At 47.9% G+C, this 71,772-nt stretch overlaps 1 long non-coding RNA gene across 1 annotated transcript; it reads left to right on the forward strand.

The window, feature by feature from the left end:
- Positions 1-25,410: 25,410 nt before the first annotated feature.
- LOC104971841 (uncharacterized) lies at positions 25,411-40,467 on the forward strand. The gene is made up of 3 exons (XR_805811.4): positions 25,411-25,611; positions 38,296-38,517; positions 39,434-40,467. It is a non-coding gene; the product is annotated as an uncharacterized lncRNA (long non-coding RNA).
- Positions 40,468-71,772: the final 31,305 nt, after the last annotated feature.

Raw genomic sequence — 71,772 nt, forward strand, 5'->3', positions numbered from 1 at the left:
TACTTGTTCACTCACCCACTGAAAGACATCTCAGTGGCTCCAAGTTTGGGCACTGTTAATTTTATAACATCCGGGAGCTGAGTGTCATGATTTGAGGGCAAAGCCCTTAGAATCAGACTGAATGGCTTCAATATTCTGCTAGTAGCTGGGTGATCTTAGAAAGTTGTTATTTCTTCCTCCTTCCTCCTCTGAGAAATGGGCCTTTGAGAGGTCAGACTGCTCACACAGACATCTACACTGCGATGGCTTAAGCAGAATAGAAATGGCTCCAGGTCAACAGAGGGTGCTGCCACTCTGGGCAAATTCAGGGACCCAAACCCACCCAAAAACTGGGCTTCTCTGGTGGTCCAGGTCCCTGCCAGAGGGTGGGAGGTGAGAGGGTTTGTTACTGACCAGGGTTCTTGGTTTCCTTAACCTATAGAAATTCATCAGAGGCCAGACAAGAAATTCAGGCAAGGCTTTAATGGGGCTCTTGCTGAAACATGCATGAGAGAACAAGCAAGTTCCCTTGCTTGCTGCTCCTGGACGGGGCTGAGCTTGTTCCTTAAATGGTTCGAGGATAGGGGTGTGTTCAGGGGTGGGGCTGGAGGCGTGGCTTAGGTGGCTTGCCCACGTCTAGGATACTGTGTGCTGGGGGCATGATCAGTGCTCTACTTTTGTTCCGCTGCTTTTTCTCCAGGCTCTTTAAAAGCGACATTTGGGTTTTTTGGTCTCTTTGTATCATTTGTCTAGAATTTGCCATAACTGAGCATTCATGCTGTTACTTTCAGTCCTGTATAGTTTCTTTGTATACTATACAAAGTAAAGTTGTTGCAGGAGAGTTGTGTCCACATGCAAGCAAAGCAGTGCTGCAGCAAAGGGTCTCAAGTTCACTTACTCCAGTAAGTGCTCTGGCCTGGAAGTGGCGCACATGTCCCTTGCTCAAATGCTATTGGATAGAACTTGGTCACATGGTCTTACCTCACTGAAAGGGATGCTGGGAAATGTAGTCTAGCTATGCCTCCAGCTATCCACAGGAAGGGGAGAACAGAGTTGGGTGGGCAGCTGGCAGTCTATGGCACGTGATGATAGAACCTACTTACAGTTTATGATGAGAATTAAATGAGAGGATTTGTGTAACATCCTTAGCTTAGTGCCTGGTGCAAAGTTAATGATATGTATTAGTTTGTTCTAGGATTATTCACAAGGAATTAGAGGGTCAGAGCATTTCTGAGCTAGGGGCCTTTTAAAGATCTAGCTTAGTGGGTTTCCTCCTGTGTTCAGTTGACCCCTTCCAGACCTCTCAGGAACCCCTGGGGTGTTGGAAAATGAGTGAGGAGTCCAGCCCTAACCTGATTTCAACCGAGACACTCCTACATCACCCAGTTCACATACTGGGCTCCAGATAAGATTCAATTGAAGAGAAGGGTCTGCAGTTAAAAAAAAAAAAAACTTATAAATCACTTATTGGCCACTAGGGTGATCCCCTGAAGTCACCCAGCAGGGTCTTCCAACCTCCCTCGTCTCAACCTTGTTTCTCCAAGGTTGAGGTGGTCCAGGGCTGAACCCTGGCTTCATCAGGGTCACCAGAGGGGAGGCTAGTAGGGATGGTGATAGGAACAGAAGTGACAAGGGGATCAGCCATTGCCAGAGGCTATGGGCTGAAATCAACTGGAGCTTGTCCCCAGTCCACCTCATCCCACCCTGCCTCCGATGGGATGAGGGCTTCCTAGTCTGACTCTCCTAACCTAGGGCTGGGAGGCAAGCGGGGACTCTGGGATCAGCACAGTATGTGAGTCTCTGGTGAGACTGCTTGGGCAGGGGCTTTGCTCCCAAGTCCAGGACTTCACATCTTGCCTATACATTCCATCCTGGCACACTGGCCCGGTGTCCAGGGCCCCAGCCTACCCAGATGGTTCAAAGCTGGCTCTGTTGTCTCCTGGCCTCACTGCATCTGTTGAAAGTGACGAGCTTGCTTCCTGTCCTGTGTACTACCAGGAGGCTGTGGAGTTGAATGTTAGGAACTAAGGCTTGGGGTCAGCAAACCCGGGTTCAAATTCTGGCTCATTTGCTTATGTGTGTGTGTGACCTTCAGCGTTGCCTTATCTCCCAGGCCTTCAGTTTCTCATCTGGCAAATGGGTATGACAGTACCTATTTCAGAGGGTTAGTGTGAGGATTAAGCAAGATAATATGTGGAAAGACCTTAGCGTAAGTCCTCAATAAATCACAGCTATTGTCAATTATTTGCCATGTTAGCCAAGAGATAAAGTGTACAATTCTTTAAAAAATGTAACAGTAATAGACTTTCTATAAAAAACCCCGAAAGACATAAGTAAAAGTCCATTCCTTGTCTCGTCTTTCTTTCTCCATCCATTTCTGTATCTTTCCCCACTGGTTATACTTTTAAAAATCATCTCTAATGAACCACAGCCCCCAGGTTACCAGTCAAGAAACCTTGTCACACTTTGTCTTGTAAGTGCTGTCACCAGCTTGCCCTGTCTTCCCTTCCTCTCTCAGCTGCCACTACCCTTCCCCCTTCCCCCTTTCCTGTTCCAGCCCCACTGAACTGCAGACCCAGATGCCATGTCTTTGCCTGTGCAGTTTCCTCTGCTTGAGGTACCTGATCTCTCTCTCTTCTCATCAGCCTCCTTCTCACTCTTCAAAACCCAGTTCACCTGTTTCTTCCTCTTTGTGAAACTGTCCTTGACTGCCCACCTCCCTTATCCATAACACCATGCTGCTGGACGGACTGATACAGTTTTCTTGACCCCCGCATAGGTCTGCAAAGTCAAAGCTGTGGTTTTTCCAGTAGTCATGTACAAATGTGAGAGTTGGACCATAAAGAAGGCTGAGCACCAAAGAACTGATGCTTTCGAACTATGGTGCTAAAGAAGTCTCTTGAGAGTCCCTTGAACTGCAAGGAGGATCAAACCAGTCAATCCTAAAGGAAATCAGCCCTGAATATTCATTGGAAGGACTAATGCTGAAGCTCCAATCCTTTGGCCACCTGAAGTGAAGAGCTGACTCATTGGAAAAGACCCTGATGCTGGGAAAGATTGAAGACAGGAGGAGAAGGGGGGTGACAGAGGATGAGATGTTTGGATGGCATCACTGACTCAATGGACATGAGTTTGGGCCAACTCTGGGAGATAATGAAGGACAGGGAAGCCTGGCATGCTACAGTCCATGGGATCGCAAACAGTCAGACATGACTGAGCGACTGAACAACAACAACAAAAACAATGATATGGCCAAGGGCCATAACCAGGCCCCGGAGCTGGCTCTCAGCCTCCCCTTCCCCTAAGTCCAGTGTGAGGCCTCTCCCAGAGCACGTGATCGGGAAAGTCTTTGAAGGATTGCGTTTCTTGTGGTTTACGTTTATATATAACCACAACCCTTTTGCTGGATTCAGCTCTGTGTTTCTAATTTCTCTTTTGTCCCAGGGACCACTGTGCGGGAGCCAGCCTGGCACTGTGGCTCTGATGGAGCTGGTTCTCCCTGGAGGTAGGTTGGGTGAATTTAATGAAGTTAATGACTAGGGAGGGATTTGCTCCAGACAGCAACCAGAGCGTGGACTCTGTCTCTAAGATGAATAGAGGTTCCCTTAAGTGCAGTTTCTCCTCTCCTACTGGGTCTCTGTGAGAGCTTCAATAGGACAAGCTTCAGGCTCCCGAGGGCCTTTGCCCACGGACCTCTTAGAATGGGACTAGTGCTTGTGATTGGGGTTTGGAAGCAGTATGAGCAGGTACAGAAGTCTAGAACCTTCTGCCAGAGACCCTGGCAGTTGTCACAGCCTCTAAAGGGCTTTCTGTAGCTCCTCAGAGTTGGAGATGGAGAAAGCCAGGTAGACACATGCCTGGTTGGCCTGGGTGCCTCAGCTGAGTGTGTGGGCTCTGTTCCCCTGGTTACCTTGACTGCTCTGGCTCTTGGCCAGTTAATTTGCCTTCTATTTTGTCCTTCTCTTCCTGTGTCATTCCTACCATTTCTGCACATCATAGCTTGGCCTGTATTTCAAGACTCACTCCAAATACCATCTCCTCTGTGGAGCCTTCCTTGATTTTCCACCTCTCTCTCTAAGCTGGGATGGATTTTCCCCTTTCAATTCACGGGATACTTTTGGCATTGATTATCTGATATTATAATATATTTATTTAATTTATTTAGTTGTAAAAGCAACGCTTACTTATTTCAGAAGTCAAATGAAATAGAGATTCTCAAAAAAAAAAAAAAATCAAGTATTTGATTTTTTTCTTCCCTCTTTTCTTCCCTCTCCAATCCTGCTCCTCTCCCCAGGAACCTCTGGTTTGGAGAGTTCTTTTCATAGCTTTCTTTGTGATTCATGCTAACACACACACACACACACACACACACACACACACAACCTGTGTAGATAGCTTCTGACATGGTTCCCAATGACCCTTACCTCCTGTATTCATACCCTTGCGTATTCTCCTCTCCTTGAGTGTGAGCTGGACCCAGTGACCCGCTTCTAATGACTAGAATATGGCAACGGTGATAGGATGTCACTTCTGGGATTAGTTACAAAAGACTGCAGCTTCTGCTGTCTTGGTCTTCTCTCTCTGGCTCTCCTCTTGGGCTTGTTCTGATACAGAGAGCCACCTGGCAAGGAAGTGAGGGTGGTTTCTAGCCAACCACCAGTGAGGAACTGAAGACCTCCATCCAAAAGCCCTGGAGAAGTTGATCTTGCCAGCAACCATGCAGGTGAGCTTGAAAACAGATCCTTCCACAATCAAGCCTTTGGATGACTGCATCCCTGGCAAACACCTTTAAACATTTATTTATTTATTTATTATTTTTGTCTGTGCTGGGTTTTTGCTGCGGGGTGCAGGCATTCTCTAGTTGAAGCAGGAGGGAACTACTCTTTGTGGTGGTGCGTAGGCTCCTCGTTGCAGTGGCTTCTCTTGCTGTGGGGCAGGGGCTCTAGGGCACAGGCTCAGTAGGTATGGTGAACAAACTTAGTTGCCCCATGGAATGTGGGATCTTAGTTCCCAGACCAGGGATTGAACCTGCGTCCCCTGCATTGGCAGGCAAATTCTTAACCATGGGACCACCAGAGAAGTCCCTCAGCAGAAACTTTGATGGCAGCCTCACAAGAGATTCTGAGCCAGATGACCCAGCTAAGAAGTGTTTGGATTCCTAACCCAGAGAAACTGTGAGATAATACGTGGGTGTTGTCTCAAGCATCTAAGCTTTGGGGCAATTTGTTACGAAGCAATAGATAAGCAATATCCGTTATGTGCAAGTGGTTTTATTTCTATAGGATAAATTCATAATAGAGTTAGTGAAGAGTCAACAGGTATACTTATTCTAACTGTTAGCAGATTACTTCTAAAAGATTGTAGCAATTCCTGTACTCTCCAGTCCTTGCCCTCACATATTCATCAGAACTGGATATTATCAATCATTTACAATTTTTGCTACTCCAATATGTGAAAATGGCATCTTATTTTTGTTATCATTTGCATTTCCTTTACTCCTAGGGAAAGTGTTAGTCTCTCAGTTGTGTCCAACTCTTTGTGATCTCATGGACTGTAGCCCACCAGGTTCCTCCGTCCATGGGATTTTTCAGGCAAGACTACTGGAGTGGGTTGCCATTTCCTTCTTCAGAGGGTCTTCCTGACCCAGGGATCAAACCCGGGCCTCTTGTATTTCAGGAAGACTCTTTACCATGTGAGCTACCAGAGAAGCAAAACTTTTTGGTGGTGTCACGCAGCATATGGGATCTTACTTCCCTGACCAATGATCAAATTTGTGTCCCCTGCATTGGAGTTACAGAGTCTTAACCACTAGACCATCAGGGAAATCCCCACTATTAGGGAGGTTGAGCATTTTTACTTATATTTATTGTCCATTTCTATTATATTAGGCAAACATTTATTAATCCCCTACTGTTGTATTATAAGATATTCCTAGGACACGGGCCTTGCCTTCAAAGAGCTCACAGATCAATGGGGAATATGAACATGTATAAATATATATAATAGCTCTGGAAGTGCTGAAATGAATATTTGCATCTGATGTTTTGGAAACATAGAAGGAAAAGAGACCAAAATTTCCTGGAGTTCCTTGATAAGAGAGATGGAGAAATAGGTATTTGAGCAGGACATTGAAGGAAGTGCAGAAATTTCTCCAAAGGAGGAGAGTATAGTAGGGGCAAAGACCCAGAGGCATGACCACGTTGGTGTTCAACAGGCTGGATAAGAGGAGGCAGAGTATGGAAGAAGAGGAAGAATGGGGCTGGAGCTGGTTACTTATGGCTAATTGTGAGGATTCAGATGCTAGGCTCAAGGCTTTGGATACCATCTTGCAAGTGCTTGGAGACCCTGTAGATTTCTCAGCAGAAGAGTGGCCTGATGGATTGACGTGACTGGGTATGTTGGTGCACATGTCACATCTCAGTGATTAGAGGACACACCCCCTGAAGGTTTGAATCAGTTACATTTCTGTGTCTCTCCCAGCACCCAGCAGGCATCCATACAGATCAATGGGCTGAATGAAAAAATGGACCCAGACCCACGGATGGGACTGTCAAATGTGGGCTGAAAATATCAGTGGGGGCATTGAGTTGAGAAACTTGGCTGGGACAGGTGGGACTCAGGAAGCGAGAGGAGAGGTGCTGGTATTAAAAGATGATCTGGGACCACACAAGCCTACCCCATGCCCAGGACCCGTCGTGCACGGGTTCCCTGCACCTGAGCCCTGGCTGGGGTGCTCTTGCTGCTGACCACACACACACACACACACGCTTTCTCTTCATCCTGATCCTTAGAGACGCCTTAGGCATTCGCCCCAACAGACAGATGGCTTGGTTCCTTCTTCTGCTTTGCCTGAGCATCTTCTGCTTCCCAACTAGCTATGATGAAGGTGGGAACCATGCTCCTCATTGTATTTTAATAAGACTAGATGTTCTCAAGGAGGAAAGAGAATGAGCTAAAAGGAGCCCTTTATATTTCTCTTGGGCAACAACCCTCCCTGACAAATGTAGTTCTTTCCCTCGTGCCTGCACCCCAATCGATTTCCCCTCCATCAGAATCCCTCAAGCGTTGCCAGCCTCATAATGGTAACCGATGGGGACACACTGAGCCTCTGTTGTTAGCAGGGCTGCCAATAGCCTTGGCCTGTCCAGGACCCACCCACAGCAGGTTTAAAACAATTCTGCTAATAATAATAAAAGCTACCCTTTATTAAGTGCCTGCGAAGTGCCAGGCGCTGTGCTAAGTGCTGTATGCATGTCATCTGGCTCAGCCCTCACTAGTCCGGTGACATCTGTACAAACAGACCTTGTTTTATTTTGCTTTGCAGATGTTGCCTTTTTTCCAAATGGAAGGTTTGTGGCCACCATGCATGCGACAAATCTGCTGGTGCCGTTTCCCAGCAGCATTTACTCGTCTCATGTCTCTGGGCTGCGTTTTGGTGATTCCCACATTTTGTCAACCCTCCAATTAAAAATACAGATGTAAAATCTCAAATAAAATATTAGCTAAATGAATTTTAAAACCAAAATTTATATGGCATGAAGCTTCTCTGTGCGATTCAATCATGGTGGACACATGTCATTATAAATTTGTCTGAACCTATAGAAGGTACAACACCAAGGATGAGCCCTGATTTTAACTGTGGACTTTGATAACAGTGTGTCAGTCTATGATTCTCACCACCCTGGTGGGGGATGTTGGCAGTGCGGGAGGTGATGCCTGAGTGAGCTCATGGGGTGTGGGAAATCTCTGTGCTTTCTGCCCGACTTTGCTGTGAACCCAAAACATCTTTAAAAAATCAAATCTATTAAATTTTTTCATTATTATTATATTTATTATGGTAATCTGTGATCAGTGACATTTGATGTTACTACTGCAAAAAGATTATAACCTGCTGAAGCTTCAGATGATGGTTAGTATTATTTAGCAATAAAGTATTTTAAAATTGAGTTATGTATATCATTTTTCAGACATAATAGTACTGCACACTTAATAGACTTTCCTGGTGGATCAGATGGTAAAGAATCTGCCTGCAATGCAGGAGACCCAGCTTTGATACCTGGATTGGGAAGATGACCTGGAAAAGGGAATGGCAACCCACTCCAGTATTCTTGCCTGGAGGATCCCATGGACAGAGGAACCTGGTGGGCTACAGTCCAGAGGGTCACAAAGAGCTGGACACAACTGAGTGACTAAGCGCGTGCACACGTGCACACGCGCACACACACACACAGACATTCACACATACCTTTTATATGCACCAGGTAATCAAAAAATCATGTGATATGTTTTATTTCAATATTCATTTTATTGTGGTGGTCTGGAACCAAACTTGCAGTATTTTGGCAGTCTGACTGTATTGTTTTGTCCCCACTTTACAAGTGAGGAAACAGAGGCTCAGGGGAATTAAATAACCAGGTCAATGCAATCCTGACCCTAGGGAGAGGGGCAAGGACTTAACTGCCTCTGTGTAGAAGCCCAGCACCCTGCAGATTCACGTCCCAGCTTTAACCAATTCAAACCCTCCGCTGTGGGTTCCCATCGTGTGCCCTGAAGGAGTGAGACTTCAGATGGTGCCAAGCTGGTCATTTGTACAGCGTTTCCACGTGAGTCTCTCCTTATGGCTATGGGGGTAAGGGGTTGGGCTCCTGTCCAGGAGTTTCATTCAGAGGAAGAGGAACAAAATGCAATGGTCTGGGCCAACAGTCCTGATGAACTCTCTTACTCCTCAGCTAAAAGGCACAGGGGTGTGATAGGGAGCTGAGTGTTAGATGACAAGGAACCTGGTCCCTGGAGCATGGCCTAGAGGCAGGGGACTAGATTCTGGAATCACGATCAGGTGGTCTTACCTGGGCAGTGGGTGCCCTGGTGAGTTGGCAGGAAAAACTCAGAGTGTCTTTGGGGGGCAATTATCTTTGTTTCTGATGAAGTTTTCCCTTCTCTCCTCTCCTCTCTGCCCTCTTCCTCATTCTTTTTTTTTTTTTTTCAATATGAAAATAGCACTTATTGTTTTTCTGAACATAAAATTTCATGCTCTTTGTAAAAAGATCAGACAGTGTAAAAGTGTGAGGACAAATGTAAAAATAACCCATAACCCCCACCATCCAGAAATGGACCCCACGACATTTTGGTGTGTAGCCATTCAGACTTGTTCCATCTTTGCCAGGATGGAGTCATATTATACAAATTGGATTCCGTCGAAATTTCTCACTTTTCAGTAGACTGTAATTACATCTTGGCAATATCTACAGAGCTGCCTTGTCGTTTTATGTGCTACATGGGCTTTCATTTTTGGATGGTCATCACTTAGTTAGATCTTATTGGTTGTATGTCTTTCCTAAAAAACAAAAAACAGAACAAAACAGATGTGTGTCTCAAGGAGCAAGGTATGGCAACTTCTCACATTCTTCCACTACATGTCTTTCATCTTGTCTCTATCAGACCTGCCCCTGCACTGAGGGCCTTAGGGTTCAAGGGGGACCAAGGAGAGGAGGAAGAGGCTCACAGATCAGAGGAAGGGGACAATGAGAGAGACAGAACATTCAGATACCAAACTGGCAGGACTCCGGGGCGTGAGCGAAGGGGATGTTGGGAGGCATTGTTTATGCAGGCAGCAGTGCTCTGGGTGATGGACAGAGCTTTCTTGGGTAACCTGACATTCTAGACGAAAACAAATCCCTGGCCCACGAAGGAATGAGATGTCAAACTTCCATTCATCAATCAAATATGCATCTACATCCATCCCATATGTCAGGCTCGGTGCCAGGCACTGGAGATACAGAATCAAATAAATCACGGTCGTAAAAAGATTCATGGGAACGGAAGAAAGGGAAAGATTATGACCTCTCTGGGACATTTCGGGGGACGGCATTTGAATCAGGTGGGGAGCAGAGAGGAGGGGAGGGCTGGAAATATCAACTGGAAAAATAGCATATACTGTGGCAGTGAGGTGGAAAAGAAGACCCCATGACTGACATGTAGGGAGAGGAGGACGGGGTTGGTGGGAGGAAATTAATTGATGGAGGCTGATTAGGACCAGATCTTGAAGGGTTTTGAATGTCAGATGTCACGCTCAAGGATTTGTCTTATAGGCTTTTGGGAGTCATTGAAGAAGGATTTGGAGCATATAGAAGATCTGATTCAGCAAAGATCCTGGCTACTCTCATGGAAGAAACTGGGGCAGGGGGACCAGCTTAGGGCTCTGTGTGGCCTGTGGGAGAGATGGGGAGGAATCAAGCACCTGTCTTGGGGGTGGAGACTGTGGGGGCCATTGAAAGAGGAGCTAAGGAGATAGAAGGTACTGGATTTGGTTTGGAGCAGATGTGGGGGATGGGGAGAGAGAGGAAACCAGGAGGGGGCAGATCTCTGACTGTCCAGGGTGAGAAGCCCTATCAGCTCAGAGATCACAGGTGGTGGGGAGGCTGGGGTGAGGCTGGGTCACAGACATAGCAACAGGGATCGTGCTCTCTCTCGTGGGCTGCCTGGGGCAGGAGTCAGCAAGTGATGTGCTTTGCTTCTTTGCCATAGACTCAGAGGCTCGCTGTCAAGGTGGCCTTGAAGATGGTTCCACCCACCTCCACGTTTTATGGAAGAGGAAACTGAGACCCAGAGAGGGGAGCCACAAGTGCAAGGTCACACAGCAAGTCACAGGAGAAGCTGGGGCCACTTCCCAGAGGCAGTGAGTCCTGGGACATGGTGGCAGGACCAGCAGCAGAAGCAGCTGTGGGCACTCGAGCCCGGCACCCCTGGCGTGGAATCTGGGCTCTGCTACCATTCAGCGACCTTGGGCGGGTCCAGCAACGCCTCCAAGCTTGTTTCCCCATCTGGAATGTCGGACTAATGATCCTTGTCCTGCAGAGCAGTCACACAGAATGAATGAGACGTGAGAGGTGCCTCAATAAATAGTCTCGTGCCTCAACAAATATTGCTTCTCTACCCCTTTCTCTCTCCAAAGCTTTGCCTCATCATTTCCAACCTCCCATCTCTGGGCCAATATTTCCACTCTTATTTAAGATCATACAAATTTCCTGAATCGACAAGGATTCAAATGAATGTAAACTTAATACCTTTAGCTTAACTTCCCTGGGACTCAATGTTCTTCTCTGTAAAATGGAAGAAAATCCTCTCTACCTCCCAGGATTTGGGTGGCGGGGATTAAAGGAGACGAGGCAGGTAAGGCATTTAGCACAATGGCCAGCCCAAGACACAAGCTTAACGTCATCTCGGCATCTCCGGAGACTGATCACCTGAGCTCCCAGGAGGCATGGGAGACACTGCGCCTGCCCTTGGCAGGGCCGCACCTGCATCAGGAGTACTGGCAAGCTTGGTATTTCACAGCACCCTCCAGGGTGCCCCGAAGCAGCTCAGAAAGGCTGATTTAGAAGGCATGTTTTCTTTGCTGTGTCTCTTTTTAACTTACTTTGCTTTGATTTTTCAATTTGCCACTAATTGTGTATGAATTACCTGCCTCTGTGATCTGTACATTAAATATGACTGTTCAGTGTGAGGAGGAGGCTGTGTTCATTCACTCCCTCCATCCTTTCTGTTAATGAAAACAAGGCTTTTCACACGCGTTGGGCATGTGGTCTATTGTTTTCTGTCTCAGTAGGGAGGGACATTTGGATGGTGAGTGACCTTGGACAAGGTGGGTCAACTCCCTGGACTTGTGGATTAGCTTTTTGAATTTGATAGACAAGGAAGAAAAGACATCTGCTCTCTGATCTGCTCTAAAGAGCAATTTACCTTCTCACCCTGAGAATAAAAGCCGAAGTCCTAGGCTTGTCCCATTCTCAGGGCCTTTGCACACGCTGCTTCCTCTACCGGGAATGTTCTTCACTCAGAGAGCCCTGTGTCTTCTTGCTTCTCTATTTCTCAATAAACATTGTTTATAATATTACGATCTTGGAGTAGGAAATGTCAAAACTCTCTAGTATTCTTGCCTGGAAAATTCCATGGGCCCAGGAACCTGGCAGGCTGTAGACCATACGATCGCAGAGTCAGACATGACTGAGCGACTGAGCACAAACACATACCATTTCAATGTGGTGGATGTTATTTTTAAGGTTTTAGTGTGTTTTTAATAGATTAGAATTATGTGAAGTTGTAGTTTTCTATCATATATATCACATACAGTAACATTTGTGTGAGTGCAAGCTAGATCACTCAGTCGTGTCTGACTCTGTGTGACCCTACAGACTGTAGACCTCTTCTGTCCATGGGATTCTCCAGGCAAGAATACTGGAGTGGGTTGCCGTTTTCTTCTCCAGGGGATCTTCCTGACCTAGGGTTTGAGCCCGCATCTCTTATATCTTCTGCGTTGGCAGGTGGGTTCTTTACTACCAGTGCCACTTGGGAAGACCAATCGTTGTGTGTCTGATACTAGAGTAACTTACAGATAAATTCTAATACTGAACACAGAATAGCTCTACCTCTATTAACCGTAAAAAAGCAAACCACTGAGTTTAGCTTGGAAGATTTAAATTCAGGCCGTTATTTCACAATTTGGAAGGCTGAGCAGTTCAACCTTAAGATGACTTTCCTGCTGTTGAAGCTGGCTCTGTTGGAGTGTGATCTGGGACCTCTTCTTCTCTTAAGTGCTCCTGCAGATGATGGATCTCTGTGATGGGATCCTGTAACTGGTCTTGGACCGTCCCAGTCAGTACTCTAGACTCAGCCTCCCAGTCTCAGCGTTTTCCCAACCTGAGTGTGCTAGTGACAAACACCCTCAGCACCTTTCTCAAAATCTCATAGTATCAGAGCATCCTCTTCTGTGATGCTCAGACCCTCCCTGTTTTCTTCAAGGGCCTCTGGGATCACTCAGGTGCCCACCATGCCAATGGATCTCCAAGCTGGGAAATCGACTGAGCTGCGAAGCTGAGGGAGAACAAATACTATTTATAAATGATAAATACTTCTTTGTTTCTTTATCAGAGAGGCCTTCCTGAAACAGCCCATCAAAAACACTTCCCCATCACTATCTCCTCCCCCTGTTTATTTTCCAACCTAGTATTTCCCAGATGGCTCAGTGGTAAAGAATCTGCCTGCCAATGCAGGAGACACGGGTTTGATCCCTGGGTTGGGAAAATCCCCTGGAGAAGGAAATGGAAACCTACTCCAGCATTCTTGCCTGGAAAATCCCATGGACAGAGGAGCCTGGTGGGCTACAGTCCATGGGGTCGCAAAAGAGTCGGACACAACTTACCAATTAAACAAATATTTACCACTAGTTATCATTTGCTTGTGGGTCCTTTAATTGTCTCTGTTCTAGACACACAGGGACTGTGTCTGGTTTGGCTCTGCAGGGTGTCCCCCATGCCCTAGCCACGCCTGGCCCAGAGTAGATACTCAGTAATAAGTTGTTGAAATGGATATTAGTTGTGGACTTGAAGTTTGAGCAGCTTGGGGGTGATGGGAGAGGCATCTTTCTGACACAGCATCTTTCTGACACAGCATCTTTCAGCCCACCCATCAATCAGCGCACTGCTGTGAGGATGGAGGTCTTTGGGGTCACCATTTGATCCCTTTAATCTCATTTTCTTAAAGTTTATTTTTAATTGGAGGATAATTGCTGTACAATATTATGTTGGGTTCTGCCATACAATAGTATGAATCAGCCACAGATATACATATGTCCCCTCCCTCCTGAAGGTCCCTCCCACCCTCCAACCCCATTCCAACCCTCTAGGTTGTCACAGAGCACCACGCTGAGCTCCCTGTGGTATACAGCAACTTCCCACTAGTGATCTATCTTGCATATGGTAATGTATATGTTTCAATGTTACTCTTTCAATTTATCCCACCCTTGCTTCCCAGCCCCCCGCAACTCAGCTGTGTACAAAAATCAGTCCTGTAAGTCTGCATCTCTATTCTTACCATGCAGACAGGTTCATCAGTACAATTTTTCTGGATTCCATACATATGTGTTAATATACAATATCTGCTTTTCTCTTCCTGACGTACTTCACCATAGGCTCTAGGTTCATTCACTTCATTAGGACTGGCTCGAAAGCACTCCTTTTTATGTTTGAGTAATATTCCATTGTATTTATGTACCACAACTTCTTCATCTATTCACCTGTTGATGGACATCTAAGTTGCTTCCATGTCGCAGCTATTGTAAATAGTGCTGCGATGAACACTGGGATACATGTGTCTTTTTCAGTTATGATTTTCTCAGGGTTTCGACCCAATAGTGGGATCGCTGGGTCATATGGTAGTTTTATTCCTAGTTGTTTTTCTTTTTTTAAGGAATCTCCATAATGTTCTCCATAGAGATTGTATCAATTTACACTTCCACCAACCGTGCAGGGGAGTTCCCTTTTCTCCACACCCTCTCCAGCATTTAGTTGTAGATTTTTTCAATGATGGCCATTCTGACTGGTGTGAGGTGATACCTCATTATAGTTTTGATTTTCTTTTCTCTAATAATGAGAGACGTTGAGCATTTTTTCAAGTATTTATTAGCCATTGTACTTTTGGAGAAATGTCTGTTTAGGTCTTCTGCTCACTTTTGGATCGTGCTGTTGGTTTTTCTGATACTGAGCTGCGTGGGCGGCTTATATATTTTTCAGGTTAATCCTTTGTCAGTTGTTTCATTTGCTATTATTTTCTCCCATTCTGAGGGCTGTCTTTTCACCTTGTTTATAGTTTCCTTTGCTCTGCAAAAGCTTTTAAGTGTAATTAGGTCCCACTTGTTTATTTTTGTTTTTATTTCCATTACTCTAGGAGGTGGGTCAAAGAGGATGCTGCTGTGATTTATGTCAAAGAGTATTCTGCTTATGTTTTTCTCTAGGAGTTTTGCAGTTTCTGGTCTTACATTTAGGTCTTTAAGCCATTTTGAGTTTATTTTTCTGACCTTAGAAAGTGTTCTAATTTCATTCTTTTTTAAAACAATTTTTTATTGGAGTATAATTGTTTTGCAGTATTGTATCAGCTTCTGCCACACATCAGCATGAATCAGCCATAGGCATACATATGTCCCCATTTTCCTGAAGCTCCCTCCCATCTCCTGCTCCTTCCTACCCCTCTAGGGTGTCACAGAGCAGTGGGTTTGAGCCCCCTGCATCATACAGCAACTTCCCACTGGCTCTCTATTTTCCATGTGGTAATGTATAGGTTTCCATGTAACTCCTTCAATTCCTCCCACCTTCTCCCTCCCCTACTGTGTCCACAAGGCTGTTTTCTATACCTTCTCCTCCATTGTTGCTCTGCAAATAGGTTCATCTGTATCATCTTTCTAGAGTTTATCAGATCAGATCAGTCGCTCAGTCGTGTCTGACTCTTTGCAGCCCCATGAATCGCAGCACGCCAGGCCTCCCTGTCCATCACCAACTCCCGGAGTTCACTCAGACTCACGGCCATCGAGTCAGTGATGCCATCCAGCCATCTCATCCTCTGTCATCCCCTTCTCCTCCTGCCCCCAATCCCTCCCAGCATCAGAGTCTTTTCCACTGAGTCAACTCTTCGCATGAGGTGGCCAAAGTACTGGAGTTTCAGCTTTAGCATCATTCCTTCCAAAGAAATCCCAGGGCTGATCTCCTTCAGAATGGACTGGTTGGATCTCCTTGAGGTCCAAGGGACTCTCAAGAGTCTTCTCCAACACCACAGTTCAAAAGCATCAATTCTTGGGCGCTCAGCCTTCTTCACAGTCCAACTCTCACATCCATACATGACCACAGGAAAAACCATAGCCTGGAGTAGACGAACCTTTGTTGGCAAAGTAATGTCTCTGCTTTTGAATATGCTATCTAGGTTGGTCATAACTTTCCTTCCAAGGAGTAAGTGTCTTTTAATTTCATGGCTGCAGTCACCATCTGCAGTGATTTTGGAGCCCAGAAAAATAAAGTCAGCCACTGTTTCCACTGTTTCCCCATCTATTTCCCATGAAGTGGTGGGACCGGATGCCATGATCTTCATTTTCTGAATGTTGAGCTTTAACCCAACTTTTTCACTCTCCACTTTCACTTTCATCAAGAGGCTTTTGAGTTCCTCTTCACTTTTTGCCATAAGGGTGGTGTCATCTGCATATCTGAGGTTATTGATATTTCTCCCGGCAATCTTGATTCCAGCTTGTGCTTCTTCCAGTCCAGCGTTTCTCATGATGTACTCTGCATATAAGTTAAATAAACAGGGTGACAATATACAGCCTTGACGAACTCCTTTTCCTATTTGGAACCAGTCTGTTGTTCCATGTCCAGTTCTAACTGTTGCTTCCTGACCTGCATACAGATTTCTCAAGAGGCAGATTAGGTGGTCTGGTATTCCCATCTCTTTCAGAATTTTCCACAGTTTATTGTGATCCACACAGTCAAAGGCTTTGGCATAGTCAATAAAGCAGAAATAGATGTTTTTCTGGAACTCTCTTGCTTTTTCCATGATCCAGCGGATGTTGGCAATTTGATCTCTGGTTCCTCTGCCTTTTCTAAAACCAGCTTGAACATCAGGAAGTTCATGGTTCACGTATTGCTGAAGCCTGGCTTGGAGAATTTTGAGCATTACTTTACTAGTGTGTGAGATGAGTGCAATTGTGCGGTAGTTTGAGCATTCTTTGGCATTGCCTTTCTTTGGGATTGGAATGAAAACTGACCTTTTCCAGTCCTGTGGCCACTGCTAAATTTTCCAAATTTGCTGGCAGATTGAGTGCAGCACTTTCATAGCATCATCTTTCAGGATTTGGAATAGCTCAACTGGAATTCCATCACCTCCACTAGCTTTGTTCGTAGTGATGCTTTCTAAGGCCCACTTGACTTCACATTCCAGGATGTCTGGCTCTAGGTCAGTGATCACACCATCATGATTATCTGGGTCGTGAAGATCTTTTTTGTACAGTTATTCTGTGTATTCTTGCCATCTCTTCTTAATATCTTCTGCTTCTGTTAGGTCCATACCATTTCTGTCCTTTATCAAGCTCATCTTTGCATGAAATATTCCTTTGGTATCTCTGATTTTCTTGAAGAGATCCCTAGTCTTTCCCATTCTGTTGTTTTCCTCTATTTCTTTGCATTGATTGCTGAAGAAGGCTTTCTTATCTCTTCTTGCTATTCTTTGGAACTCTGCATTCAGATGTTTATATCTTTCCTTTTCTCCTTTGTTTTTCCCTTCTCTTCTTTTCACAGCTATTTGTAAGGCCTCCCCAGACAGCCATTTTGCTTTTTTGCATTTCTTTTCTATGGGAATGGTCTTGATCCCTGTCTCCTGTACAATGTCACGAACCTCATTCCATAGTTCATCAGGCACTCTATCAGATCTAGGCCCTTAAATCTATTTCTCACTTCCACTGTATAATCATAAGGGATTTGATTTAGGTCATACCTGAATGGTCTAGTGGTTTTCCCTACTTTCTTCAATTTAAGTCTGAATTTGGCAATAAGGGTCTATATATACGCATTAATACAAAATACTTGTTTTTCTCTTTCTGACTTACTTCATTCTGTATAATAAGCTCTAGGTTCATCCACGTCATTAGAACTGACTCAAATGTGTTCCTTTTTATGGTTGAGTAATATTCCGTTGTGTTTATGTACCACAACTTCTTTATCCATTCATCTGTTGATGGACATCTAGGTTGCTTCCATGTCATAGCTATTGTAAATAGTGCTGCAATGAACGTTGGGGTACATGTATATTTTTCAATTATGGTTTCCTCAGAGTTTATGCCCAGTAGTGGGATTGTTGGGTCATATGGTAGTTTTATTCTTAGTTGTTGTTTTTTTTAAGGGATCTCCATACTGTTCTTAGTGGCTGTATCAATTTACAGTCCCATCAACAGTGCAAGAGGGATCCCTTTTCTCACTGTCTCCAGCATTTATTGTTTGTAGAGTTTTTGATGATGGCCATTCTGACCAGTGTGAGGTTATACCTCATTGTAGTTTTGATTTGCATTTCTCTAATAATGAGAGATGTTGAGCATCTTTTCATGTGTTTCTTAGCCGTCTGTATGTCTTCCTTGGGAAATGTCTGTTTAGGTCTTCTTCCTATTTTTGATTGTGCTGTTTGTTTTTCTGATACTGAGTTGTGTGAGCTGCTTACATATTTTTTAGATTAATCCTTTGTCAATTGTTTCAGTTGTATTTTCTCATTTTCTCTCATTCTGAGGGTTGTCTTTTCACCTTGTTTATAGTTTCCTTTGCTGTGTGAAAGCTTTTAAGTGTAATTAGGTCCATTTGTTTATTTTTGTTTTTATTTCCATTACTCTAGGAGGTGGGTCAAAGAGGATGCTGCTGTAGATTTATGTCAGAGTGTTCTGCCTATGTTTTCCTCTAGGAGTTTTATAGTTTCTGATCTTACATTTAGGTCTTTAAGCCATTTTGAGTTTATTTTCTTGTATGGTGTTAGGAGGTGTTCTAGTTTCATTCTTTTAAATGTAGCGATCCAGTTTTCACAGCTTATTGAAGAGGCTGTCTTTTCTCATTGTGTATTTTTGCCTCCTTTGTCAAAGACAAGGTGCTCATAAGTGTGTGGTTTTATCTCTGGGCTTTCTATTTTGTTCCATTGATCTATGTTTCTGTTTCTGTCCCAGTACCATACTGTCTTGATGACTGTAGCTTTGTAGTATAATCTGAAGTCAGGAAGCTTGATTCTTCCAGGTTCATTCTTCTTTCTCGAGATTGCTTTGGATATTCAGGGTCTTTTGTGTTTCCATACAAATTGTGAAATCTTTTATTCTAGGTCTGTGAAAAATGTCATTGATAATTTGGTAGAGATTGCATTGAATCTGTAGATCGCTTTGTGTAATATAGTCATTTTCACAATATTGATTCTTCCAATCCAGGAACATGATATCTCTCTCCATCTGTTTGTTGTCTTTGATTTCCTCCATCAGTGTCTTATAGTTTTCTGTACACAGGTCTTTTGTCTCTTTCAGTTCAGTTCAGTTGCTCAGTTGTGTCCGACTCTTTGCAACCCCATGGACTGCAGCACGCCAGGCTTCCCTGTCTATCACCAACTCCTGGAGCCTACTCAAACTCATGTCCATCGCGTTGGTGCCATCCAACCATCTCATCCTTTGTCATCCCATTCTCCTGCCTTCAATCTTTCCCAGATTCAGGGTCTTTTCCAATGAGTCAGTTCTTTGCATCAGGTGGCCAAAGTACTGGAGCTTCAGCTTCAACATCAGTCCTTCCAATGAATATTCAGGACTGATTTCCTTTAGGATGGACTCTGCTTGCTGTCCAAGGGACTCTCAAGAGTCTTCTCCAACACCACAGTTCAAAAGCATCAATTCTTCGGCACTCAGCTTTCTTCACCGTCCAACTCTCACATCCGTACATGACCACTGGAAAAACCATAGCCTTGACTAGATGAACCTTTGTTGTCAAAGTAGTGTCTCTGTATTTTAATATGCTGTCTAGGTTGGTCATAGCTTTTCTTCCAAAGAGCAAGCGTCTTTTAATTTCATGGCTGCAGTCACCATCTGCAATGATTTTGGAGCCCCCCAAATAAAGTCTCTCACTGTTTCCACTGTTTCCCCATCTATTTGCCATGAAGTGATGGGACCAGATGCCATGATCTTAGTTTTCTGAATGTTGAGTTTTAAGCCAACTTTTTCACTCTCGTCTTTCACTTTTATCAAGAGCCTCTTTAGTTCTTCTTTGCTTTCTGCCATAAGGGTGGTGTCATCTGCATATCTGAGGTTATTGATATTTCTCCCGGCAATCTTGATTCCAGCTTGTGCTTCATCCCGCCTGGAATTTTGCATGATATACTCTGCATATAAGTTAAAGAAGCAGGGGGACAATATACAACCTTGGCGTACTCATTTCCTGATTTGGAACCAGTCTGTTCCATGCCCAGTTCTACGTGTTGCTTCCTGACCTGCATACAGATTTCTCAGGGGGCAGGTCAAGTGGTCTGATATTCCCATCTCTTGAAGAATTTTCCAGTGTGTTGTGGTCCACACAGTCAAAGCCTTTGGCATAGTCCACAAAGCAGAAGTAGATGTTTTTCTGGAACTCTCTTGCTTTTTTGATGATCTAGTGGATGTTGGCAATTTGATCTCTGGTTCCTCTGCCTTTTCTAAATTCAGCTTGAACATTGGAAGTTCACAGTTCACATACTGTTGAAGCCTGACTTGGAGAGTTTTGAGCATTTCTTTGGTAGTGTGTGAGATGAGTGCAATTGTGCAGTAGTTTGAGCATTCTTTGGCATTGCCTTTCTTTGGGATTGGAATGAAAACTGACCTTTTCCAGTCCTGTGGCCACTGCTAAGTTTTCCAAATTTGCTGGCATATTGAGTGCAGCACTTGCACAGCATCATCTTTTAGGCTTTGAATTAGTTCAACTGGAATTCTATCACCTCCACTAACTTTGTTCACAGTGATACTTCCTAAGACCCACTTGACTTTGCATTTCAGGATGTCTGGCTCTAGGTGAGTGATCACACCATCGTGCTTATCTGGGTCATGAAGATCTTTTTAGTGTGGTTCTTCTGTGTATTCTTGCCATCTCTTTTTAATATCTTCTGCTTCTGTTAGGTCCATACCATTTCTGTCATTTATTGTGTCCATCTTTGCATGAAATGGTCACTTGGTATTACTAATTTTCTTGAAAAGGTCTCTGGTCTTTCCCATTTTTTATTGTTTTCCTCTATTTCTTTGCATTGATCACTGAGGAAGGCTTTCTTATATTTCTGTGCTATTCTTTGAAACTCTGCATTCAAATGGGTGTATCTTTCCTTTTCACTTCTCTTCTTTTCTCAGCTATTTGTAAGGCCTCCTCAGACAACCATTTTGCCTTTTTGCATTTCTTTTTCTTGGGGATGGTCTTGATTATTGTCTCCTGTACAATGTCACGAACCTCCGTCCATAGTTCTTCAGGCATTCTACTTATCAGATCTAATCCCTTGAATCTATTTGCCACTTCCACTGTATAACCATAAGGGATTTGATTTAGGTCATACCTGAATGGTCTAGTGGTTTTCCCTACTTTCTTAAATTTAAGTCTGAATTTTGCAATAAGGATTTGATGGTCTGAGCCGCAGTCAGCCCCTGGTCTTGTTTTTGCTGACTGTATGGAGCTTCTCCATCTTTGGCTGCAAAGAATATAATTAATCTGATTTTAGTATTGACTATCTGGTGATGTCCTTGTGTAGAGTTTTGTGTTGTTGGAAGAGGGTGTTGCTATGACCAGTGCATTCTCTTGGCAAAACTCTTTTAGCCTTTGACCTGCTTCATTTTATACTCCAAGGCCAAATTTGCCTGTTTCTCCAGGTATCTCTCAACTTCCTACTTTTGCATTCCAGTCCCCTATAATGAAAAGGACATCTTTTTTGGGTGTTAGTTCTAGAAAGTCTTGTAGGTTTTCACAGAACCGTTCAACTTCAGCTTCTTCAGCATTACTGGTTGGGGCACAGACTTGGATTACTGTGATATTGAATGGTTTGCCTTGGAAACAAACAGATCATTCTGTCATTTCTGAGATTGCACCCAAGTACTACATTTCGGACTCTCGTTGACTATGATGGCTGCTCAATTTCTTCTAAGGGATTCTTGCCCACAGTAGTAGCTATAATGGTCTTCTGAGGTAAATCCACCCATTCCAGTCCATTTTAGTTCAGATTACTAAAATGTTGATGTTCACTCTTGCCATCTCCTGTTTGATTACTTCCAATTTACTTTGATTCACAGACCTAACATTCCAGGTTCCTATGCAATATTGTTCTTTACAGCATCGGACTTTACTTCCATCACCAGTTTTATCTCCTTAGGTAGGTTTATTCGTAGGCATTTTATTCTTTTTGCTGCAATGGTAAATGGGATTGTTCCCTTAATTTCTCTTTCTGATTTTTCATTGTTTGCATACAGGAATGCAAGGGACTTCTGTGTATTAAATTTGTATTTTGAAATTTTACTAAATTCACTGATTAGCTCTAGTAATTTTCTGATGGCAACTTTAGGGTTTTCTTTGTATAGAATCATGTCATCTACAAATGGTGGGAGTTTTATGTCTTTCCCAGTCAGGATTCCTTTTATTTCTTTTTCTTCTCTGATTGCTGTGGTTAGGCCTTCCAAAACTCTGCTGAACAACAGTGGTAAACTGGGTGCCCCTGTCATGTCCCTAATCTTAGAGGAAATGTTTCCAGTTTTTCAGCATTGAGCATGTTTGCTGTGGGTTTGTCACGCTCTGTGCTGTGCTTAGTCACTCAGTCATGTGCGAGTCTTTATAATCCCAAGGACTGTAGCCCTCCAGGCTCCTCTGTCCATGGGGATTCTCCAGGCAAGAATAGTGGAGTGGGTTGCCATGCCTTCCTCCACAGGATCTTCCTAACCCAGGGTAAAAAACCTAGGTCTCCCACATTGCAGGCAGATAATTTACCTCTAAGCCACCAGGGAAGACCAAGAATACTGGAGTGGATAGCCTATACCTTCTCCAGGGAATCTTCCAAACTTAGGACTCGAACCAGGATCTTCTGCATTGCAGGCAGATTCTTTACCAACAGAGCTACCAGGGAAGCTCATGGGTTTGTCATATATGGCCTTTATTATGTTGAGATATGTTCTTCTGATGCCCATTTTCCCTTCACTCTCATTTTTTAAAAATAGCTATTTATTTATTTGATTGTGCTGGGTCTGGTTGTGGTACACAGGATCTGTGGTTGTGGTATGTGGGATCTAGCTCTTTGACGGGATCAAACCCGTGCCCCCTGCATTGGGACTGTGGAGTCTCAGCCACTGGACCACCAGGGAAGTCCCCCTTCACTCTCATTTTTATAATAACATCTTACCTCTATTGAGCACAGCTCTGTACAGGGCTCTCTTCCAAGTGTCTCATGTAGATGAACTCATTTAATCCTCGTGAAGATCCTGTGAGCTGGGTACCAGTTGTGTCCCCACTTACAGATGGGGAGACTGAGGCACAGGCATGTGATAGTTGGCCTGAGAACGCAGCTAGTGAGTGGAAAAACTGAAATTTGAACCCAAATATCTCTGGGTCTAGAAACCCTGGGTGCTGGAGTGACTCCTGCTTTACCAGGACTGGAGCAGGGAAGGCACTGGCCCAAGTCATACAATCCCTTCAGGAGAAGCTAGAACTCAGGCCTCCTGACTCCAGGCTGGAACTCATTTCATAACCGCAGGCTGCTTGGGAAGGGTGGGAGCTGGGAGTCAGCCCAATTGGAATTCAAATCCTTCCTGCAGCCAACGACTGGGCAGCTGCCTCCAGAATCCTGCTGGGCCCAATGGCTTGGGAGTCAAGTCCCTGCCCTGATAGCACTGATCACTGAGGAAGAGAGTGGGTTCACCTGGACCCCACATGTCTGGCCCCTGCCTTTTGATCTTGCCAGAAAGAACCAGGGGCACCCTTCTCTGGCCTCAGCTTCTGAGGTCGGTGGTCCAGAGTAGACAGTGGCTTATCTGGGTGATGTAAGAATTGCAGCCACCTGGGTCTAAGCTCCCCAGGTGTGGAGCATCTTCTTGCCCATTAATTTTGAAACCATGTGTTACGGGGGAGGGCTTTATAAGTTTGTAAAGCATCCTCTCTAGCTGTAGGCCCACCTGTCTCCAGGGCCTTTTGCCTCCACTGGGTCAATGTGCCTGGCATGATCTTGATATGGAGTCAATACTGGACTTGCAGTTTGATTACCCAGACAATATTTAGGCTCTGACGCCTCTTCTGGGTAACTTGGGGCAAATTTCTCAGCATCTCTGGTCTCTATTCCTCCATCTCTAAAACTGGCTCACTTTGAAAGGGCTGTTGTGAAGTTTTCATGTGATAAAGTAAGTCAGAGCTTCTCAAACTTTTCCACCAAAGCAAAACCTAATGGCAACAGAGAGTAAACAGGTACCCTGAGGGTTTGAGGGTGTAGCTTTCAAGCAGCCTGCCACAAGCTCACAATTTATTTGAAGTCTTACTGGGCTTAAAAATTTATGTGTATTTTGCATTCTGCTCCATAATATATCCGTGTTCTTTCTTTTAGCACAAAGACAATGTTTTAAGTTATTTAACCACTGGGTAATTTTAATGCCAGCAAGATGGGCCACGTGGCTCTGCAAACTCCCTGGCCTGTGGATGCCCCCCAAGGGCATGTGCACCCCAGTTTAAGAAGCATTTGTGTACCACAAGTGCTCTGGAGAAAGCAGAATAATGTTACATGAAGGTCAGAGCGTTTTAATGTGACTCTTAGCAGTAATGAGAAGAGGAACAGTGAATAAGGTGGATGAAGGAAGAAGAAAAAGAAGTGCAGGCAGGCTGTGAATGGGGATCCTGGATGGACCAGGCTTCATTGCTGGTTCCTAGATCTTACCCATCCTCCTGCTGGGCACCTCCCTTCTCCCGTCCTCACTTAAGTGAGAAAGATCTCTAAGCCTCTTGGTCTATAAGTCCCAGAGAGTTTATGTGAAAATGGGTGGATCACGGGCCCAGCTCCCGGGGACTGGTCAGCAGGCACGTGGGCTGGACTGTACCCTGGCACTGCTGGTGTCTCCTGTCCTTTCCTACTGGGTGACCAAAGGTCTTGATGCCACTAAAGGGGCTCCTGCCTGCTCCCTGGCACAGTGAGCCACGCAGTCATCCACTCCTTTGGCTCAGGCCGACTTTCCTCCACATGCCAGCCTCCTCAGAGTATCTTCTTTAGCACTGGGGTATTGGCTCTCCATATTCCTTTAATGTCATAGGGTGTGAGATCCTTCCAGCAACTGCCCCCAATCCTCCTGGCTGACCCTTCATGTAAATGCTCCCAGGAGAGCCAGGCAATGTCCCAGAACCCCTCAGGTGGGTATGCAGATTAAGCTCCAGGGTAACAAGGGCTAAAGAAGGTTCAAACCTTCTTTAGTCTCTTTTTCTGCTCCTTTTCGTATCTTTTCAAAATTGCAAAGCTCCCATGCAGAAATATGCACACTGCACAATATTACAAACCGTCTGAAAGCAAATATTTCCAAAGAATTGTGGGAGTGCAAGCAAACACCTTCCTTTCTTTCTCTGTTATTTCTGGGCAGAAGCAGATAATGAGTTACCCTTTTCACAATCGATGTTCGGTGGATTTTTGGCTACATTATTCGGAGCAAATATAAACAGGGTAAGTTAAAGGCATAGATTATTACAAAATAAAATTGGGCTACGTGAAGCTTAAAACTCTTAATTTTAAACGACTCCGCACAATCGGCCAGAACTTGATCCTCTGTAATTCTTTGCAAATAGCGTTTGCATTTTATTATCGAATGTGTTTTATAGTGGCGTAGGATGAGATTCGGCTCATGTTTTTGCATAAATATAATAAAAGGAGGCTTCCCAGTGAACATGGATTTGGGAAATAGTGTTTACTTATTTCTCTCAATTCAAAAGAGTGTGAACTGGAAATTTTTTGTTTCAGTTATTTTTTTTTTCAAACACAAAGGCTGCATATTGTTTCTTTCCATAAAGAACACAAGCCAATCTGGGGACAATTATGGTTTTGTATTTCTCTTCGGGGAGCACCGGCCCATACTGTGAACTTGCCAATCAACAAACAAGGCTCCATGCTGCCCAGACAGGCTGTGACTTGGCATGGAGACGACAGAGTCATACAGAGCCGGGGCCCCAGGCCCTGTATCAGCAGCTGGTCTCCCCTGGGGCAGGCGGGCCTGGGAGAAGCTCCAGAGGATGAGGGCCCTGTGTATTAGAGGCTGTGGAGGAGGCCAGCGAGAAGGGTGGGAGCAGAACCAAGGTATGAGGCAGGCACTTTCACCGCCATTCTTTGTGCTTATCTAGTCTTTCCAGAGACTGCTGAGGTGATGGGGGGAGATGCTGATTTCTGGTGGGCCCTGGAGTCTCAAAGAGGCCACTTGGGTCTAGAACAGGTAGGTAGGAGACTAAAGAAATGGTGAGGGGTCTGGAGTTGGCCAGGTCTAAGCCAGATCTGAATTCTTTCTCTGCCACTCACTAGCTTTTTGGGTAAGAGGCTTCACCTCTTTAAGCCTCATTTTTCTTATCTGCAGAATGGGATGCTAATTGGACTTAATTCAAGATTGTTGTAAAGTTATGCTGGAGGAAAAAAATAAAAAGAGGAAGTAAGCACTTTGCTCAGTGCCTGACCCATATCACTGAGTATTCTGGTTAGTTCATGCTGAGCTGCAACACCTACACTCAGAGGATGGGACAGTTCTGGATTTGGGCTCCAGCCTGCCTTGTGTTAGGATTAGTTATTTAGGTCTGTCTTGATTATAGTCAAGGTAATCGAGGGTTGGGGAAGACTTAGACTGACTCGAGTGCCTCGAATGCTCAGCAATTGAGGTTTGAATTTCTCTTTTTAATCAGTCACTTCTGCCCTATTTTGTGCCTTTCCTTTGTGAAGGGCGGTTCTGCCTGGGGACTGGATGAGGGGCGGGGCGGGGGGGGGGGCGGAAGGCCAGGTTGGCTCCGTTATCCTTGTAGTACTCTTCCTGCAATATGTACTAATTACCACCAGGTGGCAGTAGAGTCCCAGGCCCCCTTTGGAAGCCAGAAAACAGCAGAGGATTTCCATTCTTGGGAGACATTGAAAAATGGATTTCTATTTATTAAACCAGCTCAATGAAATTAACCTACTCACCACCCTCTACTTTAAGCATGGGCGAGTTAATGAGACAAAATGCAAAGTGTTTGGTGCACTCAATTATCTTTCCTTAACTAATCTTTAAAGAGCATATAATCTGGTGCTCCCATTCCTTTAGGGAAGGCTTTCTCTTCTCCTAATCCCCAAGTTTGCTCCACTTGGTCTTACCACTCCCTGGAGCTTCCTCCTGTTCTTGCTTATATTCACTCACTCAGCTAACGCTTATTGTTCCTCTGCTCTGTGCCTGGCCCCATGGGGGATGCTCTGACATTAGGGAGCTCATAGCCTTGAGGGGAGGGCAGTGCTGTGGAAACAGCAGGAGCTCACCAACCCAAATGCTCACAATGTTTGGGCAGATAACAGAGATGAGGAAGCAGGTCTGCAGTAAGAATAGGGAGTTGGGGGGGCTTGGCCATCTGGAGACTTTTGTAGTTGTTCAGTTGAAGTCATATCCGACTCTTTGCGATCCCACAGACTGTGATATGCCAGGCTTTCCTGTCCTGCACTATGTCCCGGAGTGTGCTCAGACTCATGTCCCTTGAGTCAGTGATGCCATCCAACCATCTCTTCTGCTATCACCTCCTTCTCTTCCTGCCCTCAGTGTTTCCCAGCATCAGGGTCTTTTCCAATGAGCCAGCTCTGAAGACTTGGTGCTCATCTAAAGAGCAGCTCAGCTACCACTCAGCTCCCCTGATTGTTGTCAGATCTTCCCATCCTTCAAGATAAATCAATATATTGATTTTTAGAAATAATTTATTGTTGACTGCGCTGGGTTATTGTTGCTGTGTGCAATCTTTCTCCAGCTGTGGCAAGTGGGGGCCACTCTGCAGTTGTGGTGTGTAGGCTTCTCTTGCGGTGGAGCACGGGCACCAGGCCACGCAGGCTTCAGCAGTGCAGTCTTAGGTGCCCTGCGACACATAAGATCTTCCCAGATCAGGGATCGAACCCATGGACCCCTGCATTGGCAAGTGGATTCCCAGCTGCTGGCCATCTGGAGACTTGGTTGTTGTTCGTAGGTAAGAACTCCCTATTCCTACCGCAGACCTAATACAGTGATTTTTTAAAATATAAAATTATTTACTTTAAATCTGTTACTGGGCCAGACTTGGCTCTGGAGCTGTGAGTTTGTGAATGAGAGACTCGTACCGGGTGATGGGGTAATCAGGAAGCTGCGTCCAGGGGGCTGCAGGCACCCAGAGGAGGGTGCCCTGGCTCTGCCTGGAGCATATATTTGTTCATTCATTCATTCACCAATTATTGCTTGCCTTCCTATTGTGTGCAGAGTTCTGTGTTGAGGACTCACGATAAGCCCAGCTCCCCTTGCTGGGGTATGTAGTCTTGCAGCAGAGTTCTGTACTGAGGATTCACGATAAGCCCAGCTCCCCTTGCTGGGGTATGTAGCCTCGCAGCAGGGTGCAGATACCCCGCACTGTGCCATGCTATTCATGGTTTGGTTATAAACTCTGTTACCTGAGGGACTGGTGTGCAATGTGATCAGACTCTGAGAATGGGTCAGGGAGGGCTTTGAGGAACTGATGTTTAATCTGACATCTGGAGGATAACTAGGAGTTTTTCTTATCCACTTACCAGGTCAGTCACTTCTTCCTCCAGAGGTGAACTAAACACCCATTGGGGAGGGTCTTGCTCAGGCAGGGTCATGGTCTGGAGAAAAGGCCATGTCTCAGGCAGGAGTCTCAGATGGTCAGTGTTGGAAACTTTTCCTTACGTGGAATGTGCTGGACAGAACAGCAGTGCACTGGGAATGAGTTGAGGGAGGTGAGAGATTTCTCCTGCCCTGATCTGGGGCGCATGCTACGGGAGGAGAGGCTCTGGGAGGAGTGAGCAGCCCCTTCAGAGAGCCGAGGGAGGGCCTCTGACCAGCATTACAGAAAGGAAGATGAGGCAGAGATGGAAGCATAGACCCCTGGCTCCTGGGGCAAGGAGATTCCAGGTACTGTGATGAGTGGTGCTCACGGTGGAGCCGAAAGCTGTGGACATGGAGGATGAGGATGCTCAGGGCCCAGAGTTACACCAACAGGGCTCAGAAATGGGGTACACAGTTCCCCCAAGTCTGATGTGTGGGAGAAAGAACCCATCAGATGTGGGTGCATATCCCGTTTCCCCACCTAGAGCTTATGATCTTGGGCAAATCACTTAAACTTCCTCAGCCTCAGTGTCCTCCTTCAGGATGGATGTTTTGTGCTCTGGGTGGTGGAGTCAGTGATGTCACAGGATCATTAGTAGAAGGGCCTTGCCTGGGGCCCGGTCCAGTGATGGCCAGTCCGTCTGAGTCCTGCCCTCCTACCCTTCTCAGTGGTACCGCTGCTGGCAGGAAGTTCCTGCCTTCTGCTCTCCTCACACCCACCAACGCAGAATTTGTCCTTACGTCCTCAAGTCCTGAAGCTCACAGGGATGTCCTTAAAGTCAAAGGTCTCCACTCCAGCCTGTACCCCCTCTTCACCCTCAGCCTCATGTGGACCTTATCCTGACCACTCTGTTCACACACATCCTTTAGGAAACAGACTGCCCATTCAAGAGAAGATGCATGCATTTCCCAGTACGTTTTTTTCAGAACTGAGAAGACCAAGTTCACGCTCATCCCCAGCCCAGGATGCCTGGGAGAGCTGGGGCTAGAAGGAGGCTTGTCCTCAGCCTGGCTCTGACGTCCCCTCTCTGTGTGACCTTGGGCTGGATAATACATTAGAAAGTGGAACACTTCACGAATGCTGCTGTGTGTATTGTGTAGAAGACAGTGATCAGGAGATTTTCCTTGCCATCTTCCTACTTTTTTCTCTTGAAGTGGAGGACTCAGGTCTTTCCCACCTGATTGTTAAAGAGCACAGTCTCCATTGGTCCATGAACCAGCGTCCTAAGCTTCACCTGTTGCTCAGCCTGTGTGAGGCTCCAGGAGAAGGCAGAACAGGAGATGAACTTGCTGGAAACTTCCTTCAAGGAGACTCTTTGAGGATGAGAATTCAACATTGAGGCCTGGGGGCACTTGGCTGCCCTGCTCTGCCCCTCACCCTTCAGCAAGGTCTTAAGGTTATTGCAGGTACAAAGCCTCACGCCTGACATATGGGAAGCTCCCATCAGGCCCTTGATGGGCCACTGTTATCTCTAGGAATTGTTGTTTATAAATGAAACCGTGTGTGTGAAGCACACACTCATGCCTGACCCAGAATAGCTATTTATCACAATCCTGCTCACGGTCGTCATAAATAATGCACACGACATGCTGGCGGGGTACAGAGTTGGTCTTCAGTAAAGATTCTTAGTAAGTCCTGGGGGATTCTGATTGTAAACCAGTATCTCAGGGCCTCGGCATGCCAAGGGCTGGGTACACAGTGGTGCAGATACTAAATGAAGTGGCTGGCATGACGCTGGGCATGTGCTGACGCCCAGGGCACACTTCTTCCCGTTGTCACCCTCCAGTGTCAGGGGCACGTTTCTCACATCAGAAAACGGGAGCCCCAGGCTGGAGGGTCCCTTTTAGTAACTCCTAGGCACATAGCTGCCTTCCTGTCTATCACCAGAGCTCCCTCCTCCTCTCTGGCTCCTCGAGCCTGGGGTTCCAGCTCCAGCTCAGCCAGTGACCTCTCTGGGCTGTCCTCAAAGCTTCCTTGCTCCTCCCACTCCCGGGCCATCCTCCGATGGACAAGCTCTTGCAGCCTCTGGCTTCAACCTGAAACTGAGAACCTCTGTCTCTGCACCCAGAATCTAGGCTAGGGAGGGCAGCTCTGGCCTCTGTAGCCCCCCTCTCCTACCCTGGTCCCCAAGCCCTGGCTCAGAGTGAATCTGTAGCTTCCAGGCCTTGGGATGATCTTGGCATGAAGTCTGAGGACCTGAGGGTACCTGGGTTCAGGGCCTCCATGCGTCTCTCCAGGACACCCCGGGGAAGCTGGTCATGCTGCTGAACACCACACATCCCTCTTCAGGCAGACACATGAATGCTCACGCCCCTGTACGTGCTCCATCAGATGCACGGGAATTCAAGCACACACACTCATACGCAGGGCTACTGCTGCACACTGTGGAGGCTCCAGGTCCAATGCACGCATGTGAGTACACACCCCTGGGCACTCATCTTTCCTTACACGCTGCAGGAAAGGAGACACACCCTCACTCGGGGACACACATTTGCAGTCACACAGATGTACACACAAAGGACTGAGTCCTCTCAGGTACACCCCACCCCCCATGCCCTCCCTAAGCACAGGTACACGAAAATATGCCTTGCACATCTGTGTGACCCTCCCCACTCACCACAGACCCACACGCCCCGGCACACCCCCTCCTCCTAAACTGGGCTCCAGACCGAGGCAGCGCCCCTTAAGTGCTCAGACATCCCAGCCACGCAGTGCCGCTCGGCCCCTCACGGGGCCCTCCAAGTGCACGCTTATAAAAACATTCCTCCTGTGATGGAGTGCTTCCTTTGGGCCTCTTCGGCTTGTAACAGATTAAAGGCGAACAGGCATTTGTCACGGGGAAGTGTACCCAGTTGTGCTGGAAAATGGACTTTTCGATGAGCATGAGAGCTTGAACCTGTCACAGAGGGGAGGGCCCGTGTTACTGCAGCCTGCCGGGCCGCCGTGGCCGTCGCCCGCCTTATCGGCTGTGGCAGGCATCACCTCCGACTGAAAGGATCCCATTGCGGTAAGTAATGACTTAATCACAGCGGGTTTGTGATGGAGATGACCTCTACGCATCCTGCGGGCCTCCTCGATGGATGGCACCTCTCCACACCATGACTAACAGCGCCCCGTTCTGCTCCCTGCCGGAGGGCCACTGGGCCCAGCTGGGACACAGGGTCAGGCGGCTTGGGAAGGCTGCAGGTGGCACAAGGGCAATGATGGGAGAGAAAGGTACCGAGACGATGGGCCCCATCGGCTCAGACAGGTGGGAAAACAGACCTGGAGAGCACGCCTCACAAGTCCATTGTCGTGACTTTAACTCCACGCCTTTTCAGAACCTTGAGCTTTAAAGCAGAATGCCAAGGACAGTAAGAACTTCCATCAGACGGGTGCCAGGATCCGCATTTGGCACTTTCCACACTTTATCTTGCTCCAGTCCTAGAAGGTAGCGTATTACCCTTGTCCCACTTTACAGATGAGGAAACTGAGGCTCAGAAAGAAAATACGTGACTAGCCCAAGGTCCCGGAGCAAGTGAATGAGAAGGCTGGGAATTGACCTCGGGGCTGCGAGCCCTGAAGCCAGCATTCCTGGCCATTGTGTCCAGAGAGCCTCCCATCAGCTGTCAATGGTCTTGTGCCTTTGGGGGTCACAGTGCCCTCCTCCTTCCCAAGCAGAATGGGAGCTAAGTCTTCTGCACCCATGGGTTCACATGCCAGGGGGCTTCTGTTTTCTGCCTGGAGGTTGTGTGTGCCAGACGTTCACCATCCACCCACAGCCAGCACATGGACATGGAAGCAACCTCTGTGTCTATCAACAGATGAATGGATAAAGAAGATGTGGTACATACATACAGTGGAACATTACTCAGAGACATTACTTTGCCAACAAAGGTCCGTCTAGTCAAGGCTATGGTTTTTCCTGTGGTCATGTATGGATGTGAGAGTTGGACTGTGAAGAAGGCTGAGCGCTGAAGAATTGATGCTTTTGAACTGTGGTGTTGGAGAAGATTCTTGAGAGTCCCTTGGACCTCAAGGAGATCAGCCCTGGGATTTCTTTGGAAGGAATGATGCTAAAGCTGAAACTCCAGTACTGTGGCCACCTCATGCGAAGAGTTGACTCATTGGAAAAGACTCTGATGCTGGGAGGGATTGGGGGCAGGAGGAGAAGGGGACAACAGAGGATGAGATGGCTGGATGGCATCACTGACTCGATGGACGTGAGTCTGAGTGAACTCTGGGAGTTGGTGATGGACAGGGAGGCCTGGCGTGCTGCGATTCATGGGGTCGCAGAGTCGGACACGACTGAGCGACTGAACTGAACTGAACTGAACTGAAAAAGAATGAAATAATGGACATAAATAAACAATAATGGAATAAACATGAATGGACCTAGAGATTATCATACTAAGTGAAGTAAACTAGACAAATATTATATATCACTTACCGGTGGAATCTTAAAAAATTATACAAATGAATTTATTTACAAAACAGAAACAGATCAACAGGCATAGAGAACAAACATAGTTACCAAAGGGGAAGTGGTGGGGGGTTGAGTATATTGGGAGAAGGGGATTAACAGACACATACTACCACACATAGACTAGATAAACAACAGGGATTTACTGTGTAGCATGAGAAACTATATCCAATATCTTGTAATAAACCATGTTGAAAAGTGAGTGTTAGTTGCTCGGTTGTGTCCGACTCTTTGCAACCCCACAGACTGTCACCTGCCAGGCTTCTCTGTCCATGGCATTCTCCAGGCAAGAATATTGGAGTCGGTTGCCATTTCCTTCTCCAGGGGATCTTCCTAACCCAGGGATTGAACCTGGGTCTCCTGAATTGCAGACAGATTCTTTACTATCTGAGCCACCAGGGAAGCCCTTATAAGCCATATTGGAACAGAATTTTTTAAAAAGAGTATAGATACATACACATATATGTACAACTGAATCACTTTGCTGTACGCTTGAAACTAACACAATACTGTAAGTCAACTATACCTCAATTTAAAGAAAAAAATGAGGCTGCAGAGGTGTTCTTCTCTGCAGGCTGGTCTCTGCCACTATGCTCGTCTGCAAGGCTCCCTAAGACAAAGCTGCTGCCACCCGATAGGGGGGAAGCGGCCACTGAGTTAGTTGCATTTACTTGGCAACATTTATTCAAAGGATATTTATTAAGTGCCTACTACTGTGTCAAGCAGCCATTGAGTTTCATTCGCTTAGCAATGAATTTGCTGAATTTGCCGAATTTGCCGAGTTTAATTCAGCAAATATTTTTCAGGTGCCTACTACGTTTTGGCTGGATGCAGTGATGAGCTAGACAGACACGATTCCTTCCTCCCTGGAGGTGAGCCAGGAGATGCAAAGAAATCCCAGCTCAGTGCCCTGGGGAGCGTTTGTTGAGGACATACTCTATGCCAGGGACAGATGAATCCCCTCCTGTCATCGTCCTGACAGCTCTGTGAGAAGACACTAGAGTGACACCTGTGTTTTCATAGAGAAAGTGACGTGTGAAAGAGCATGACTTCCCTAGGGCTGCACAGCTGGTATGTGATGGAGCGGAGCCTTGAGCCCAGATGCGCCGAAAGCTCCTGCTTTTCACAGCTACCTACATGGCTCTGCTCTCTTGACTCCTGGCAACGTCCCAGCAGTGGATCTGGGGCCCTGCAGATCTGGGCAGTAGGGGTGGATTTGGGGGGTGGCCCTGTACTCTCTACCTGGAGAGCTGCTTCCTTCCCTCCCGCCCGCCTCTCCCCCCACCCCCAGCTTCCCCCAGCCCCCAGAATCTGGGCCTTGCCTTCTCTGCAGTTGGGGAGAGCTTATTCTCATGCTAATTGCAAAACTAATTGTTCTTATTGCAAAATCCATTATATAGTATATTTATATTGCAGATAATGAGCTGTTTGGATTAAATAGCTCACTAAAAGTCAATAAAAAGAAATTTGCTTCACTGTTCCTCCCCTCATTTTTCATCGGCGTGGTTAACACAGCCGTCCTTCTCCCTGAAGGCTGGAATTCATTAAAGCGCCTGGAGCAGCAAGGGGGTGTTGCTGCGCGGTTTCCCCTTCTCTTGGAAAAGGCATTGGGAGGAGAGGCTTGGAAGGCAAGAAGCAAGTTCTTCCCCTGGTTTTACTGAGGCAGGGGCGACTAATGAAGGAAAGTATGTCTTAATTTCTGGCAGAATTGAAGATCATATAACCTCTAGCGTGAAACCTGGGGCTGGATGGGTTGGGGGTGTATGTTGGGAGTGGGGGGACTGAGGAAGGAGCTGTCAGTCCCTGCCACCCCTCAAAGGGCTGGAGAAAACAGCCAAAGGCCTCAATGCTGGACTCTGTAGGATGAAAGTTGTGGATGAGGCCCCGCTTGGGGTCGGGAATGAGGGCACAAGAAGACAGGCTGGGCAGGTTTTGAGAGCGTGAATGTCAGGTTTGAAGTCAGGGTCTGGATTTCCAGGTTCTGATCCCTTGTAGCACCACAGCATCTCTGTGTCTTCCAGAATTTTCCTAGTCTATTTCTCTGGCCTTGGTTCTAAACCGGAAGCTGGCTTGTCTAAGCTGAATCCTACCAGGAGCGGGGCTGGTCTGTGAAGTTCTGGAATTACTGGCCCTGGGGCTTCTGCATTCACTGTGTTTCATGTGATAAACTCTGGGTTTCTCAGGAAGGGCTGGAGTCCAGTCTTAAACCCTGGTCCCTGTACTTGACATCCTATGGCACAAAGTAATCAAAGTGGGGGCTACGAGAAGGGCCTGTTTCTTATGTCTTTTCCTAGGAGCCACCCTCACTTTGGGTCTGATAAAATGGCATGATCTGAGAATGGGATGGCCCGGATAGAAGTTGCCAGCTTCCTCAGACCCACAGAGTGTTCATCTTCTCTACAGTCCATCCATCTATCCATTCACCCATCCACCCAACAGACGTGTACTGAGCGCCCGTAATGTTCAAAACATTGTGTCAGGTCCTGGCGATAACTGAATAAAAACACACAAAGTCTTTATTCTCATGGAACATATAGTTTGATGGGGACATGGGAGCAGATACTAATCAAATAGTCACACAAATGAGTGATTAATTAAAACCAAGGCAAGTGCCTTAGAAGGAAAGGAAGAACAGTTCTAAGAAAGCAGTCCTAGGAGGAACTAGTCTGGGTGATGGGGCCAATGAAGACTTCCTAAAGGCTGCAACATCTGAGCCGAGCTCTGCAGGGTGAATGCATTAGACAAAGAAGGGGAGGGGCAAATTTGGGCAAAGGCCCAGCCCAGGGAGGGACAAGGATGGGAGTAGGATAGCAAAAAGCCAGAGAGGGTGAGGCTGGGGTGGTGGGCTGGGACCACGGCATACAGGGCCATATCTGTCAAGACATTAAGGAGTTTAATCTTTACCGTAGGAGCAAAGGGAAGCCACTCTGTGTTAACAGCAGTGGGGGGATATGACCTGCACTCTGAAAAGTTCACGCTGCTGCCAGTGACAGAGGTAGCACTGGACGGTTTGAGCTGCCGAGAAGGATGGTGGGGCCAATAGAGGAAGCGGGATGAAGACAGAAGCGTGGGAAGGATGGGGAGGAGGAAATTTGCCCAAAGGAAGTCAAAATTGTATCAGCAAGGGAGCTGAGATGCTATCTTCCCATTTGGTGCTGTGCTGAGCAGACCGTATTTTGGGAGGCTGATTTCAAACTCTCAAATGACAGAGGTGTGGAACCTGGCTTCAGCATCCCCAGAGAGTTCCCCAAACTGTTCTTAGGAGCTTGTCTGGGGGCCCTTGCGGCATCTCCAGGGATGCTCAGCTCAGGGCTTGCAGGGCCAGTAAAGTCATGGCGAAGTTTCCTGGTAGGATGGCAAACAAAGAGACACCAAATCATTCCAGCCTTGGTGTTGGCCAGCCCAGAGAAGGGACTTCAGGGCCCCCCAGACAGAGCAAACAGGCTTAATAGCCAAGGGAAGGCAGCCTGAGGAGACCCCGCTCCAGGCAGCTGAAATGGCTGTAATCTACAGCCATCTTTACTTAACGACTTCAAAGGGAGATGGAAAGAGAGCGAGGCAGCGGGAATGCTGGAGCAACTTGAGTGTGGCTGAGATCAAAGGCAACAGATGTGGTGCCATGCATCCCCCTTCTGGGCCTCAGCATCCACGTAAACGCTGGAGTGAAAGGGCCTTTCTATGGAGGAAACAGAGGTTCCAGAACACGGAGTCCAGCAGAAGGGACACCAGAAGCCGCTTTCAGCCCAGCCCAGCCCAGCTCGACCCCTCTGGGAGAGGGGATCTGAGGAGCTCAGGGTCCCTGCATTCTGATGCTTATAAACTCTCTGCCCTGGCAATGACCAGGGATGTCCAGGAGGAAAGACCGACCTCTCTGAGGCTCTGGGGAGCCCTCTGTGAGGGTCTGTGTCTGCCCTTGGTTCTCATCCACTCCTTCAGAAAGTTAAGAATTCGGTGGGTCAGTTGGTACACGGAGTTTAAGTAGGGAACCAACAAGTAAGGACCGGAAGGGCTGGTTCTTTCTGCTGCCTCTCTGGGGTTGCGTGATAGTTGCAGATTGCCCCCCTTTGCTTGGCAGGCTTGTGGTCCACCTTGCTTGGGAGCAGGGGCAGGGACTAGCTGGCCATCTTGTGGTAAACAAGCTCTCCTTCATAGGTCTTGATGGGGACCCTGGACCTGGGCAATGAGAGGAGATTTGTGAGTGTGTGTGTGTGAGAGAGAGTAAGTGTGCCTTTCTCTGTGCCTGTGTGTATCCTAGGTGGTAGGGAAGCTGTGAATTTAAGATTTGGAGTGTATGTCTGAATTTGTGTGTTTCAGGGGTTTTGTGTGAAGTGTCTCTCTGAACGTGTCTGTGTTGCTGTGTGTGTGTGTGTTGTGGGTGTGTGTGTGTGTTGTGAGTGTGTGTGCTCCTGTTGCATGGTCCAAGGGCAGGATGTGTTGTGCTTCTTCAGGAGAGGGGAGAGGTCTGGGGAGGGGAGGAGTGTGTGTGCACGAGCGTGCCGAGTGGCAGGAATGACAAATGATTAATCTATAGAAATCTATATTCTATTCTTCCATGCATCCACTCCGCCCTGCTCACGCTCCCATGCATCACCTCCGGAAATCCATCACCCGACTCCCAGCCAAGGACAGACTGTGAGGAGCGAACGCTTGCCTTATTGATGGACTTGGCTGGGCGTTTTATACATTTGGATGTACGGAAAAAGAGCGCTCACTCTGGCCTCGTCATTCACTCTCCCATTCATTTATTCATTCAGTCAATCATTGGTCCAGCAAATAGTTCTTGTGTGCCCACTGTGTGCCAGGAATGGTCCTGGGTGCTCAGGGTCCAGTGATGAATATGAGTAGTCATAGTCCTCAGTTTCTCTAGGTTCTGGGCCAGTGGGGTTTGCAGATAGCATGCTGGCAGTTTCAGCTGATGTGATGCAGGAGGTACAGGGAGCTCTGGGAGAATAGAGGGGGTGGGAAATTAACCTGAGCTGGAGCTCACAGAAGGCTGTCAAAGGAGGTGACATCTCAGATGAGCCCCAAAGAGGGGGAGGAGAGGGGGCACCAGGCAGAGGGAGCAGCATGGGCAAAGGGCCAGAGGTAAAGAGAATTTCCCCTTTGGGGAAAACCAAGAGTGGGTCTGATGGCTGGGGCTGGAGCATAAAGATGAAGTGGCAAGAGATGAGGATGCATAGAAGTGGGTGGTGACCGGAAAGAGGCTGGAGTACCTTGTTATGGAGGCTGGATTTCCTCGGAGGGCAATACAGGGAGCCCCTGATGGGTCTAGGTGGGGCTCATGCAATGTTGCATTTTATAAAACAATCATCTCTGGTTGATGGTGGGGAGACTAGACTGGAGGCAGGGAGGCCAGCCTTGAGGCTGACGTAGCAGCTCCAGAAAGGATGGTGATGGATTGGATTAGGGTGGTGGTTAGGAAGGAGGGATGTGAGCCGAGTCCAGAGACTCAGAGCTTGGCCATAGACTGCATATTGTGGTGAGAGAGTGGCAAGCTTGGCCCTAGGTTTCTGGGCAAGTTATTCTTGCTCTCTCAGCCTCAATTTTCCACCTCTAAAGTGGGGATGACAATTCCGGCTTCACAGGGTGGGTGTGAGGTTATGTGACTCATCTTCCATTTGTGGCCACCTTTAGGGTCTTCTTTGGCCACAGTGTGTCTGTTTCTCCTCTTCCTCTGGATACACCATCTCCTGATTTGCTCTTTTCTAGGAGATTTTCTGGGAGAAGACTCTTGAGAGTCCCTTGGACTGCAAGGAAATCAAGCCAGTCAATCCTAAAGGAAATCAACCCTGAATATTCATTGGAAGGACTGTTGCAGAAGCTGAAGCTCCAATATTTTGGCCACCTGATGCAACGAGCCAATTCACTGGGAAAGACCCTGATGCTGGGAAAGATTGAGGACAAGAGAAGAAGGAGGCGGCAAAGGATGAGGTAGTTAGATACCATCACTGACTTAATGGACATAAGTTTGAGCAAACTCTGAGAGATAGTGAAGGACAGGGAAGCCTGGTATGCTGCAGTTCATGGGGCTGCAAAGAATCAGACACAGCTTAGTGGCTAAACAGTGACGAGGAGGTTTTGGGCTGCTCCACCCCCTGGCGGGTGTTTCTTACCCTACACCCAAGGCAACCCCTGCACTGTGTTGCCCCCCAGAAGCCCACTGCTTTTAGCCCCTGAGGTCCTGCAGGCCACGTATGGGCAAACTGGCACTCAGCGAGGAAAGGACCTGTTGTCTAACCTTGTTGGTGCCCAAGAGGCCACACATCCTTAGGCAGGCTGACTCTAACCGCTGCCTTTCTTAGGCAGCGCCACTTCTTAGAAGTGATCAGGGAGCCGAGCTTCGTGGGCCAAGGCGTGAGTTTCCAGTCTTTCCTGGAGAAAAGAGCATGGGCCAGGCCTCAAGGAGGATCCAGGGGCTGCTAATTTTTCACCTGACCCTTGTGTGGTGTGACCAAACATCCAGAGAAGAGGTTTTCCTGTGATTCTTCCTCTCCCCCTTCCCCAGGGCAGCCAAACAATTTCTGATCTAGGAAGCCTTCTTACTTCAATGTACGGCTTCTGTACATTGGATAATGTTCCATTTGGCAAAACAACGGTCCTTTTAAGACACAGGCAGAGTTGACACTTATCACAGCAAAAACATTTTTTTTTCTTTTTTCTCCGTCTCCCTTCTGAGCATGCATCTAATGATACTGTAGAGTCTGCACTGCAAAGGCCTCTCCTCTGGGGAGTGGCAGCAAGCGGGGCTGTCTGATGGAGGAGGCGGTGGTGGTGGGGAGCGGGAGGCAGGAGGGAGGCTTGGTTCCGCCTGGGTCTTTGATGCATTGCTGTTTTTGCTTATTTGCAGAGGAAATGAGACTGTGGACCAAAGGGGACAAGGCTCTTCTCGGGAAAAGCCGGGAAGTGCCAAGGAGATGGCCCTGCACACTTAGAATATTTTCAAATTAAGTGACAGCGGGCACAACACGATGGGGGAGACGGCGTGCGTTTCTGTGGAGCGTTCAGTCACAATTTATCATTATCCAATTTTTTTTTCCCTTGGGTTTTTCTCTCTCACACATTTTTTATCCTGATCTGACAGCTAAATGAGGAATCACACTGCCTACGTTATCTGTTTTGTTCAGGAATTAATCCTGTCGTCAAACACCGACTGCCAAGCGGTTTGCGGGAGCCGGCTGGCTGTGCTGTCCGGGACATAGTGTCGGTGGGGCCCTTCCAGCTGGCGGTCCTGAGGACCTGCTTGAGAAGGGCTGCCTCTGGGAGATGCACAAGCTTCTGGAGGAGATCTGCATGTCCCTGAGCCCTGGCCACAGGCTCCTTGGCTGGAAGAACGCTCTGGGAGTGTATCCATCCCAATCTTTCGACAAGTTCATGAAGTCATTAGATATAAAGTCGGTGGGTGGAGGTCATAGTGTCCCTCCCTCTGCCTCTGGCAGCTTTGGGAAGAAAGGCATGGACCCCTGATTTCTGAGAAGGTGTTAATTCAGCTGACAGTTGTCCTCTTGGGAAAACCCGTGTGTGTGTGTGTGTGTGTGTGTGTGTGTGTGCATGTGCGTGTGTGCATGTGCACATGTGGGTGTGCGTGTGTGTGTGTGTGTGTGAGCATTAAGTTGCTTCAGTTGTGTCTGACTCTTTGTGACCCCATGGACTGCAGCCCACCAGGCTCTTCTGTCCGTGGGATTCTCCAGGCAAGAATACTGGAGTGGGTTCCCATTTCCTTCTCCAGGGGATTTTCCCAACCCAGGGATCAAACCTGTGTCTCATGTCTCCTGCATTGGCAGGTGGGTTCCTTACCACTAGTGCCCTGCCTTTCTTCTTTCCTCCTTTCTCAATTTTGTTTTCTCCTGTAGTGATGAATAAGATGTGATTGTAAATAAGATAGATCTGGTCTTGCGATTAAATCATTGTAAATGGGGTGAGTTCTAGGAAGAGGAGGCGCAGGGCAGTCCCAGACCCTGTAAATGGTGCCCCAGCTGAAGGTCAGCTGCAGGAAGCTAGGTGACCGACTATGGGGTATTGGTCATGGGGATGGAAAGAGGAGTCCAGGAGGAGGCACAGTGTCCCAGGACCCTTGACTCCGTCTGCACACATGCCTCCATGGGTGTCGTGTTTGACCGATGTCAGTCTCGCCTATAAGTCAGTTCGTTGTATGAGAGAGGGACCATGCCTGATTTTGCTCATCCATGAGGCCAGCTGCGAGCACAGAGCAGGTGGAAGTGTCCATAGGGACATTAAGCAGGCGTCCACCAAGGGGCAGGAGGAGAGAGGTGATGCTGTGAGCTGAGGCTCTGATCCTACCCAAGGTCCTCAGGTTCCTCTCTGACTGGCAGTTTCCTACCAGTAACTGGTGCTCTGGAAATATTTTTGTCTCTAGATGTCACCTTAAATGGCCACCAGCTTGGACCGAGGGGGAGAGGATTATTGCAGGATGGAGCAGGGCAGCCAAACTGCTAAAAGCACAGACTCTACAGTGGGGCATCCTACCCCACTTCAACGTCAGCTACTTCCCATTTGTGAGAACATGAAGCCTCAGTTTCCTCCTCTGTCATGTGCTTGATATGTGCATGATAATAATAGGCTCTGTCTCCAGAAAGACAAATATCATCTGATACCACTCATGTGCTGTGCTGTGCTTAGTCACTCAGTTGTGTCCGACTCTTTGCGACCCCATGGACTGTAGCCCGCTAGGCTCCTCTGTCCATGGAATTCTCCAGGCAAGAATACTGGAGTGGGTTGCCATGCCCTCCTCCAGGGTATCTTCCCAACCCATGGATCAAACCCAGGTCCCCCACATTGCAGGCGGACTCTTTACCATCTGAGCCACCAGTGAAGCCCATGAATACTGGAGTAGGTAGCCTATCCCTTCTTCAGGGTATCTTTCTGACCCAGGAATCGAACTGGGGCCTCCTGCATTGTAGGCGGACTCTTTACTGACTGAGCTACCAGGGAGGCCCCAATATCACTCATACACAGAATCTAAAAAAATGATTGTTGTTGTTCAGTCGTTGTGAAGTCGTGTCTAACTCTTTGTGATCCGATGGACCATAAACCTTCAGGCTCCTCTGTCCATGGCAATTCTCCAGGCAAGAATACTGGAGCGGGTTGCCATTTCCTCCTCCAGGGGATCTTTCCAGCTCAGGGATTGAACCAGTTATCTGCTGCATTGGCTGTGGATTCTTTATCTTTGAGCCACCAGGGAAGGTCCCCCCAAATGATACAAATGAACTTATTTACAAAACAGAAATCGATTTAGAGAGAAAACAAACTTACAATTTCCAAAGTGGGGGAGGATAAATTAGGAGTTTGGGATTAACATAGACACATCACCATATATAAAATAAACATAAACAATAAGAACCTACTGCATAGCACAACTATATTCAACACCTTGTAATAACTTTTAGTGGAAAAGACTGAAAAAGAATACATCTAAATCTATGTAACTGAATCCCTTGGTTGTACACTTGAAACTAACACACATTGTGGATCAACTATACTTCTACTAAAGAAAAAAAAAGAATTGGCTCTGTCCCTTAGAGATACAACCAGGATGAAATGCGATGCTGTGTAGCTGGGGTTTGACATTGTTGCTGCCCACTGCTGACTGTTGCAGCCCTGTTTTAACAAGGGGCCTGAGAAGCCTGTTGCAGGCCATCTCTCTCCCACTCCAGGCCCCAGAGTACGCCCGCGTTTGTCCTTCTCTGGCCAGCACGGTGACCTCCAGGTCCACGCATCCTCCCGTTCCTTCCAGCTTGGCTAGGTGGGGATTCTGGTGAAGAAGCAGATGGCAGCTGGGGCTGAGTGTGACAGTGATTATGCTCTGAAAGGGTGATAATTTATTCTGTTCAGCCTTGACTCAGAGTTGGAAGGAGAAATCTATTACTTCTGGAAGGCAAGGCTGAGGGTGACCTCCACTCTCTGACCTCGAACAGGCAGCTGGCCCTTGTTTTCCTGGCTCCTTAGCGGGGGGAAAGTGGAAAGTGGGTCTGGTAGGACCCCAGGAAGCTTTCTTGGAGAGGGACCTCCAGTGGGAATTGGAAGTGGTGAGGTGCAGGTGGCCTGGGGGAGAGGCAGGTGGGAAACAGCGGGACCCCCGCCCCAGGCAGAAGGAGTGGCCCAGGAGTGTTGCTGCTCCCCACCTCTCTGACTTGGCTGGGGTACCAGGCCCAGCTCCTGCTCGTCTTCCTCGTGAGTGGACGATGCCTTCTAAGTAGTGGGGAGAAAGATGTAAAACTAATCCCCACTCTAATAAAACAGCCTCCCGATTAAATATGTATGAACACATATTGATTTGCGGATTAAACCGAAAAGAAAATTGAGCCTGTAATTGAGCTGGGGAGCATGTACAGGGTGAGACTGGGGATGCACTTCTCCAAACACACCTGCTGGGCCTAGGCCAGGTTCTGGGGCTGAAGGGCCAGGGAACAGGGGGGCTCTATGTGTGGAGCCTCCAGCGACACCTTGGGTACTCGTCAGTAACAGGCAGCTTTCCAGAAGAAGGAAGAAGCTGAGATGGGATTCCGCTCACGGCTGTTTGACTCCAAGTCTAAGGTCCTGTTTACTATGGGCCAGACTGGGCAGTCTGATTATACGAGAGCTTGCAGAGTTGTAGAATCGTGCATCCTCTAAGCTGGAAGGGCTTTTGTCTTGAGTCTAGCCTCCTGCCTGAAACTGATCACCTTCCCCCACTGACACAAGGACATCAAACATCTCCTTGGGTGTCTCCAGGGATGGGGAGCTCACTATCTTTTGTGGGGAGCTGAGAGCTCTTGGAAGGAACCAAAGAATGTCTATCACGTCCATCTGGAGGTTCGGTATCTGCTCATTGCGTTGGAAAGAGGAGGACAAATGGTAAAGAGCCCACCTGCGATGCAGGAGACATAAGAGACATGGGTTTGATCCCTGGGCCAGAAAGATCCCCTGGAAAAGGAAATGGCAACCCACCCCAGTATTCTTGTCTGGAAAATTCCAGGGATAGAAGAGCCTGGAAGGCTACAGTCCAGGGGGTCACAAAGAATTGGACGTGACTTAGCGACTGAGCGGAAGCACACCGTCATTATCATCATGGAGACTGTTTGCTGAACACCTACTATATTCAGGCACCTTACCTACATGCTGATCCTCACAACAGCCCTAGAAAGTAGACATACTTTCTCAGTTGGGCAGAGGGGAGACTGAGTTTCAGAAGCTGGAGATATGGAATCACACTGCGCAGCCCAACCACAGCTTGCTTGACCTGGCCACTTTTGCTCTGTCCTGGAGAAGTGTGGCCTCCTGGTTCCTTGCTATTAACTGCTCAAGATTCCCCTGACCTGAGCCCAGCTGTGTGTGGTCCAAGCAGGATGGCCCTGTCTCCCTGAGCCTGGCTCAGGCCCCTGGACCACAGGTTTCTGTGCATGCCTCTTCCTTGCTGGGACTCTGTCATCCTTTCTCAGTCTGCATCCCCTCCCCTCTGCTCTTCTCTGCTGTCCCCACCCACTGCCCTGACACCTTCTGGCGTCTGCCTTTCCCTACAGCTCTAGGCTCACACATCCTCAAGGTGCACTGCACTTTACAGTGTGTAGAGCAATTCCATGTTTGTTATCTCATTCAAAGTCCACAACAACCTGATATCCCATATGACAGATGAGGAATTTGAGGAATAGGCGAGTGAGGCAATTTGCCCCAAATCACAGTGACATTGCTAGGTATGTCTGTCCAGGTGACATTACACCTGTCCCAGGAGCAGATGCCATTTTCAGGGCCCACACATGATACAAAGAGGCTGTGTGATAGAGTGGAAGGTATATATAGACTTGGGTTCAAGCCCCTGTGCTGCCTTTAGCTGGCTGTGTGATCTTGGACAAATTATGTAATGTCTCTGAGTCATATTTTTTCAGGCTTAGCTTGACCCCGTCTCTGGGGCTGGGGCCAGAACTCACATGGAATTACCTTTTAGAAGTGCCCCCAGAACTCAGGGCTTGCCCACATGGCTAATCATCAGAGAGACATCTGCCAGGACAGCTCCCCACTCACTGTGGATTTGGGATTAGGAGAAAGAAAGACGTATAATGTGGAGTGAGGGACAGGAATCCCCAGTGCCACATGGCAGTACCCTGTTCATCAGGACCCCCGAGGATGGCTGAAGGCCCACAGGCCCCCAGCTGCAGCTGCCTCCGCCCTCGTTATTAAAACAATAATTTAATTTTAATAAGAGCCTGAAGAGTTCTTCAGGAAGCTGCTACCACCACTCTGTCCCTGATTAAAAGAATGAATCAGGCAGGATCCAGCTTCCACCTAGCTAGGCTGGGAATGGGGACATTGTGCTGAGCTCTCTCTAGAGACTTTCAGCAACTCCAGCATCTGCGGAGGGAACCGCAGAGGCTTTGAGGCTGCGTCCTTCTCCATGGAGGTGGGAGGGCTGGCGGTGGAGGGCCCAGGCTTATACCATCAGAGTCCTGGGCCTGCCTCCTGGCTCCACTGTTGACCAGCTGCAGAGCTGGCAGGTAGGGACTTAGCCTCTCTGAGCCTCAGTTTCTTCTTTTGCGAAATGAGCATCATGATTTCTGGCTCAGACTCTGGGTGAGATAATATGAAAAATGATAATAGGGACAATGTGCAGAGCCCACAGGTGGCTTATTTACAGCTGGGATGAGAACCCACGGGTTAGAGTCCTGGCCGTTGGGTTTCTCTCTCCTGCCGTAAGTCAGTGTTTCTGTGCTCCTGTTACATGCAGGCAATGACTCCAACTCTGGGCTTCTGAGTCCAAGTCTAGGGACCTGCATGACCCTAACACACAGGCTGTGGGAAGTTTCCTTCTCCTTCCGGATGGTCTGTAGAATCTTGGGACTGTAAACTCTGAAGACTCATAGGATCTAAGGGGGTCATTTGATGTTTAGTTCATCCCCCTGTCTGGTGAGCAATCATTCCCACAGACAGAGTACAGGGAGGGGGTACCCTCTTCTTTCTCCCACATCCTTGCCTAAATCTCATGATGGTTGGAGGAAGAAAAGTGTGGGGAGGCTTTAAAAACCGAGTCTCCCATATTTTAGCCTGGCAAAGGTGAGTCTGTGGGGACTTCTGCCCCCCTCTTCAGGTCCTCTTTCCCAGTTCCCCTCAAGGAAAGCCTTGGTCATTTTCTGGTTTCTTAGGAATGCCTACTTGGTGAAGGAAAACCAAATTCCACCATATTCAAAATGGTCCTGTATGCTGAGCATGTGGGTTTGTCCCCTGCAGGCTGAAGGTCCCTGAGTTTCTTGAGCTGGTTGTCACCATAGTCCTGTCCAGGTGGCTTAGTTCCCAGGACATGCCCTTAACTTCCTCCTGCCTCCCAACCACCATCACAAAGTACTTCTGGAAGGTATTTGGTCCAGGCTGTCAAGAGCAGAGTTCATTTGTCACCTCCCCGTGGATGAAGGCAAAGGGTCCAAGTGAGATTCCATCACTCACATTCCTGGTATTTTTCCACTCTGCTTAGCCTGAAACCCAAGCCTCTCACTGTAACTTTCAAGGTTTTACCTATCAGAGAGCTGGAGATTTCTCGTTTGTCTCCTAAGACCCAGCCTTCACTCTTGTCCACTCATTCTAGGTCTAGGAGGCTGACCCATATGGATGTCCTCGGGCTCCTGGCTGGCACTGGCCCCTGGCTGTCACCAGCAGCAGAGTGGGGGAGGGAGAGAGTGAGGCTGGGTGTGGATGTCATTGATGTTCTCCCCGTGGGGCCACTGCAGCTTGGGTGTGTTCCCTCTCTCTTTACACAGCTCCATCTACATCTAGCAACTGCTCCCTCCTTCACTCTCTTGCTGGGGATTCTTCCAGTTCTAGAGATCTGTTCCATCCTCGTCAGGTCCCTGCACACACCTGTTTAAAGAGTCCCTTTATCAAACTGTCCTCACATGACCCAGCTCTCATGCACCATCATAGTTCTGCTGCGATCCTGGCTGATACACCCTTGCCCAGCTGTCTGATCCTCCAGGGCTCCTGTCCAGCAGGTGTGACAGCCCTTTACAGCTGGGAATCCCTTCTGGCTAGATGGTGCCTGTGCCCAGTTCAGTTCAGTTCAGTCACTCAGTCAAGTCTGACTCTTTGCAACCCCATGGACTGCAGCACACCAGGCCTCTCTGTCCATCACCTACTCCCAGAGCTCACTCAAACTCATGTCTGTTGAGTCGGTGATGCCATCCAACCATCTCATCCTCTGTCGTCCCCTTCTCCTCCTGCCTTCAATCTTTCCCAGCATCAGAGTCTTTTCCAATGAGTTAGTTCTTCACATCAGGTGGCCAAAGTATTGAAGCTTCAGCTTCAGCGTCAGTCCTTCCAATGAATATTCAGGACTGATTTCCCTTAGGATGGACTGGTTGATCTCCTTGCAGTCCAAGGGACTCTCAAGAGTCTTCTCCAACACCCCAGGTCAAAAGCATTAATTCTTTGACACTCAGCTTTCTTTATAGTCCAACTCTCACATCTATACATGACTACTAGAAAAACCATAGCCTTGACTAGATGGACGTTTGTTGGCAAAGTAATGTTTCTGCTTTTTAATAAGCTGTCTAGTTTGGTCATAACTTTTCTTCCAAGGAGCAAGCATCTTAATTTCATGGCTGCGGTCACCATCTGCAGTGATTTTGGAGCCCCCCCAAATAAAGTCTGTCACTATTTCCATTGTTTCCCCATCTATTTGCCATGAAGTGACGGGACCAGATGCCAAGATCTTCGTTTTCTGAACATTGAGCTTTAAGCCAACTTTAAGCTGTGCCCAGCCAGTTGTTAAATACCGTGGGTGTCACCCTTGACTTCGTCTTCTCTTTGCCTCCCCTTCACTCAGCATGTTGCAGCCACACTGGCTTGTCATTCTTCTCCTGAACAACTTGGTCCTGAACCCACTGCTTCTCTGACCACCCTTATCTCCCAGCACCTTTTATCACATCTGCCTGCATCACTCAGGGGCCCAGCAAGAGGAAGAGGCACGCTCAACTGGGAATATGAAGAGATGCGACCAGTGTGAGGGATCTGGTGACCAGCAACTATGAGAAGCTGTTAGCACCCAGGGACCTGGGGGAACCTGCAGGAAGGAGTGCTGTCAGAGCCTGGAGACACTGGAGCTGTCACCGTAGAAGGATGAGCCCTGTAGACCCAGGCAGCAAGGTACAGAGGGAGCAGGAGAGGAAACACTGGGCCTCTCTCCTCTGGTGCCCTCAATTCTTACAGGGTTCCTTGTTGTCTGAACCCAGCTAGAAGCAGCTGGCAAGGGAGCCCTGGAGTGCAGGCCACAGGGCTCACCCTTCAGAGTGCAGAGTAGAAGTGGGGGAGAAGAACAGAATCGAGGTCAGGGGAAGAAGTAGAAACTGGACACAGCTCATGTTGCCTTTGTTGAGCTTATCAGCACCTGGAAGAGTCTTCTTTTTGGGTTGGCTGGTGTCTCCTGGTTCTCTTCTCTATTGCAATGTCAGCTCCACAGGACAGGGACCTTTTGTCTTGCCACTTGGGACCCGCCCCAGCGCTGGGCAAAGTGCCTGGCACAGGGCAGGTCCTCCACAACTCTATTAAATGGAAGAATTAGGAAGGAATGACAACCTGCTTGAGGCTTGAGGTTCATTCAGGCCAGCAGCTCTGTGGCTCAGGGTTCCCCAGGCCATCTTGGTCCACCTTGGGTTCAGCCTGGGGGTGCGCACCCCAGGGCAAGGAGGGAGTGTGTGTGCATTCTTCCAGGTTGGAGCCTGACGTTGGCCCAGGCTTCATGGCCACTGTCACTACGCAGGGATTAGACCTAAGGGATGGGGTGGAAGCCCAAAGTTCCCCTTCCCCATGTCATAGGGGTTGAGCTGCCGGCCCGGCTTTGGAAGGATGGCAGAGGGTGGACAAGTTGCATTCTAGGAAGCTCCAGGCTTGGGGACAGGGTCCTGGCATGGACACTGTGAAGGGACCCATCTTTGTTCCCTTCCAACCATAGAGGCAGAGGCTGGAAGAGGAAAGGAGAGGGTGAACAAGAAGAAGAAATGGGTTTGTTCTTCTGTTTCGATCAGATGACTTGTTTCCATCCTATCTGGGGTCCCCGAAGTTCTCAGTGGGTCCTGGGAGAAGTTCTGGAAGGAGCCCTTGGCCGTGTGGGGCCCATCACTTGGTGCATCTGGGTGCAGGGTGTTCACTCAGGTCATCCATTCATTTGCTTAGCAACTGTGCACTCAGCACCTACTATGTGCAGTCTGGAGACGAGCATGAACGAGGCACGGGCCAGCCCCTCTACACGTGGCCGATGTTTCCAGGGCCCCCTAATGGTGGTATTACTCACATCCCCAGCCATTCTGTCACAGCAATGTGCTTACTGATACATAAACGCACAGAGGCAGTGGACCCTGCCGTGGGCATTTGTCCGTATTATTGTGTCAGAGCAGCTCTGCAGGGAGACCTCACTCAGGTGATGTCTGCATTGCTCAGTGGGTCCCACTAGAGCGTTACTCAACATGACTCTGTGTGCCCTCCACGCCCTGGTGCTCATTGCTCAGGCTGCCCTCCCAGACATCCTTGGCATCCCTCACATGCCGCTCGACCTTCACTGGGCGTGTCTCTCGGGACCTGGATCACGCACCCTCTTTACATTATTGAGTCCATCACAGGGAAGCGGCTCAGTTCACTCTGACTTACATCTCCTAAATGTTCAGGAAAACACTGTCCGTGGTGATGAGTGGTGGTGGAAGGGGACAAGCGTCTTACCTTTACTTTGCTTTCTGTATGTCAAGGGCAGAAACGGGATCAGCAGAGACAGAAACGAAAGTCCAAATGCTCTGGGAGCAGGGAGAGATGTTGCAAAATGGCTGCGGCTCCTTGCAAATGATGTATGAAATGCAGACCATATGCTGCGAGCCTTCGTGCACAGGAGCTTGGCTGGGCTCCCTGGTGTCTCCCAGCGGAGCTGTTTGCTGCGGTTCTGCGCTCCCAGCCCCCACCGTTCTGGGAGTCCTCATCAGATCTCAGGCTGTGGCAAGGCCACAGCCCCTCCTTCCTCTGGCTTCTTCCCAGGAGAAGGTGCTGCACAAAGTAGGTGCTCAATCCATGCAGCAAACATCGTTTCTGCCTAGTCTGAACCTCATCCTCTGAAGTCTGAGCAGAGCAGTGGAGGGCGGGGGGTGGGAACGAGAGTGGTAGTGAGTTGGGGACATCATCCAGCCCGATCTTGGCATTTCCTAGACCAGGAAGCTGAGCACGGAAGGGGACTTGACCACTCCCAAGGTCACACAACAGGTGGCAGGGCCAGGGCTGGATCCTAAGACTCTTGACCTCCAGCCCTGGGGATTCATAATGAAAAGGGCTTCCCTTCTCCTGGGTGTGTTCCAAATCTTGAGTTCTAATTGAATGGTTTTGGGCAAACCCTGTAACTTCTCATAGCCTGTGTTCCTTCCTCATCTGTCAAATGGAGACTGGCACACTCATCTGATACGCGTTTTTGTCTCAGTGAGCCTAGCCCTGAGTTTGGCTCATGGAAGGCATGCAACAAATGATGACTGACCTATCCCCAGTCTGGGGCTTTCTCCAGAGTTCCAGCAGCTGGTGCCTAAAAGTCAGGATGTTAAAGAGGAAAAGCTGAACGCAGGTCTGAGGTTGCAGTACCCCTGAGCACCTGGGCTGGAAGCCCCAGAGTCGCCCATCTCAGAGCCCACCTTCTGCTTCATCCGAGCAGGCACTTTTCCATTCTCCCCCATCTCTCCCCTCCCCTCCACTCCCTACCCTGCTACATGCGGCCTGTTAGTCTCTGAATTAGCCAAGGTTTTAAAATTTTTTTCAAGTGATAAAACTCCAACGTAAATGGGACTTCAGTGTAAAAGGCAATTTACTGGTTCATGACAACTGCATTCTTCCGAGTGCTGAGGCCAAAATTCTAGGCAACTTTCATCCTTGACACCAATCCCTCTCTCACATCCCACTTTCCATCCATTAGTAAACCCTTGTTGGTTTCAACTTCAGGTTACATTGGAATTCATGATTTTCTCTCCACTTCCAGGGCAAGCCATCACCATCTCTCACCTGGATGGTCACAAGAGCCTCTTGATGAGTCTCCCGGCTCCTGCCCTTGACCCTCTGTCCTTTTAGAACTGAGGCAGATCACGTCCTTCCTCTGCCCATAAGCCTCCAAGGCTTCCCCATCACTCAGAGTAGAATCAAAATCCTCCCCACTGGGCTCTCCACTTCCCTGACCTCTTCTTCCTCCCTGTCCCTCCCACATACCAGCCTCAGGGCGTCTGCAGTTACCTCTCCAGTGGCAGGGAATGCTGTTCCTTGAAGGATTCATGTAGCCCATCCTGGGCTCTGCTCAGGTATCCCCTTCTCCAAGAGGATTCCTGTGTATCAGATCCACTCTTCATATGCCCTGCTGTTTTTTTTTTTTTCTCATGCTCCTCACCACCTGACATTCATTAATTCACTGTATGTGTTCTTCCACCGGAGAGAAGCTCCCACAAGAAGCGGCATGCTGTCAGTGCCTGGAACATAGTAGATGCTCAATAAAAAAATTTTGGAATGAATGGATGGATACATGCCAGGTGCTGAGCTAGGGGCTGGGGCACATAGTAAACATGCAAAGTGGTCCTAGAACTTTCTATTTTGCTATGCCTTGAAAGTGATGAATGTTACATAATTTTGATTCAACTACCATTCAGTACATTAAAACAAATGATGATTTAATTATGAAATTGAGAAATATGCTACAGGGGAATGGCACTGATATGACAGTGAATTAACCAAGAGCCCTGAAGCAGAGGAGAGGGTGTAGGGAGAAGGTGTATCTGGGAGGACTTCTTTGCGGAGGTGATATTTCAGGCAAGACTTGAAAAACAGGGAGTTGTCTCAATAAACATAGGAGGGGAAACAGTCCAGGTTAGAATGTTCAAAGTCTTGGATTAGGAAAAAGTCAGTGCTTTAATGGAGCAATTGGAAGGCAGGCAGGCAGAGCAGAGTGGAGGGGGAAGGGATTGGAGGGAAGGAGTCCAGGATGGGAGTGAGGCTGTGAGCTCCTTTAGGGCAGGGGCCACTGTTCCTGTTTCACATACCTCCAGCCCAAGCTCAGTCCTGGCACACTGCTGGCAATGGTGTCGTGCAAGGAACACTGGATAAGGAGTCTGGCAGATGCTAACCTTTCCTTGCTGTGTGTCTTTGTGTCAGGCCCATTGCTTCTTTGAGCACATCTGTACCTTCATCTGTTGACACAGGGACCAGCGATGGAACCACACGGCTCCAGGTACCTGCTGTGTATCGTGGGGCGCCCACGCAGTCGGATGGGTTGCCAGCTGTGAGGGTGTGAGGTTGTGTCTTGAGCAGGGGCTCCTGGAGACATTCCAAACTTAGACAATGTCTTTTCCTGGACATCTTCTAGGGCAGGAGCCATGACCTGTCACAGGGTTGGGGCTTCCCTATCCACAGACAGCCAAAAAGAAAACAAAACACCCTTCAGCTGGAGTCACCCCCATTCATTATTGTTCCCTTGACTTGGAAAGTCAGGGAACCGCAGCCCGTTTGGCTCCTTCCCGTTTCCCCCAGAGGGACCTGCCCAAGCACACAGCCTGTCTCGGACACGGTTTACGCCTCCTGCCGAACGCGTGACGCTTACAGCGAAATGAGATGCCCGCATCCTGCAAGGCTCGATCGTAAAGGGTGGCGATGACAGGCTCGAAGCAATAGGTCATGTTGATATTTTCACATTAGTTTTCGATTCTTATTACATTTTGATGGATGGAAAGAGTGGGGATTTTATCGTAATCTCATTCCTGTCTTAAACTGCTAATTCATGCCTGAGTTCCCTCTTCCATTTTGTTTCTACAAATTCAGTCAAGTGCTGATGGGATGAAGATTTAATATGCAGCTGCAAGAAGAGTCATGCAGATAGGAAAAATGTTAGCTGGGGAGCAGCATTTTTAAGAGAACGGTCTAATCAAGTCATTTTGTTATGAAAGTGCTTTGTTACCCCGGGAGGTTGGGCTCCCCATATATAACAGTAATAACTGCATAGCAACAGAACACTATCTTACACTCATATGGTGCTTTTCATTTTTCAAAGTGATCTATTTAAATGAGTTCTTTCCCCCCTCAAATCCTTCTAACAGCTCCATGTAACCAGGAGGATATGATTATTCCTATTTTACAGATGAAGAAACTGAGGCTCAGAGAAAGGAAGTGACTTGGACTAGAGCCTCCCGTTTCTTGTGTGTGGAGATGAATCACTGGGAGGTCTGGGGAAAGAATTTGCATTTCTAACCAGCTCCCAGCTGAGGTTCTCTTGGAGTAGCAAAGATCTGATGATGTATATTTCTGTTCATGTGTTGTTCTGGGCCTTTCTGTATATTTCGTGGCTTCCTTTCAACTGCCCTCCCCCTGACTATCCGCTTTGGCAGCTTAAACCTACTCTTCACCGCTTCCCAGGATCCTAGCGTATTTATGGTCTCCCTTCTCCAGAGTTTCCTGGCGTACCCCTTCTCCAGAGTTTCCTGGCGTACCTCATTAGTCTGCCCACCTCTTCTCCCTCTGTCTTAGATTTTTCCTTTTTCCTGGGGTGGCTGCTTTATTTCAGCTCAGCTGACAAGCCCACACTGGTCCTTGGAACCCCCAGACTTCTCAGGAGGGCCTCCTACCCCCACCCCTTGGCATTTGGGACGCTGTGAACTGGGGGTGGATCCCGCCAGCTGCAGTAGACCAGGGTGCTATGAAATGGGTGAAGCAGCCCTTCAAACCAGCGAACAAAAGAATCATATAGGAATCACGGGGCCTGCAGGGCCTTCTGTGTGCAGAGTCCTGTACAGTTACAAAGGGTCTAGGTAGCTGTGAACATCAGAACTTCACAACCACCCCGGGGGCTCCCTCTTGGGACACGTGAGGAAACTGAGGCTCCGAGAATTTCCATGACCTTGCCTAAGGTCACAAGCCACTCTGGGCAGAACCTGAACTCAAAGCAGGTCTTCCCACCCCAAGTCTGATGCTCTTAGTGTCTGCCTTGAAATATATCAGGGCTGCTTTGAAATACACCCAGGCCAGCTCTTTCTGGGGGCATTGACAGCTTGTTCTGCATTTTGGACCAGGAGTGGAAGTCACACTGCAGAGCCCCTTCTGACTGCTTTCTGCCAGCTTGCGGCGCATAGGATAAGTTCCGTCACTGTGAGCCAAGCTGGTCAGTAGGCACGTGTGGCCTGAAACCTTCAGGTAGATTCCCCCACTTCCTCTGCCTGCTTCGAGGCTGCTCCGGGTTCTTGCTGCCTTTCAATCGCTTTCCTTCTCCCGCTGTTTTCTCTGTTTCTCTTTTTCTCTCCCCTTGTCTCTCTCTCTTTTCGGAGAATAAAAATGACTGGACTTGGCATTATCTGCTGGTTTCCATGGTAATAAAATCTGTTTCCGATAATGGCCCTTCCCTGGCTGTGGTTAGTTTTGGTAATTTTAGCAACACTGTTGCACAGGCCACCTGCATTTCAATACCGAACGAGCTGGATGCGACTGCTGCTTTCAGGTTGAATAGAAATAAGGGAAAGTGCTTGCTCTCGAATTTTGAGGCGGGATAAATGCTTGAGAAGAAAAGGAAAAGTTATGTAAACCCTGCAAGTGCGAACGTGAGTGTAGCTTAAGACACGAGTGTGATCTTGTCACTTGCCTCCTTAATACCTTCCCTCCACTGTGACCTCGGGGCTGGCAGGGTGAGTCCGCACCTGGCCGCCAGTCCGCAGGTCCATCTTGTTTCCGGGGCCTCTCCTTCTCTACGGCTCTGGTCTTAAAAATGCTGTTGCTTGTTTTTGAGTCTTTGCCTATCCTGTTCCATCTGCCTGTAATGCCATTCCTACCTTGCCTGCCTGGTGAGCCCCTGGTCAAGCTTCAAGAGTCTGGCCAAGCGTGCCTGTGCCCCTCCCTCAACATCTTTCTTGTTTATGTTTCCCTGTAACTTGTACGTTTTTCTATGATCCAAACATATCCCACCATATTAACATTTCTGTTTCTTTTTTTCTCTTTCGTGTCTGAGTGAGTTTTTTAAGAACAGGGATGCTGATTGGGTTTATCTGTGTGGCTCCAAGGCTTGGTACATAGCATGTACTCAGTCAATTAAAAATATATATGACAACTGCTGTTAAGAGTGGCTCACTTTCTCCATGTGCCAGGTACTCGGCTAAACACTGTATATGCATCTTCTTACTGCCCCTTACCCGATAAGTGACCATGGAGGTTTTGCGCCCTACGAGGTACCGTCACTCTGCCCGTTTTACAGAGGACAACCCTGAGGCTCAGAGGGGTCAAGACGCTGGCCCCAGAGGACAGGCTGGTTAATGGGATGCAAAGGCAGATGAACTCAGGTGGAACATTGGAATGACTGGCTCTGAGCTCACGGCCTCCTTGTGAATCTGTAGGAAGATTTTCTTGGAAATCTTTAGGGGGAGCTGTGAGGGTTTTGGTTACAGGCAGAAGTGGTTCTTGTCGATGTCTGGCATGGTGGGGAGGAGGGGGTGGTGGAAGGCCCGGAAAGAGGGAGGAGAGGAGGAGAGCACAGGTGTGGGGGAGCTGCATATACAGACTGCTGATGCTACGAATGTCTGGGGAAGTGTCAGGAAGACCTGGGGTGAAGGGGCTTGGAAGCCTCAAATAGACCAGCCTGAAAATGGACTCTCATCTCAGCCCTTGACCCAGACTTGACTCCTCCTGGGGTGCTGGAGAGAGTGATGTGTGTCTGGGCCCCATGAAAGATTTAAGATGGGCGAGTATCGTCCAGCTTCTGGGAAGGTGAAGCCGAGGGGAGAAATCACAAGGACCACTTGGAAGATGGCTCAGCTTCCTTCTGCGGCCTGCCGGCCGCCTGCCTTGCTGCCTGGACTGGCCGCGCTCTGATTCGCCTGCAAGCCCAGCCCATGGCTCCCCCAGGACCCGCTCGGTAGCAGCTGTACTTGGAGTTAAAAATGGTTCCAGAGAAGCACTTAGTTGGGCCTGAGCCCACACGGCGGGCCTTGGGGACACTCAGAATGTTAGGTTTTCTTAAGCGAGTTGTCCCCTTGACTCCTCCCTGTCCTGTGGGATCATGGCAGGAGCTTGCAGCAAAGCACAGAGCCCAGGGCAAAGCAGAGCCTTCAGCTCTTCTCACGATCCACCAGGATGGGGCCTGCAGGGCCTTCCCACAGATCAAGGTCTACGGGAGGCCGGGGGCAGTGGACGTGGCTACTGCTCACCTCCGGTTCCATAGGGCTGGAGTTGGGCCAGCCTCCCTCCCTCCTCAGTCTCCCTCCCTTCCCAGCCTCCCTTGCCATGCACAGCAACACAGGGCATCTGGCTTGATAACAGAGAGTAGCCTGATGTTCCTTCCTCATTTGCCTTCATGTGAAATTGGGTGAACTGATTTCAGAGGCTCTGAAAAGGGAGATGACAGGAGGTGCTTATTAATAATAACAGCCAGGGCTTATATAGCACTCACTATAGGACAGTGAAGTCTGAATACTATCCCATTTTACAGGTTAGAAAACTGAGGCACAGAAAGGTGAAGTAATGTATGCAAGGTCTCTCACACACACAAGGTGGAGCCATGGTTTGAATTCATATTCATGCTCTTTTAACTACCACGCAAGGAGTGGCTGGTGGAAACATGACTGGGACCTTAAAGAACATACCCTCCTTCTGCCATTCAATCAATAAATGCTTGTGAGCACCTTCCAAGGGCCAGCCTGGGCTCTGCTGTGATGATGGGAGAGTAGGATCCTAGGGCAGGACAGGCCATCCCAGGTTCCAAGGATGCCTGCTGGGCTCCTGCCCTGTGGATGAGGTGCAGGCTGATGGGGCTGGGCAGCCAGTAATGACCTGGAGCTGGGCTTGGCGATCGGACACCAGGGTTAGGCCCCCAGTTCAGTTGCTTTCTACTTGCATGGTCTTGGGCAAGAGACCAGCATGCCTCCTAGATCGGGTTCTTCTGCCAAATGGGAAGCACATAGTTCACGTTGGCTCTCCCGAAGGCTGACCTGTGTTCCCAAGATATGATAAATGGCTTAGTGTTTTATAAATGTAACAATCTCCCCTGAGGAGAGGGGATTTTAGAAAATACATATTCTAGAGGGAATAGCCCGCTGCTGCTGCTACTGCTAAGTCGCTTCAGTCGTGTCCGACTCTGTGCAACCCCATGGACGGCAGCCCACCAGGCTTCCCCATCCCTGGGATTCTCCAGGCAAGAACACTGGAGTGGGTTGCCATTTCCTTCTCCAATGCATGAAAGTGAAAAGTGAAAATGAAGTCGCTCAGTCGTGTCCGACTCTAGCGACCCCACGGACTGCAGCCTACCAGGCTCCTCCGTCCATGGGATTTTCCAGGCAAGAGTACTGGAGTGGGGTGCCAGAGCTTACATTCCCTCAGTGTGGGGACCTTGAGCAGGGACCTCTTACTGGCTCACCCCCTGCTCCCAACGTGGCTTCTCTTCCTCCATCAAGCTCTCCTGTGCATCGGGAGTCACTTTTCTGCCTTGCACATGACAATGTCAATAACTACTGAACCGAGCTGTGAGCTTGGAGATAGGGCAATTGTTGAAACGGCCTCTGGCAGCCACAACCAGTCTAGGACTTCTCACATTCAATTTAGGTCGACTTTGAGCCCTGACATTGAGAAGAGCTGCATAAAGTTCCTCTTCTTTACTCCCATTTTGCAGAAAGTAAAACTGAGGTGTCTGGAAGGCTGGCCCAGTCTGGAAAGTCTGACTTGCAACATGGGACACGCCTCAGTTCTTGCTCAAGTTTTTGCCTCAAGCCAGGCTCCTTCCCTGGGAGGAGTTTGGCTCAAAGTAGGACAGACCTATGAATCCCCGAGAAGATCCAGAGGAGGCAGATGATGCCCCCGTCCCCCTGCGACTCCCAAGGTTCTTCTCCTTGGAGCTGGGCCTTCCTGCTGTGGCCCATGATTCCTACTTGGCAGATGCTCTGAAGTGGTCTGCTCAGTGACCCCCTCCCAAAGCGGCACCTCCACATCATACCGGTCAGAGCTTGAAGGACATCCTAGTACAAGAGGGGAAACTGAGGCTTTGCCCAAGGTCCCTTTCCAATCATCCCCAGTGAGTCCACATCTCCCCTCATCTCCTTAGCTGATCCTCATGAAAGGACCAGGGCACCCTAATTCCTCTTCCTGTCAGGTAATAACTGCCTTGTTTAAACTGTCTCTAGATTAGTCAAACAACCAGAGATCACAGCCAACAGCCGCCCTGTTCTCTCATTATCGGGTGCCTATAATTAATATTTATAAACCGAGAGGGTGCTTGTCTTCCTTTACTGAAAAGGAATTCAGTATTTCCAGGCAGTGACTGCAAACATACAGCCTCTTGTTACCCATCAAGCTGGACCACTTCAGCAGACACGCTTGTAATTGTAGTTGGCAGAGAACGGGATCCAGGCAGCAGGGAGGTGTCGGACAGAGCCCTGGGGTGGCGTGTGGGGGTGGGGGGGAAGGGAGGCTGGCTGGCAGAGGAGACAGACATGCAGAGGGTGCTAGAGTCACAGAGACCTAGAGACACAGCGGAAGAAGAAAATAAAAAAAAAGAAGAGCATGCAAGCAAGAGTAAAACCCCAGAGAGAAAGGCAGATTGAGCCAGAGACCCTGGTGGAATTGGGGGTGGTGGTGAGGGGGGCCAGAGAAAGAGAACAGGGGAAGACAAACAGAGACGTGTGCACAGGAGACAGGCAGACAGACACACAGACAGAAAGACATGGAAAGGTTCAGACGCAGAGAAGAGATAGGAAAAAAAGAGGAAAAATAAAGACATGAGAGAACAAGAGAGGGAAAGCTGGCAGAAGCTCATTGAGAGCAACAGGATGAAGACAAAATATCCAGAGAGAGGCAGAGAGACACAGGGAGTCCAGGGAGTGACCTGGGGAGACGGGCACACAGAACAGGGGCGGGCAGAGCCCTCGGCCCGTCCGCCACGCCGCAGGCGGAACGTGGCACAGACCTGCACCTCGGAGGATGTTCAGCAAGCCCAAGACTGGGAAGCAGGTTGCTCCCCCATACAGAACCAGGCGCAGAGCCTGACCTAAGCTCCCCCATACAGAACCTGACACCTACGAGCGACGCCCCTCACCCCAGCACACCCTGTGGTCGGTGGCCCCCTCTGGGGCTGCGCTGGGCGTGGTGTTGAAAGAATCCGTGGAGGAGTCCATTCCAGCCTCCAAACCTTTGCCTTGTGATCTACCCCACCTGCAACCAGCAGGGGGCGCTGGAAGGAGCACTGGGCTGCGAGTCAGAAATTCCAGCTTCTGACTCCGCTGCTGACTGGTTGACTGGGACAAGTCTATTTCCTTTCTCCTGCCTCCATTTCCCCAGAGGCTGATGAGTTGTGTCTCCATTTCCCCACAGGCTGGGTGGGACTTGGTTTCAAAGGATTTCTCAGGCTTAGGATTCCAGGACTTTAGACCCAGACTCCCTCCTGTCTTGGCCCCTCCGATTCCAGGTGCAGCTGAGCCACCGACCCTGGAGCCTGCCGGGGCTGTGGAGCCAGTCATCCCAGCAAGGACGGGGTTCTTCCTGGGATTGCCTGGGGCGCTCTGATTTGCACTTCAGAACTCAGGGAGGGTTTTTAGCTGCCCATGCCCCTGGGCCTCGGCGAAGCAGCTGGAGAAGAGGCAGCGGTCCGGAAAGAGGCAGTCTTGAAAGAGGGGCTCTCAGGAGCCGTGAACTTGGCCCTGTGAAAGGGGATGCCGCATGCTTATTCATGAGGGTGGAAGCGAGGAGGAGGAGAGGCAGAGAGGGCAGGAGGGGAAGCTGGCAGCTGCCTGGCTTAAAGGAGAGTCAGGGACATGGAGAGAGATGCTTAAACCAGCCCCTTTGTTTTACAAAGAGAGGAAAATGCTGTACAACAAACCACTCCCAAAACTCAGTGGCTTAAAATAAGTTATGAATGTTCATAGATTTGTGGGTCAGCTGATCCGGGCCAAGCTTGGCTGGGGGCAGCTCTGTCTCCTGTGTCTCTCCTCCTCTCCTCTTGAGACCTGGGTATGTCCTTTTCACGGCCAGAGCAAATGTAAGAGACAAGCAGAAATACACATGTTCTGTTGAGGCCCAGGAGAGAACTTGGAGCTGGCTCACTCCCTACTTCTACCTGATGCTACTGGCTGAAGCCAGTCACGTGGCCAAAGTCAAATGAAGAGATGGGGTAACACACCCACCCGCAGTGAGAGGGTAGTACAGGGTTCAAGTTGCGTGGTGAAGGGCGTGAATACAGGAAGAGGCAAAGAGTTGAGGTCAGTGATCATTCACTCAGTTCAGTTGCTCAGTTGTGTCCGACTCTTTGCGACTCCATGGATTACAGCACGCCAGGCTTCCCTGTCCATCACCAACTCCCAGAGCCTGCTCAAACTCATGTCCATCGAGTCGGTGATGCCATCCAACCATCTCATCCTCTGTCATCTCCCTTCTCCTCCTCCACAATGATGTGACCTATCAAAAGCACCTACTCTGTGCCAGGCCCTTAGCTAACAGGGCAGAGCAACTGCCTCACAAAGCTTGCAACAAACATGTGAAAAATGAATAAACGATAGAATCACAGACTGTGAATTAAAGGAGATCACAGGCAGTGTTGGTGGGAGGGAGGAGAAACTGAGGCGTCCACTTTGATGGTCTGGGGCAGCCTTTCTGAAGACAGTGGAAGGGTAAGAATAAAGAGATGGGAAAAGAGCATCTCAGATCGAGGATACGGCAAGTGTAGACTTCAAATTTGGTGCTCTCTCCAAGCTGCCCTGCTGCCTCCTAGGGGAAAGAGCCTGGAGATCCTAGGGTGACTTCTTTTCTCCATCATCATGGCCACTGTTCTCATCACCTCTGTCTGGATGATAATAGCTCCCCAACTGGGCTCCCACATGCTGACCCTCTCCTTTTTATTGGTATACCTCCCATCACAGAGCCCCTTTGTGAACTGGGAATCTGACTATATCATGCTTTGCTCAGAGTTCTTTAAGGGCTTCTGAGAGCCTACAGGATGCAGTCCAAGCCCCTGAGCCTCGAATTTTAGGCTCTGTCCAAACCAGTCCAGCGACTTTGTCTCCTGCTCCTTCTTCTCCAACCAGACCAAACTTCTTTCTAAAACTTCCCCACCCTCTCTTGCCTCTGTAACTTCTGCCTGGATTGCTCGTCCCTCTTGTCTGTCTGGCTAACTCCCGCTTTTCCTTCAAGACCCAACTCCCTCATGTGGGCTCCCACAGGGCCCTGAACGACCTCTGGTGAAAGTTCTTGCTGCACTGTGTTGAAGCCATCTGAGGAAAGTGCTAGAAGCATCACTGGAGCCAGTGAGATCAGAGCCCTTTTTACTGAATTTTATGGGAACCCCGGATGGCTTTGGATCACTCCCGCTCTCCATCCCAAGACCACAGTCTGTGTCTTCAAGTGGATGGTGGGATCTTTGAGGGCTGGGGCTGCATCCTAATCATCTCTATGTCCCAGTTGCCAATCTGGGGACTGGCTGTCCCAGAGGAGGAGTCAACCAATGTTTGGTTTGACTATAAGAAGGCACTGGTGTGTTCTGGAGTGGCACCATGGGCTGCCCAGAGGAAACTCTTCGACCTTTTTCCAGCAGCAGGAAACATCATACTCTATGTTCTGGTCCAGGGGGCCAGCCGGGTCCTAGGGTTGGTAGCAGGGGAGAGAGGTAGGGCTCCTTTAGGAACCAAAGGGACCTTCCAGACCCCCAGCAGGCACTAGCCGAGGGAGATCTCCGCTTGCCTTCAAGCCATGGCCACGGGTAGGAGAGAAGCTGAGTCTCTGCCAGCTTTTGGGACAAAACTTTCAGCAAGAAGCAGGGTGCTTGGCACACTGAGTCTCCATGCTTTGTTAAATGACCTGCAGGAAGATCTATGAATACTCATGAGCCTAAAGCCTGCTTCTCAACCTGGACATTAGAATCAGTCTTGTTGTTGATGTTTATTTGCTAGGTCATATCCGACTCTTTACGACCGCATGGACTGTAGCCTGCTGGGCTCCTCTGTCATGGGATTTTCCAGGCAAGAATACTGGAGTGGGTTGCCATTTCCTTCTCCAGGGGATCTTCCTGAACCAGGGATCAAACCCATGTCTCCTGCTTGGCAGGCGGATTCTTTACCACTGAGCCACCTGGGAAGCCCAAATGGAGCTTTTAAAACACATGGGAGCTTGGCTCCAGCCTGGATGAAGGAAGTCAGAATCTGAGGCTGGGGCTCAAACACGCCATTTTCCAAAAAGTCCTATGTCAATTAGGTAAACAGTGCTGTAACAGCAAACCTTTACATCTTAATGGCCTATAGTGGGAGAAGGATTCCTTGCGTGTGTGAAGACCATTCTGCCTGGGGGTGGTTACATTCCCTGCAGTCATTCAGGACCCAGTTGGGGGAGGCTCTGTCATCCTCAATGCATGATATCCAGGGTCACCTGGGCTTCAATATCTAGTCAGCAGATGGGGAAGAGAGAGTGGAGGATTGCTTGGGAGGATTTTTATGGACCAGCTCTTGAAGCAATGTACACGACTCCCACCCACATTCCATTGGCTAGAGCTCAGTCAATGGTCCCATCTATATGCAAGGGAAATTGGAAAATTTAGTCCTTGGCAGGGAGGCCACTTCCTAGCCACACTAGGAGGGAATCATAAATCTTGGTGGCCAGCTGGCCACTCTGTCACAGCTTCCCGGGTAACTCTAACGTGTAGGCTGGATGGAGAAGAACCGGTCCAGAGCTTCACGACTTGATCAGAATATTGTTCCAGTTCCTCCCTACTCAATCTAGTGTGATGGACTGCAGATGAACCCCAACCTGGGTTGCCATGCCTTCCAACATCACGCTGTTTCTCCCAGCCCAGCACATAGGATGGCTGGGAACCTGCAAAGAATCTCAGGATGCAGCCCTCCTCCTGCAGAGGAGGCTCACACAGGGAGTGGTCAGAGGTGAAGATGACCCTGGAGGGCTCAAAAAGCCACCTGGGAGGCTTGGCCTCTACTTGAGGCCATCAGAGGTTTGGAGGCAGGCAAGTGGCAGGATGGGAGGGAGATTTAGGAGGATTAAACTGGTTGTGCAGAAGCCTGGGGAAGGTGAGGCTACAGGTCTGTCCTGTTCAGATCAAGTTCTCTGAATGGTCCTGCCTGGTCTGGGGTCTCTTCAGTGCCCAAGAGGGTGATGGCCATGGGTAGGAGAGAAACTGAGTCTCTGCCAGCTTCAGGCACAAAAATTTTATGGAGAATTAGAGTACCTGGCATGTGGTGGGGCTCCATGACTTGTTTCCAAGAGGAAGACTTGGAGCCTGTGTCCTCAGTTCAGTTCAGTTTGGTCCCTCATTCATGTCCAGCTGTTTGTGATCCCATGGACTGCCGCACACCAGGCCTCCCTGTCCACCACCAACACCTGGAGTTTACTCAGACTCATGTCCATTGAGTTGGTGATGTCATCCAACCATCTCATCCTCTGTCATCCCCTTCTCCTCCTGCCTTCAATCTTTCCCAGCATCAGGGTCTTTTCAAATGAATCAGCTCTTCACATCAGGTGGACAAAGTATTGGAGTTTCAGCTTCAACATCAGTCCTTCCAATGAACACCCAGGACTGATCTCTTTTAGGATGGACTGGTTGGATCTCCTTGCAGTCCAAGGGACTCTCAAGAGTCTTCTCCAACACCACAGTTCAAAAGCACCGATTCTTTGGCGCTCAGCTTTCTTTCTAGTCCAACTCTCACATCCATACATGACCACAGGAAAAACCATAGCCTTGACTAGATGGACCTTTGTTGGCAAAGTAATGTCTCTGCTTTTTCATATGCTGTCTAGGTTGGTCATAATTTTCCTTCCAAGGAGTAAGTGTCTTTTAATTTCATGGCTGCAGTCACCATCTGCAGTGATTTTGGAGCCCAGAAAAATAAAGTCAGCCACTGTTTCCACTGTTTCCCCATCTATTTGCCATGAAGTGATGGGACCAGATGCCATGATCTTCGTTTTCTGAATGTTGAGCTTTAAGCCAACTTTTTCACTCTCCTCTTTCACTTTCATCAAGAGGCTCTTTAGTTCTTCTTCACTTTTTGCCATAAGAGTGGTGACATTTGCATATCTGAGGTTATTGATATTTCTCCCAGCAATCTTGATGGGAGCCCAGCGTTTCTTCCTCCAGCCCAGTGTTTCTCATGATGTACTCTGCATATAAGTTAAATAAGCAGGGTGACAATATACAACCTTGACATACTCCTTTTCCTGTTTGGAACCAGTCTGTTGTTCCATGTCCAGTTCTAACTGTTGCTTCCTGACATGCATACAGATTTCTCAAGAGGCAGATCAGGTGGTCTGATATTCCCATCTCTTTCAGAATTTTCTGCAGTTTATTGTGATCCACACAGTCAAAAGCTTTGGTATAGTCAATAAAGCGGAAATAGATGTTTTTCTGGAACTCTCTTGCTTTTCTGATGATCCAGCAGATGTTGGCAATTTTATCTCTGGTTCCTCTACCTTTTCTAAAATCAGCTTGAACATCTGGAAGTTCACGGTTCACGTATTGCTGAAGCCTGGCTTGGAGAATTTTGAACATTACTTTACTAGCGTGTGAGATGAGTGCAGTTGTGCGGTAGTTTGAGCATTCTTTGGCATTGCCTTTCTTTGGGATTGGAATGAAACTGACCTTTTCCAGTCCTGTGGCCACTGCTAAGTTTTCCAAATTTGCTGGCATATTGAGTGCAGCACTTTCACAGCATGAGCCTGTGTCCTACCTCACCTCTAACTCCCACTTCTAGGAGGTCTTCCTTTGACTCTTTGTGATTGGCCATCCTGAAACTATTCAGAGGAATATATTATAGACTCAGGAAGCAATTCTACAAACTAATTTCTAATGTCTTATGCTTTGTGAGAGCTGTTGTACGAATTATTTATTGTCTCCCAAGGGAATACCTTTGTGAAGGAAAGACTCCTTTGTGTATACAAGGTCTGGTGTGTTTATAAGGGAAAATATGTACTTTGTAGTTAAATGTATTCACTCATTTATCTAACAAGTATTTATGGAGCCTGGATCTGACACCAGGCCTGGGGGATGCGACAGTGAGCAGGCCAGACTTAGAGGTCCCCATCCTCAAGGAGGTCATGGTCTTTTTCTCCTTTGCCCAGACTCAGAAATGTGTTCTTTGGCAGATGATTCTACATGTTCCAAAATGCCCATTGCCAAGTCCTATTTAGACCTATTCAAATTCAAGCCATCCACTGGCATCCTCTGATAAAGACCTGGTTGGAACACAGACACAAAGGTACCTCGGCGTGGCGTGGAGTAAACAGAACAATTTCCTCTTGAGAAAGTGTTTGTAAGGCATTGGGGCTTTGAAAATTGTGCTCAAAGATGGCGAAAGTCACAGGACTAGTTTTTGTGCAGCCACTGGTTTGTTTGGAACATTCCATTTCAGTCAGACTTAATAGTCTTGGCAGATTTTTTTAAAAAGATGCTTATTGAGTTTCTGATTATACAAGTAATATATAAAAGTAGAACATTTGGGAAACAAAGAAAGTAGGAGGAAGAAAATAGTGATCTCCCATAATCTTACCTGTGAGAAATTACCAGCTGTAACGTTTTGGTGTTTTTCCTTCCAGTTTTTCTTTTTATGCTTACATTTAAAAAGTCACTATCCAAGTATGACATTCTAAGCATTTTCTCACCTTATTAGCATTTACCATGAGCATCTTTTAAAATAACTACCCTGTGTTTGAATACATGCATATCACAGTGCACTTTAACTCCCTATGGGAAGCATTTAGATTGTTTCTAGTTTTTTTTTTTTTAATATTATAAGCAATGCTGTGCTGTACATCTTCATGAGTGAGGTTTGTCTGCTCATCTGATTAACTCCTTAGTATTGATTTCTTTAGGAATAGAAAAAATGGGCAATTTGAAGAGGCATTCATAAGATAAGATATGCAGATGGCCATTGCACATAAAAAGCTGTACATAATCATTACCCATCACAGAAATGCACATTCAAACCACAGTGAGATTACATGATACATCAGATGGATAAAATTGAAAAGACTAATGGCATCAAGTGCTGGCAAAGGTAAGGAGAAAACTGGGCCTCTCGTTTGTTGTTGGTGCAGCTCAAAATGGTACAACTGTTTGGAAAATGGTTTTCCCTGAAGGTAAGCACACACATATGCTATGACCCAGAAATGTTACTTCTAGGTTATACGTAGAAGTGAGTGTATATGCCCATAAAAAAACCCCAACAACAAGAATATGCATAACAGCTCCATTCCATCATAGCCACAAACTAGAAATAATCTAAATACTCATCAAGAGTTAACTGGATACTTTCACACAATGGAATATTATACAGCAACAAAAAGGAATGAACTTCTGGTACGTGCAAACATATGGATGAATCTTATTGGTATTAAGTTGAGTGAGAAAAACCAGAAAAAATTTCTGTATGATTTCATTTATATGACATTCAGTTCAATGCAGCCACTCATTCATGTCCGATTCTTTGTGACCCCATGGACTGCAGCACGCCAGGCTTCCCTGTCCATCACCAACTCCCAGAGCTTACTCAAACTCATGTTCATTGAGTTGGTGATGCCATCCAACCATCTCATCCTCTGTCGTCCCCTTCTCCTCCCGCCTTCAATCTTCCCAGCATCAGGGTCTTTTCCAGTGAGTCAGTTCATCGCATCAGGTGGCCAAATTATTGGAGCTTCAGCTTCAGCATCAGTCCTTCCAATAAATATTTAGGACTGATTTCCTTTAGGATGGACTGGTTTTGATATTCTTGCAGTCCAAGGACTCTCAAGAGTATTCTCCAACACCACAGTTCAAAAGGAACAATTCTTCGGTGCTCAACTTTCTTTATAATTCAAGAACAGGCAAAATGAATCAATGCTTATTAAAATCAGGATGGTGGTTACTTCTGGGGGAGATACAGACTCCAAAGGTGGGTGAAAGAAGCTTATGGGTTATAGAAACACTCCCTATCTTGATCTTGGTGGAGGTTACATAGGTATAGAGAAAAATAAAAAAATTATCAAGCTGTATAATGAAAACAAATACTCTTTTACAATTTTTATTTATTTTTAATGGGAGGACAATTGCTTCATAATAATGTGTTGGTTTCTGCCATGCATCAACATGAATCAACCTCTTGAACCTCCCTGCCACTTCCCACCCCTCTAGGTTGTCACAGAGCCCAGGTTTGAGTTCCCTACATCGTACAGCAATTCCCGCTGGCTATCTGTTTTACATATGGTAATGTATATGTTTCCATGCTGCTCTCTCAGCTCGTCCCACCCTCTCCTTTCCCCACCGTGTCCACAAGTCTGTACTTTATGTGTGCCTCTCCACTGCTGCCCTGCAAACCCACCCTCTCCTTTCCCCACCGTGTCCACAAGTCTGTACTTTACGTGTGCCTATCCACTGCTGCCCTGCAATAGGGTCAGCAGTACCATCGTCTAGATTTCACACATATGTGTTAATATATGATATTTGAAAACAAATATATTTTATATGATTTCTTGTGTGTAGATTGTCGTTCATAAAAATATTTTGGGTGGAATTTCAATGACATCAGAAAGTATTTTTGTCAGAAATTCAGAAATGCCAGAAGCTGGCCTCCCTTGTCACCTGCATTTGAGAACTCGAAGAAGCACACACCAGAACAACAGCAAGACTGGAATCAAGTATGTTTTGTTCATAGCTACGAAAGTCCCGAGCGCAAGGCAGGGTGGGGTGCGTATTAGTCAGGGCTCTCTAGAGAAACAGAACCGATCGGATATATATAGAAGAGATTTATTATAAGGGATTGACTCATGCAGTTATGGAGGCTGAGAAGTTCCACAGTCTGCCATGGGCGAGCTGAAGACCCAGGAGAGCTGTTGGTGTATTTCAGTAGAAGTCCAAAGGCCTGAGAGCCAGGAGATCCGAGGGCAAGGAGAGGTCAACGTCCCAGCCAAACCATCAGGCGGGAAGGGCTGACTTCTTCCTTCCTTCATGTTGTGTTGTAATTCAGGCCCTCAATGGGTTGGGTGTGCCCACCCACATTAGGGAGCAAACCATTTTATGGAGTCCACCAATTCAAATGCTATTTTCATCCCAAACACTCTCACAGACACAGTCAAAATAACATTGAGCTAAATCTCTGGGCACCTCATGATCCGGTCAGATGAACACATAAAACTCACCATCACAGGACGCATAGCTTAAGTTTGAGTCTTGAGTGGGGCCGATGCTTCTCTCCTCCTTGGACTTAAGTCGGGAGAACAGCACCCTTAGGTGTGCCCACTAACTCCATCCCATAGGATAGAAGCAGGAAGCACCATCAAGAGCTCACCATAGGGTGCTGACTTTAATGCACAAAGACCTCATCTACTAAAGGACCTGGGACTGATCAACAGCCACCTACTCCCCCAACTCTGATCAATCAGATGGTGGCTTCTCCTTATTTGGGAGGTAGTGTGGAGTCCTAAAGGGATCAGGCAGTGGATGACTTTTATGCGGGAGGTAGTTGAAGCATTTCTTCCCACTACTGATTCCCAGAAGGGCAAAGGGAATGAATATTTTGAAGATTTTGGTCAAATTGTCCGCTGGAAAGATCACATCAATTTCCATCCTCACCAGCAGTACACAGGAAAGTGCATCTTACCACATCTCTACCAGAACTGATTATTATTATTTCATCAGGCAGGTTATGAATCTGCAAGGTGCTTGCTTTGGAAACCATCTCCAGAACACATTCTTTCTTGCCTACGTTGCTCTGATGCTAATGCCTGGCTGAGTGAAATGAAACTGGGCATTTCAGCCACAGTGGATTAGATTTGGGATTGGGGAAATAGCTTGACCTTAGCTAGGTTTCCTTAGCTGGGTTTCCCTGGTGGCTCAGAGGTAAAGAGTCTGCCTGCAATGTGGGAGACCTGGGTATTGGAGTCCAGGGTGGGGCTCCTTTTTGGGCGGGGTGCCCATCAAGTCCTGTCTCTGGGTGCCATTCAGGTGGGCACAATCAACCAGAAAGCAGGTGGCTGAAGTTTAATCACATCCCAAAGTAGGCTGAGCTATTTCTTTCTGTTTCCAGTGGGCTCTGGGCCCACAATAGCCAAAAAGATGCTCCTTTGTGACCCGTTCCACTTAGGTGTCTTGATGATGAACCCCCCACAGCAAAGAAATCTGCCCACAGTCTTGTCTCTCTTTCCCTACAGACCCAAGCTAATGTAAGCATTTCCTGCCCCCCGCCCCAAACCTTTTCTAATATGACCCACAAAAAGTCTTGTTGAAATTGGCATTTCTTTGACCACTAGCGAGGTTGAACCTTTTTTCTTAGTTTTGTTGGCTACTTGTCCCGCCACTTCTATGGACTTGCTGTGTCTTTCCTCCAACAATTTCCCTCCAGGGATTTCCTGGTGGTTTGACTGGCCTCAGAGCATCCCCTTCCTTTGCTGGGTGTGGCGTGGTGTCCATGCCTCTTTCGGATCTTGTGCCATCATGGGTGTGCATGGATGTATTTTTGTTGGTGGTGGTAGTTCTTGGCATTTTCATCTACAAGTACTTTCCTGGGAAGCTGTGTCAGCCTCGCAATTAGTTCCCTCAATCAGGAAAGCAGCTCATCGTGAGATTAGACACAGCTCAAAGGCTGATTGCTGGGAATTTGGGAGAGAGCTGGTGGGCCATAATCTCCCGCTTTCTCTCTTACTCTGTATCTCTTTTCCTTTTCCCATTTTAAATAACTGCTTGATTGTAAAGAGGGATGATTCACACTTGAGATTTTTTCTGTAACTTTGTAGGGAGGTTAAGAGAAGAGAACTACCTCTCCTCTTTCCCCTCCCTTCCTGAGCTCCCAAATCCCTTCTGTTCCAATCGCTCCCACAGAAAGGCAGGAAGAAGGGGGAGAAGAATACAGCTCTGGCTGGGCCCTCCCTACGCTGCTGGGCACAACCAGATGGCCTCTCTCATTCTGACCCTCGCTCCGAGAAACAACATCCTAATTGCAATTCTCTTCCTAACCCATCACCCCATCTAGCTCCAGGGCCCTACAACTCACGCTGTTCAAAAATGCTTTCTATGTCTAACTCAATCCCTCTTAATGAATTTCATTTTGTTTCATTCTCAAAAGTAATTTATTCCCATCTTCTCTGATGCCTTCCTCTGGCCAGCCTTCCCCTCTCTCCCTCCCAGCATCTCTGTATCCCTGCTCCCCTTCCTCCCTCTCTGCTTCCCCTTCCTTGCTTCCTTCTTTCTTTCCTTCCTTCTCTTTCTCTCCTTCCCTTCCTCCAACAAATATTAATTGAGAATCTACCATGTGCCATGCATTGTTCCAGGTAGGGAGGCTAAACATTGAACAAACCAGATATAGTCCCTGTATCACAGAACTTACATTCTACTTGGGGGCAAGGCAATAAAAAAAAAACACACATGCATTCATATTATAGTGACAGGCTATGATCCATTCAATCAAAAAGGCAGAACAAGGACATAAGTAGCAACAAAGGATGCTCTTTGTGGTGGGCAGCGGCAGCTTCTTTGAGGAGGTAATTCTTAGTAGAGAGCTGAATGAGGTCACATGGAGGGAAGAGTGTGCTGATGCAGGAGCAGCAAGTGCAAAGGGCCTGAGGCAGGAGCATCTTGGTGTATAGAGGCGGCAACATCATAAGTGAAGGGTAGAGATTTGGCAGTGAGGCTGGAGAGATGGGCAAGGACCGGTCATGCAGGTTCTGGTGGGCCATGATGAAGACTTGCTTTTATATTCTAAGTAGGATGGGAGGCCACTGACAGTTTTTGAGCAGAGGAATCACATGATCTGACAAGGGCATTTAATGCCTCATCTGGCTTCTCTCTGCTGATTAGACTGTTGAGGGGCAAGAGTAGAAGAAGAGAAATAACCCAAATAACCCCTTTTCTCCTCCCTCTCAGTGAAATAATCCCCTCCCTCCAGCTGACAGCAGGGAGCATTTCAGCTGGAAGTGTCACCGGGAGCTCAGCAACTGTTCAGTGAGGCAGAGCCCAGAAGCCACTAAGGTGTAATTCGTCTTTACAAAGAGAGGAGTTGAAAGGACAGAGTATAAAATTCAGCCTGGTGGTTGTTGTTTTTTCTTTTTTTTCTATAAGCATCTACTGATTTCTTTCTCTTTCAGATGTTTTGTTGACCAAATTATATTCTTGACATTTTGGGGACCTTCTATGTTTTCCCAAATGCTGCCTAATGATGCCACAGTGCAATTAAGACTAATTTGTTGGCAGAAATAATGGGAAGTTGTTCATTTCTACAAAAGAACAAACCTCTGTGCGCTTATTATTATCCTTATTTTTGAGGCCATTATTATTGCTAGAGCATGTGTCAGGCAGGCAGAGAGAAGCAGAAGGGAATATGAAAAACATCTGAGAAGGGAAAAGAGGGGGCCTCTGGGGAAGTCAGAGCATTTGGAGTCAACCTCGCAGGGTACAGATTTCACCTGCACCATTTGCTTGTTGTCTGACTTTGGACAAGTGACTCAACCTCATCAAGCCTCAGTCTCCTCATCTGTAAACTGGGTATATTAATATTATCTATATCATTGGATTGTTGAGGAGTAAATAAGATATTTAATTTAATTTGAGAGAGATGGAGTATTGTATCATTTAGGACCAAGTTTGATTGTGACAAACTCAAAATAACAGTGGCTTAAACAAGAGGATGTTTATTTCTCTTTCACCTATGGGTCTAATGTAGGCAATCCAAGGCTGGTGCCAAATATGCTCCTCAGGGACCCAGGCTCCTTCTAGCTCCTGGGTCTACAGTAGTGGCCAAAGCTCCACCCATGATACCTACTGCCCAGGCAGCAGGATGAAGAAGGGAGACAAAGACAGCATCAAAGGACACATACCCATGACCTTTAAGGAAGCCTCCCCAAAGAAACCACATGGCACTTCCACTGATCTCATTAGTTAGAACTCAGTAACAGGGCCATATCTGGCTTCAGGGGATGCTGGGAAATGTAGTCTTTATTCTGGGAGGCCTTTTGCCCAGCTAAAAACTGGGGATTCTAATGCAACGGAAAAAAGAGAAATTGGATATTAGGAGATAAGTGGAGGTCCTGCCACAGGTGGCCCTGGAGAAAGGATAAGACAGGGAGAGAGACCCAGAACCACCCCACACATCAGATTGTGTTTCTCTTTCTCCTCCCCACTCCTCTCCTCCATAGTCAGTCAGCTACCATGCCCTGTTGGCTCTACAACCTAAAATTCTCCGAAACCCACCTTCTCCCCTCAGTCTCTATGGAAACAGCCCTAGTTCAGATTTCATCATC

The sequence above is a fragment of the Bos taurus genome, chromosome 3 (genome assembly GCF_002263795.3).
Source record: "Bos taurus isolate L1 Dominette 01449 registration number 42190680 breed Hereford chromosome 3, ARS-UCD2.0, whole genome shotgun sequence".
NCBI classification, from domain to species: Eukaryota; Metazoa; Chordata; class Mammalia; order Artiodactyla; family Bovidae; genus Bos; species Bos taurus.